This window comes from Primulina huaijiensis, chromosome 15, assembly GCF_012295235.1.
Source record: "Primulina huaijiensis isolate GDHJ02 chromosome 15, ASM1229523v2, whole genome shotgun sequence".
In the NCBI taxonomy this organism is placed as follows: domain Eukaryota; kingdom Viridiplantae; phylum Streptophyta; class Magnoliopsida; order Lamiales; family Gesneriaceae; genus Primulina; species Primulina huaijiensis.
Window position 1 is genome coordinate 20,768,008 of NC_133320.1, and position 69,167 is coordinate 20,837,174.

The 69,167-nt window shown below is 33.6% G+C and overlaps 11 protein-coding genes, 1 non-coding gene and 1 pseudogene across 18 annotated transcripts in view; 4 read left to right on the forward strand and 9 right to left on the reverse strand.

The window, feature by feature from the left end:
* Positions 1 to 536, reverse strand: part of LOC140959523 (ADP-ribosylation factor GTPase-activating protein AGD5-like) — a 5,476-nt gene extending 4,940 nt beyond the window's left edge. For all 3 annotated transcript variants that reach the window (XM_073417397.1, XM_073417396.1, XM_073417395.1), the window contains exon 1: positions 310 to 536. In XM_073417397.1, coding sequence (XP_073273498.1) covers positions 310 to 360 — 51 coding nt within the window. In that variant the 5' untranslated portion in view covers positions 361 to 536. The remainder of the gene's footprint in view (positions 1 to 309) is intronic.
* Positions 537 to 2,295: 1,759 nt separating this feature from the next.
* On the reverse strand, positions 2,296 to 5,946 carry LOC140958766 (receptor-like protein kinase THESEUS 1; annotated as a pseudogene).
* A 1,386-nt stretch (positions 5,947 to 7,332) lies between these two features.
* Positions 7,333 to 7,404, forward strand: TRNAQ-CUG (transfer RNA glutamine (anticodon CUG)). Its single transcript has one exon. It is a non-coding gene; the product is annotated as a tRNA-Gln (tRNA).
* A 3,455-nt stretch (positions 7,405 to 10,859) lies between these two features.
* On the reverse strand, positions 10,860 to 11,993 carry LOC140958536 (NAC domain-containing protein JA2). The gene is made up of 3 exons (XM_073416021.1): positions 11,707 to 11,993; positions 11,340 to 11,608; positions 10,860 to 11,260 (listed from the first exon to the last, which is right to left on the reverse strand). The coding sequence occupies exons 1-3, from the start codon at positions 11,876 to 11,878 to the stop codon at positions 10,949 to 10,951; spliced, it is 753 nt and encodes a 250-aa protein (XP_073272122.1). The 5' UTR covers positions 11,879 to 11,993; the 3' UTR covers positions 10,860 to 10,948.
* Positions 11,994 to 14,827: 2,834 nt separating this feature from the next.
* Positions 14,828 to 17,801, reverse strand: LOC140960332 (ABC transporter G family member 9-like). Its single transcript, XM_073418566.1, has 5 exons — positions 17,620 to 17,801; positions 16,820 to 17,182; positions 16,112 to 16,538; positions 15,658 to 15,983; positions 14,828 to 15,582 (listed from the first exon to the last, which is right to left on the reverse strand). Exons 1-5 carry the CDS (start codon positions 17,710 to 17,712, stop codon positions 14,926 to 14,928), a joined length of 1,866 nt encoding a protein of 621 aa, XP_073274667.1. The 5' UTR covers positions 17,713 to 17,801; the 3' UTR covers positions 14,828 to 14,925.
* A 1,959-nt stretch (positions 17,802 to 19,760) lies between these two features.
* LOC140958417 (ribosome biogenesis protein BRX1 homolog 2-like) lies at positions 19,761 to 22,914 on the forward strand. The gene is made up of 8 exons (XM_073415854.1): positions 19,761 to 20,043; positions 20,134 to 20,275; positions 20,545 to 20,623; positions 20,754 to 20,878; positions 21,283 to 21,384; positions 21,904 to 21,972; positions 22,054 to 22,152; positions 22,535 to 22,914. The coding sequence occupies exons 1-8, from the start codon at positions 19,844 to 19,846 to the stop codon at positions 22,664 to 22,666; spliced, it is 948 nt and encodes a 315-aa protein (XP_073271955.1). The 5' UTR covers positions 19,761 to 19,843; the 3' UTR covers positions 22,667 to 22,914.
* Positions 22,915 to 26,870: 3,956 nt separating this feature from the next.
* Positions 26,871 to 32,316, reverse strand: LOC140959910 (choline transporter protein 1). The gene is made up of 10 exons (XM_073417962.1): positions 31,943 to 32,316; positions 30,843 to 31,201; positions 30,523 to 30,668; positions 30,128 to 30,311; positions 29,322 to 29,395; positions 29,065 to 29,178; positions 28,353 to 28,709; positions 28,010 to 28,270; positions 27,700 to 27,927; positions 26,871 to 27,228 (listed from the first exon to the last, which is right to left on the reverse strand). The coding sequence occupies exons 1-10, from the start codon at positions 32,137 to 32,139 to the stop codon at positions 27,043 to 27,045; spliced, it is 2,106 nt and encodes a 701-aa protein (XP_073274063.1). The 5' UTR covers positions 32,140 to 32,316; the 3' UTR covers positions 26,871 to 27,042.
* A 4,691-nt stretch (positions 32,317 to 37,007) lies between these two features.
* On the forward strand, positions 37,008 to 38,626 carry LOC140959401 (F-box/FBD/LRR-repeat protein At5g56420-like). The gene is made up of 3 exons (XM_073417242.1): positions 37,008 to 38,007; positions 38,098 to 38,232; positions 38,357 to 38,626. The coding sequence occupies exons 1-3, from the start codon at positions 37,123 to 37,125 to the stop codon at positions 38,624 to 38,626; spliced, it is 1,290 nt and encodes a 429-aa protein (XP_073273343.1). The 5' UTR covers positions 37,008 to 37,122.
* A 933-nt stretch (positions 38,627 to 39,559) lies between these two features.
* On the reverse strand, positions 39,560 to 42,738 carry LOC140958416 (expansin-A12-like). The gene is made up of 3 exons (XM_073415853.1): positions 42,567 to 42,738; positions 42,103 to 42,412; positions 39,560 to 39,972 (listed from the first exon to the last, which is right to left on the reverse strand). The coding sequence occupies exons 1-3, from the start codon at positions 42,694 to 42,696 to the stop codon at positions 39,660 to 39,662; spliced, it is 753 nt and encodes a 250-aa protein (XP_073271954.1). The 5' UTR covers positions 42,697 to 42,738; the 3' UTR covers positions 39,560 to 39,659.
* Positions 42,739 to 45,763: 3,025 nt separating this feature from the next.
* On the reverse strand, positions 45,764 to 48,127 carry LOC140958222 (E3 ubiquitin-protein ligase RMA1H1-like). The gene is made up of 2 exons (XM_073415600.1): positions 47,969 to 48,127; positions 45,764 to 46,751 (listed from the first exon to the last, which is right to left on the reverse strand). Exon 2 carries the CDS (start codon positions 46,722 to 46,724, stop codon positions 45,951 to 45,953), a length of 774 nt encoding a protein of 257 aa, XP_073271701.1. The 5' UTR covers positions 46,725 to 46,751; positions 47,969 to 48,127; the 3' UTR covers positions 45,764 to 45,950.
* Positions 48,128 to 48,560: 433 nt separating this feature from the next.
* On the reverse strand, positions 48,561 to 50,774 carry LOC140959717 (uncharacterized). The gene is made up of 2 exons (XM_073417704.1): positions 50,451 to 50,774; positions 48,561 to 49,038 (listed from the first exon to the last, which is right to left on the reverse strand). The coding sequence occupies exons 1-2, from the start codon at positions 50,680 to 50,682 to the stop codon at positions 48,725 to 48,727; spliced, it is 546 nt and encodes a 181-aa protein (XP_073273805.1). The 5' UTR covers positions 50,683 to 50,774; the 3' UTR covers positions 48,561 to 48,724.
* A 3,329-nt stretch (positions 50,775 to 54,103) lies between these two features.
* LOC140959839 (probable bifunctional methylthioribulose-1-phosphate dehydratase/enolase-phosphatase E1 1) lies at positions 54,104 to 62,620 on the reverse strand. Its single transcript, XM_073417872.1, has 12 exons — positions 62,303 to 62,620; positions 62,035 to 62,171; positions 61,418 to 61,513; positions 61,207 to 61,326; positions 59,349 to 59,438; positions 58,799 to 58,981; positions 58,559 to 58,714; positions 56,873 to 57,019; positions 56,656 to 56,757; positions 55,120 to 55,229; positions 54,892 to 55,010; positions 54,104 to 54,367 (listed from the first exon to the last, which is right to left on the reverse strand). The coding sequence occupies exons 1-12, from the start codon at positions 62,538 to 62,540 to the stop codon at positions 54,276 to 54,278; spliced, it is 1,590 nt and encodes a 529-aa protein (XP_073273973.1). The 5' UTR covers positions 62,541 to 62,620; the 3' UTR covers positions 54,104 to 54,275.
* A 2,210-nt stretch (positions 62,621 to 64,830) lies between these two features.
* Positions 64,831 to 69,167, forward strand: part of LOC140958401 (probable alpha,alpha-trehalose-phosphate synthase [UDP-forming] 7) — a 5,446-nt gene continuing 1,109 nt past the window's right edge. Inside the window, exons 1-4 of one of the 5 annotated variants that reach the window (XR_012171778.1) lie at positions 64,831 to 65,003; positions 65,293 to 67,390; positions 67,795 to 67,958; positions 68,186 to 68,389. Coding sequence is in view for 3 of the 5 variants with exons in the window: in XM_073415834.1 (XP_073271935.1) it covers positions 65,403 to 67,390; positions 68,186 to 68,459; positions 69,116 to 69,167 (2,314 nt within the window). In the remaining 2 variants the exon portion in view is untranslated. The other 4 variants (XR_012171779.1, XM_073415834.1, XM_073415833.1 and 1 more) reach the window with 4 other exon arrangements.

A 69,167-nucleotide genomic window follows, 5' to 3' on the forward strand; every position in this document is an offset into this window, starting at 1 on the left:
CAAACTCTGGCTCTAAGTTAAAAAGCCCCTTACAATCTTCAATATATCCAAACCAAATCCAGATCTCCTCTCTTTTGTAAACAAACCAAAGCAAAAATCACAATTTATCTGACAAGCCAAATCTCCGACTATCAATCAAACACAAAACAATCGCATCACGAGCCTAAAGACTCCAATTCTATCAATTTAACATAATAAACACAAGTATCAACCATCCGAACAAGATATAAATCGATGATAATCGAAAATCAACAATCATGGAAAAATTAAGATAGAGAAAAAAATCCAATCCAATAAAAAAACGAAGACCTTTCTGTGCTTGGCATTGAGCTCTTTGGAAACACCGGCCTTCTCATTCATGGTGCACGCAGATAATATTCTCCAAATCCGTGCAGGGGAGAGAATAATATGAGAGTTCGACGGCCGAGATCGTTTCCCCTCCCCTCTTCCTCCCACTGAGAACCGTCCCCGATTGGATGACCTGCGCCTTGATTGAACGTTAAGGAAGAATGATACTGAAATAGAAATCGTAGCTGGCGTCGTTTTGATATAATAACTATTATTTTAATATATATATATATATATGTGTGTGTGTGTGTGTGTGTGTGTGTGTGTGTGATTTTTTATTTTAATTATCATTTAAATTAATATTTATTATTTAATATTTTAACGATAGACTTTCTAAAAATTAATGGATACTCTTTCAAGTTTTGATTATTCACCTTCCCAAAAATCAACATTATCAAATTTGAGTTCGAGTAAATAAAATAAAAAGCTTGTGTTAGGAATGTTTGGCATCTCATATTGATATCGCGTCTTTGCCATTCGAGACTATAGTATGTTTTAAAGATTGAATTGTTCGTCCACTAAAACGGTACGTGAGTTGGGTTCAGACCGTCATGAGACAGTTCGATCTATGTCCAGGTATAAACGTTAGAGCATTGAGAGGACATTTTCTTAGTACAAAAGGACAAAGAAGAACATACCTCTGGTGTACCAGTTATCATGTCCAAATTAAACGTTGGGTAGCCAAGTGCAAAGCAAATTACGGTTGAACACATCTAAATAGTGAGTTCAACCAAATATTATTTTCAGGAAGATGTCGTTAATAAAAAATATATAATTATATTCAAATATATTTTTATATCTGAATGTAATCCTCGAGTTTGAGATGAGCCCAATAGATTTTTTTAGGAAAAATTGAGTAAAACCATTTTCCTCTTATATTATGAAATATTTAATCAGCAAATGAGTATAATTTTATTTATAAAAAAAGAGAAATAATGTCGCTTCTATTAAAAATTGTGATATAATATTTGGTGCAATAATGAAGATTATCCGGTGGCGATGGTCATTTATAGGTGTAGCCTTTCTCTACTTGACACGGGTCCCCAACCCACCATTATTAAAAAAAAAACCAGTTAATTAATTGCTGTGTGAAGAGGATGCCATTCAATTATTCATTTTACATAATCGGATATCTTTGTTTTTTCGGAAAATTGACCAACAGTCTCCAGCCGTCGATTTTTTGTGTGTTCAGTCTCTGGGTACTTTTTTAGTACCACATTTCCACATGAAGTATACCACATTTCCACATGAAGTGTACCACATTTTGTATGACATAGTAGTACAATTTTGTGGGTAGGGAGTGAACCCAAAAAAATATTTTGATTGGAGATTTTTCACCAACTTTCCCTTGTTTTTTTGTATTAAAATTAATTTTTAAGAAAAAAGAATTTAATCTTCGAGAGACCACCTCACTTATTGAACTACTATTATGAATTGGACACATTGAATCTGGAATATTCGAAACTTGAGGTTTTGATTTCATATAAAACCAGTGAATATTCAAAACTTGAGATCTTTGTGTCAGATAAAATATAGCTATATATGATATAATCGTTTTTAAAATAACTAGCACATGTCCATTATCCATAATTTTCTCATATAGTATGATCTAAACATAACAGATCCATCAGATTGAACAGTCATTTATCTCTGATTTAAACAACATCTATTGATGTTAAGATTGAGGCTTGAACATTGATCAGATTGAACTGTCCTTTATCTTTGATTTAAACAACATCAATTACTGTTAAATTTGGGACTTAAACCTAACTCAACCCCAAAAGCTAGCTCAAGGGAGATGATTGTCCAAGTACATATATACAACTCCAAAATATTTTATCCAACCGATATGGGACAACTAACACACCCACTCACGTCTATGAATGAACATTTGGAGCGTGAAGTTTACAAATGACCCAACTATAAACAGAACGAGTGGCTCAACTATGGACAGTTCACATAACGTTGAAACATGAGCTCTGATACAATATTAAGATTGAGACTTGTACCTCACTCAACCCCAAAAGTTAGTTCAAGAGAGAGGATTCTCCAAAACCATATATATAACTCTCGGTATTTTATCCAACGATGTGGGACAACTAACAATTACTAACCATACAAAATTCAATCTTACAAAATACATTTTTGTTTTACCTTCCATGCATACCTATTTTAATCTCCACGAAATACGACTCGTGTTGATTAAAGGTATCATTTTGTCGGCTCGGACTATACTGGTCTTCTACTTCTGCTGCACCCCACCTCCTTCATATACTTGCAGAACTTTTGGTTCGACTTCTCGACAGATTATCCAATTTCCCACATGATTCTGTGAGTTGACAACAATGTACAATGACGAAATAAAGTAACACTGGAGTCCAACGGTAGAATAATTTACAGCAATACTGTGAAATAGGATTATATGACATGAGATACAACATCACAACATGATTCTGAAACATCTAGGCTGGAGCAAGGAAACGCATCTGAAAAGCTTATCAAGCAAATCACGAGGCGATTTTTAACCAACCTTGGACATCATCATGCTTTCTCCTTTCTGTTTACTATAAAATACTAGGCATTATAGGTAAGAGATCGTTTCATGTACTGTGGACTTTCTGAGCAGAAGCTTGGCTCGATCAGCGCCTCTTATTTCGGTTTCCACATCCACAACAGCAACAGATGATTTCTTATCTGTTACAGAAGATTAAGATACATCAACAAGAAAACGTCTAAAAAGTCCAAATTATAGTAGAATGGTTACATTGCAAAAATAATGAAATCCTTGATACATTGCAATTATAGAATTGTGATGACCAAACCTTTTTCTTTACGGGGAGAAAAGCAGCCGAATGCTTGATCAAATGGAGTCGCTTGGTTAGAGAACTTCACTGCTTCCTTCACAAATTCATCGTCCACCACTGCAAAACAAATGAGTCATAGCATAGAAGAGATGAGGGGCTTCTCAAACCTATCCTGTTAGTTTCCCGTACGCCCTAAATATTTTACCTTTGAAGGATATTTATGGGTAGCATGTAGAAATATTTCACTTAAGCTATGATGATACGAGTACGAGTATTATGTCAAATAAAATTCGGATACGATGTTACAAAAATTTTTGAAATTATAAGACAACTAGAATACAGCAATTATTAAAATATATATAAATATTATACATATATTTATATAAATTTAGTATAAAAATTGAAAATTGTAGAGATATTTATATCAATATACACACACACACACACAAAAACTTCATCCAAGAGAATATTAGTTGTTTTCACATCACGGTGAATGATGCTTTGAGCTGCTCCTGTATGGAGGTAATGAATCCCTCTAGCTGCACCTATACATATCTCGATCGATATGCTGCTTCCAGGAAAGAGGTGGAAGATCGGTTCCATACAGATGGCTTCGTAGAGGCCCATTTGCCATGTATTCATACACAAGAATCGTCTCTGACCTTTCGTCACAATAGCCAATCAAAGACACCAAGTGGCGGTGACGAAGTTTGGATAACATTTCGATCTCAGTGCGGAATTCAGCAAGGCTTTGCTCGGATCTAGGATTTTCTCGTTTGATGGCAAGTTTAGTTCCATCTTCCAGTTTTTCTTTGTACACCCTACCAAAGCCACCAACACCAAGAAGCAAGTTTTCATCAAATTTGTTCGTGGCTTCCATTATTTCTTGAAACATGAAGATTTGAGCAAGATTGGAAGAAGCTAATTATATGCAGCTAGCGGTACCACTCTTTCGAGAAGTCGTGGACATTTTTGACAGAGTCAAAGAGTTCCCATATAACGGTAGTCTGAGCCATGAATTTCCTTCATTGGAAGACTTTGGTCGACGAGTCACGAAGTAGAAGAAACACAATCCTATTAATGCCAATGCAGCCACAGAACCAATTATAATGCTCATCTTGTTCCTTTTGGGAGGTGACACGAGGAGAGTCTCAGCTGATAGAAGTCCATTCAAGCTTCTGGCCTCATTGCTAATCTTCATGATTTCTAAACCATTCATTATGGCATTTAAGTCATCAACACTCGTATCTGGACCGATACTAACAGTCAATGTATCTGAATCAGCTGGAATTTTATACACAAAATCTCTGTAATAAGGCACGTCCAAGTTTCCGGCTTGGTTTGATAGGTCCAGACTCTCAAGAGCAATATCAGTATTGATAAAGAGATTGAATATGAGACTATTCATGGATTTGCTCACAATATCACAGAAATGAACTCGTATAAGATATGAGAAACTCGGATCAGCTAAAAAGACCCAAGTAATGTGATATTGAAGTTCATATTGGCTACATCCGTGTCTCCCATTGTTTCAGCAGTAGCATAAACATAGTTCGGTGCTATTTCTAGTGAAACGGAAGCACCGTATTTTATGTTCGAAGGGTCGACAGAAACATTCGCCGCAGAGCTATTCACATGAAGGTACTTCTCATCATTCTCTCAAGTTCTTCCCAGGGTGTCATTCTGAGCTGTGATCAGAGGGCCACCCATATTTTGGCGATAAACAGTTTCGAGAGCAAGTCCAGAAGTCCCGTCAGAATGACCAGAGGGCGATACTGCATATGCCTGTTCCGGAATCAGGTTATCCGGGACGGATACAATTTCAATGGCATTAACGAACGCAACGGAACCATTCACGGGAACAAAAGTGATCGACAAGCTATCTGCGGTGACATTGATTGCATATTTTGAAGAGGTAAGAACCATTGTAGCTGTTAAAAGTTACGTCGCTCAAGAGCACAAAATCGTCTGTCATCGCAGTGATCGCCGCAGAAGTCAAATCGTTGCCCGGGATTGGATAAAAATATAGACGAACCCAATGCCGACCTTCTTGTTTGATACCAAACTTGTATGATGCTACTCTCGTAAAGACTCTAGCAGACTGATAGATAGGGAACGGCGCAGCGGAATTCGAGGTGGCAACAACAGAATTCTCTTGGCTCTTCAGGGAGACCGAATCATAACCCGAATCAGGACTATAGTTCTTACCAAGAAATGCCACATTTTGCGAAGATCCACAAGCAAGCAAGTAATTATCAGTGGGAGTAAATGCAGCATTAGATTTGTACAAATCAACAAGCCCCATCACAAATACAGCTACAAATATAAGAACCCACTTCACTAAATTCATAGCCAATGACATCTTTAGCAACAAATGTCCAATTTAAGCAGCTTCCTAGGAAAAACAAAGATTTTTATTTTGTACCACTCCAATCCCTATGAACCAATAACATACGACAAGAAAGTAAACCGCATCCCAAGAAAAATGCCAAGAATCATAACCTCAAAATTCCCATATCTATATGCAAAGCAACTCAACAAGAAAGCCAACCACTACAACTCAAGGTGCAGTTTTGGCACAATAAAAGAAAAAGGGTATGAGAGAATTTGAAGTTTGATATCATAAAAGAGACGAAAAATCAAAGCTTTTTTCAAGATCATTTACCTTACTCGGTACACAGCTTAAATACCTGTAATAATGTGACGCGGAGTGAACTGTTTTTGCACCATAATAAAATCTCAAAAACACCATCAAGTTCAAGTAGTAGCATTGGTTTTTAGTATTAAAAAGAAAAGTCCCTTTACAAGCTGTTGATTAGGCTGTCATAATTCAAGAAACTCAACCCCACATTGCAATTTCAAACAACCGTGTACTTTTCCTTTTTCTTTTGACTATTTTCAAGAAATAACGAGCCGGGGAAAAATTAGAAAACCGAAGAATACAGCTCCTTTGGAAATGTCAAAAATTTTAAAAAATTTATTCGAATTTATTTCAATAAAGATTTGGGTTTGAGTTCGACTCAAATATTTGAATATGTTATCGAGCTTTTTGACATATTATTCGAAAGTAAATACTCAAAAAGTTCAAAATATACTGATTTAATATATTTTATATTATATTAATAAAAATTGAAATTCGCGAGTGACTCACGAACCATCGTACAATATAATTCAAGTTCGAGTTTGGTAGAATTCGAATAATAATCAAATATTTTTCGAGTCGAATTAAAAACTTGCGAACCAACTCCGTTTGTTTGTCTCCATAGTTAAGAAGATTTTTTTTTTACATGGTATTGATAGGAAGTTGATACAATTCTATAAATTTTTGTGCCCACCCATAATTATACTTTAACAAACAAAATGCAAATTTTTTCTTTATTAATGATTTCATTCCATTAAATATATAATTGCAAATTGATCAATAAATTTACGTGTTAAATAATTTTGAAGCCACTACATAAGTAGTTTATGCTTGATTTAATTTTTATAAAATTTAAAGTATTATACGTAACTAATAGTAAATATTATTTATTATAAATAATAACTAATTTAATTATATATAAAATAATTGACATATTTAAAATTATTATTTGAACATGGGCATTTGATTTGACCTGCATTCGATTTTGGCTCCCAATCTCAGAAGTTGATGCCATTTTTTCAAAAGAAAGTTATCATAAATTTTTTTCAAACTTCAGATTTTCGATTTTTGTGTTAGGTAAGATATAAATTGATTCAGAGTAAGTTTTTTATGATATATTTTCACGGATATTCTCAAAAATATTTATTCGTGAGATGACCAAAATAGAATATCTTCTCACAAAATTGACCGCTGAGACTGTCTTACATTAATTTTTTGTCTTTGATTTATTTTTCTTCACACACCATGAGTTCATGTTTGCCCCTCTGTTGATCCTTTTTAATCTCTTCGGAAATATATGACTAATTTGAATTCAACAAAATAAATTGAAGATCCAATTATTCGAATTAGACAATGAAATCCTAAGTTATCTCAAAGGCCAGATTTAATGCAAAATTATTGCAATCTAATGTGATAGATTTAGACTATTTTTGTTTTATTTAAAGATGCTTATTTTAATGATAGTTTATTAATGTTTGTTTTAAAAATTACTATATATTATATATTATATATATATGTGTATTGCACAGATTACAAATCGGTCCCATGGTCTAGTGGTGAGGACATTGGACTCTGAATCCAGTAACCCGAGTTCAAATCTCGGTGGGACCTTATTCATTTTTTCTATATTTTTTTTTTGTGAGTGGTATATGATTAATTTATTATTCAAAATTACGAAAAGTTACCCATTAACCACGCGAGTTTTGAGAAATTATTATCACTCTGAAATGTGGAAATGGAACTAGGGCTANAAATATTTTACTAAGAAAACATGTAGAAAGCTAACATATTATATTTTACAATATGTTTATATTATTAATTCAAATAATTATGCCAAAACCGAATTAACCGACCGAAATAATCGAACCGTTTTGGTAGAAAACCGAACCGAACCGAAGGTAAATGGTTCGGATATCGGATTATATATTTCTAAAACCGAAAAAACCGAAATAAAAAACTGAAAACCGAACCGACCGATGAACACCTATATATTGAACTCCTCACGTAAAAATCTTTTTTTTTAAAAAAAAAAAAACATCACTTCATCTAATAATGAAAATATGTATAAATTTCTTAGCAAAAAAAAAATCGTACAAAACTTAAAATACATTGTTAAAAATAGAAGATGCGACAAATCGTATACGGTACAACAATATTTTATTTATAAACTACAATTCAGTAAATTAAGAATTTTCAAGCCAATCTATATATCATCCACATAAGTTCGATTTGAACTCAATACCATATAAGTTTTGGAACCTCACAATTTATCGACTTGTCACTGAGCAAAGAGATCTTTTAGTCCATATAACAACTATATTGAATGTGTGGTTTCTAGTTATTTCCAGTTCTAAATGTGATACATGATGTAGAGCCCGTAAAGTCTTTGGGAAGCAATTGATCATTTTATGGTTTTTCTAGGTAAATCGATGTAAGTCTTTGATGACTCATTGTCCGAAATTTGGGACGAAGTATCGGATTCTAGATCCAATTGTGACAAATTCGCTCTCTCGACTAAAAAAAACTCAGATTTAATTATTATATATGGTGTGTTTATTTTGTTATTATTATTTATTATATATTAATTTTTTTTAGAAAAAAAACACAAAGCAGGCAAAATTAAACATCAACAAAATGCGTGTGTAATAAAATGAGTGGAAGTGGAAAGGATAGATAATCAACCGAAAGACCCAATCAACCATTGCAAACATTTGTATCCAGACACGAACCTGTGGCTACATTAATGTTACAAATTTAAATAGTCCAAGTGCAATGAACTAATTATGAAAATATCCAAATTCCACGTGTGCCTTTTTTTTTGTCTGTTGAAAAATAAACGAATTCGAATTTGACCTAAATTGGATTTATTCCATGCTACAAGAAAATATCCTAGGTGGTGTCAGTCAAATGATGTAGTATGAACAACATCTGATTTTTCTTTCATACAATTGAATCCACGTAGATTGAAATTAACTTATCCACGTATATTGATTTATCATTTTTATATTATGTTTTATCTCTGTTTTATCCTATGTATCCAAAGAATATCCTATATTTACGTAAATGCCCTCGAACAGCCTGTGGAAGCAGAAAGAGCTGACGCTTCCACTCTGAGGTCTGCTCTCTACTCTATTTAAAATTTCTCTAGATTACTTTTTAAATACAATAAAATTTTATAAAATTGGATTATGTTGAAAAATAATATTTTAATATTGAATATTTGAATGTTGAATGTTGAAACTTATGTAAAATTAGGTGTTGAATATTGAAATTTGTGTGTGATGATGAAGTTAATTATATAATTTATTTTTGGATTATTTGTAAAAAATTTCTATAAATAGATATCTCATTTGTGAAGAAAATCACAATTGAGTTGAGAGACAAATATTATAAAGTGTGTAGTGTGATAATTTTGAGAGTTTGAGATTTTTACTTTTTACCGTAAATTTTTACTTTTTCACAACACGTTATCAGCACGAAGCTCTAAGAGTCCTCCATATATTTCCAAGCTCCAAAACAGAAGAAAAAGGTAACAAAAGTAATAATATTTATTTTACTGTTTATTTATTTATTGTGTATATACTTAATATATAATATAATGTTATAATAAAATAAATTTTTCAAAAAACTTTTTATAAATCCTGGGAGGATGTTAAGACGACATCCCACACTCCCGGTAAGGGATACGACAAGTATAAAAGTCTATAAGGTTTTTAAACAAAATATCTTATGACACCTCGTTATAATATTGTGATATGATATGCATAATTAGTTAAAACATTACTAATATTTATACACCATATTATTACCATAAAATTATACAAATACATATATTTATTTTCTTGTGCACCAACGGTCATAAACGGTAACAAAACGGCTAGTTTTTGCCCTATAAATATGATCTCACAAACACATTCAATCACTCCAACTTTCTCTTCTTCTCTAAAATTATTCTTCATCAAATTTTTGAAGAAAAAAGAAGATGAAATTCACAAAGTTATTTTTAATTACTTTGGTTATCATACTCACGAGTCTTTTATTTATCGGAGAATATCCTCCTGTGTTTTCTTTATTTTTACGAATGCTTGTACTTGTTGTTTATCCAATACTTTGTATTGTAATATTCATTAACTAATAAAATGCATCATAATTCTTTTTAGTATCACCATGGCTAACTTGGCAAAGCTCGAATTCATTGCACTCGACATTACGGGGAAAAATTATATGCCATGGACTCTCGATGTAGAAATGCATCTTGAGTCATTGGGTCTAAGCGAGACTATTAAAGAAAATGGTATATCTTCATCACAAGAAAAGGCAAAAGCTATAATATTTTTGAGACGACATCTTGATGAATGTTTGAAATGTGAATATCTCATCGAAAAAGATCACATAGCTCTGTGGAAATGATTAAAAGAAAGATTTGAACATATAAGGGAAGTTATACATCCGACCGCCCGTGATGAATAGAATATGTTGAGCTTGAGAAGAATAAATATATTGATGTTCGTCACATTCAATCAAGTAAAAACTCATCAGATATCTTCACAAAGGCACTTCCTACGACAATATTCAGAAAGCACATATATAATATTGGGATGCGCAATCTACGAAATCTGTGAAGAATTGTTCGTGTCAACATGAGAGGAAGTTTACGTGACTGCACTCTTTTTCACTTACTATGGTTTTTATCCCAATGGATTTTTTCTAGTAAGGTTTTTAACGAAAAAGTATAAAAACATGTAATGTAGACAATCATTATGATCATTATCACAAGGGAGAGTGTTGAAAATTAATATTTTAATATTGAATATTTGAATATTGAATCGTGAATATTTGAATGTTGAAAATTAAGTAAAATTAGGTGTTGAATATTGAAATTTGTGTGTGATGAGGAAGGTAGTGATGTAATTTATTTTTGGATTATTTGTAAAAATTTTCTATAAATAGATATCTCATTTGTGAAGAAAATCACAATTGAGTTGAGAGAAAAATATTATAAAGTGTGTAGTGTGATAATTTTGATAGTTTGAGATTTTTACTTTTTATCATAAATTTTTAATTTTTCATATATATTTTTACATAAGATACCTAATCTATACACCACACGGCCCCACCCACAAGCATGAGGGAAGACAGGGGTATAAGAGTCATTTCAAATAACATTCTTATTCGCTTGAATCTGTTGGGCTTGAACAGATTCGGATTGAGGGTTAAGCCCAGCTAACGTAGCCCAATCGAAATTCCCGGATCCCAAATTCTGAAGGTTCAGCTTCAGAGAATCCATTCTTGGCAGATTGGCGAAGCGGTCGTCAATCTGTTCCAAAGACTCCAAAACGCCGTCGTACTGAGACGAGGAAGACGGGGAAGAAGCGTGGCTGTACTCTCTGCTCTCAACTTCACTAGCGCTGAGGCTCCGTTTGCTTGGATTCTTCTTATAAATTCGGCAAAGCACCCAATCATCCAACTAAAATAAAAAAAAACCATCAAAGAAAATTTCACAAAAATATAATGATGAAAAATTTCGCATTATTTGAGCATCTTACCTTTGAGCTGCCATGTTTTCTTGAAGGTTCATAGAGCCGATATTCATGCATAATCCAATCGGTTTTCGATCCTTTCGGGGCTTTCCCTTCGTAGAAAACAAGGGACTTCTTGATGCCAACTTTCCTTCCTTCTGTGGTTATGATCTTATCAGTCCCGGTGGCTTTCCAGTATCCAGATCCGGCTACCCTGTTTGGCCTGGATCCATTCGGATACTTTCTGTCTCTTGGGCTAAAGAAATACCATTCCTTTTCTCCAAACATAGCCTTACCTTCAGCGTCCGAGAATTTAAAAAAAAAAAAACACACATTTAGATTATTGAGAATTAGCATGATCAGTTCGATATGATTGTTTCGAGTTTTGACTTACAGGGAAGATCCCATGGATCGAATTTGTACAGATCGATTTCTCCAATAATCTGCAAAGGGAAATGGTGGCCAGCAACTTTCCTGCAGAGGTACTGCACCAAGAGCTCCTCATCTGTGGGGAAGAAACGAAACCCAGGTGGCAAATTCATATGCGAGAGCGTATCATCAACCATTTTGACACGGAATTTGATGAATTTGTTTTTCAAATATTTCTTGTTTTTATTTTGTTCTTTTGCGGGCGAACACGACAACCCAGAGATAGATTAGCACTATGGGAGATCGAAATATGAGAGAGAGCCTGCGATAATATATAATATACAAGAATTTTGTTATTGTGTAGTTAAAAGCCAAATTACAACACATATCTTGAGTAAAAAATATTAGATATATTGTGTAGGTGGGAATTGGGAAAGAAGCCAGTTCGTCTTTGGGCCAAATGCAGTGTAGAAGGGACCTTCGGAGATAAATACGTTTGACAATTCAGAAGCCACGTTTCGTCATTTGGTGTTAGATCTTAGAATACCGGGCACGTCAGCCGCCACCGCTTTTGTCCGCTTCCCATTCACGAGTAACTTCCTGATTTTGGAGGTTAGCGAACGCTGAATATTAATGTTTTTACTTTGACGTTTAACTGATTTTTTGTTGCCAATCACATCGAAAAATTTTATTTTTATTTTAAAAAATTTTTATGTCTATTTTCATTTTATTTTTCTTGGAAAATCACGAGAGTCGACGTAATAATCTGTAAATCACACCGGACAAATTCAATATAACAAACTCAAAACTGAGACAAAAGAGATAAGGGAAATATTGAACCGTTGATTATGAGACTGCAATAAGCACAAACACTGACTATAATAATTATAGGCACGAATTAATTAAAGTGCGGTTTCGATGACACAGATAAAACAAATTGCAAAAGAATATCCATATAATATTATATTATATTATATTCTGCATGATATATATTGACTGCTACCTGGAATAAGTATTTCCAAAATATTTATATTTTTTAAAGAACTCCAAATTTTCGGTGCCTGGAGACCACCTAAGTATTTAAATTTATATAAAATAAATGATAGAACTATATTCTGGAGGCACGTGGTTTGGTCGGGATAGTATATGTTATACTCAGAGTTTTATACTTGATGTGTTTGTATAAAATGATCTTCTCACTTTTATTGTAAATAAAAAAATATTGATAGAATATATTTTTTGTTTTCAAGTGAAATTATCGACGATCATCATATAAAAAATAAAAACCAAGAGTAGATCTTCTGGTGTAACATATACTCGTCTATTTTGCTCTATCTCAGCTTTCTGTCGGGGTTACTTCGTCTTTCAAACTTAATTATCTTTCTCATATTTGGTTCAATTTTAATTAATTATATATTTTTCAGTTTATTATTCCATCGATATTCAAACATTCCCTCATGCCTCTCAAGGGTTGTAGAAGGGAAAAAACTTATGTGAGACAGTTTCATGGGTAGTATTTTGTGAGACAGATCTCTTATTTGAGTCTTCCATGAAAAAAAATATTATTTTTTATGTTAAGAGTATTACTTTTTATTGTGAATGTCCGTAGGGTAAAGATTCGTGAAACCGTCTCACAAGAGTCTTACTCTTGTTCAAGTTAGTAGAATAAGTAAAAGTTTGATCAATTGTCACGAGTTCGATTTTTCTCAACAATATATTTCGGAGGAGTATGTCGCATAAGCTTTATTGGTAGATTATTACTATCACAATGTAAATTGTGTACAAAAATAATTGAAATAACAAAAACGACGTGATGTCATTTGTGATTATTAATATTATATTATTCTTTATGGCACGTGGGGGCTTTTAAACGAAATGAGTAATATTAATACAAGTGGAACAGGTGACTCGTGGATCTTTGAGATTTAAAGCCACGTGCACAAAGTTTTTGCTCTGCGTCATTCAGCAACATTATACATATGACTTTAAAAAAAACGTTGTACATATGACTCACATCACATATGTTAACCAATTAATATATTATATTTGAAATTTTAAAATATTCTATTTGAGCTCGATTGTGAACATAATTAGTGAGTGATTGTAACGGTTTTTTATTTTTAAGACATGATTAAATTTATATATCACGAATAACTACGAAGTGAAGTTAACAATGTTTGAAAATAAAAGCGAAAATTGAAAATTGAAAGTGGATAGTGTTTGATAACAATTCATTCTGATATTTTTTATTTTTTATTTACCAGAATTGATACTAAAACTTCGAATTTAAAATGAAATTTCATATGTGAAACTCAATTATAATAAAAACAGTAAAAACAAAACTGAGTAGGTCTCTTGTGAGACGGTCTCACGAATCTTTATCTGTGAGACAGGTCAATCCTACCGATATTAACAATAAAAAGTAATACTCTTAGCATAAAAAAAGTACTTTTTCATGGATGATCCAAATAAAAGATCCGTCTTACAAAATACGACCCGTGAGACTATCTTACACAAGTTTTTGACAACTAAAAAATCCATCCACACCTAACGGCTCCACCACGCATTCAGCTATGGTTATTGATATGATAGTTGGTCCTAATATAACCCACCACACAACCCAAACCCCACCCCCCCCCTTTTTATTTGAATGAATTCAAGAGCATCTCAAATTGCATAATTTTGTTTTTTAAATTTTGCAGGTTGAATTTTAGAAAGGAATTTGAATTTCAAGAAATCTGAAAAGCAATTTGTACAATTAGTTTAAGAGTATATATCTTGTGAGACGATATCATGAATTTATATATGTGAAATAAGTCAATCCGGTCTACACTTGAAATGAAAAGTAATATTTTTGACATAAAAATAATATTTTTTCAGGGTCATATTAAATATGAGATTCGTCTCATAAAATTGATACGTGAAACGGTCTTATAAGTGTTTTTGTATTAATTAAAATCCAATTAATTTGGAATTCGGGAAAATTTAGATATTAGTCATGAAAGTTCATATGTTTTAGATTTTAATATTATAATTTATCAAAATTTGGTTTTCATCTATGAACTTAAATACTGTTTATTTAACATTAATGTTAATATGAGAGTAATAAAATATATATTACATATATTAAAATCCATTATATAATATAACATATAATGTATATATGTAGTATAATGGAAGTGCAACAACACCCCACTTACCACAAAAAAAAGAGCCCTAAAAAATACAACACTCAATTATAATTTTACCTCTTTGGCACACCAATTCTAATAAGTGCGACATATGCGATAACCCTATAACCCACAAGCATTACTGCCAGGGCCAGACAAGAAGCGGCTCGTCCGTCGAGCCCGACCGGCTTCACGGACGGGAAATCTTCTACCAAACAAGTCTTACCAGAGCCACAGGGATATGTTTCCCCAGACTTATATTGTGATCCCAACAAGAGCCTGAATGTATACTGACTAATGGATACGTACTTGATCCATGCGATGAACTTAGGCACGTTGTGGACGTAGTATCCGCTTGCTAGAAGAAATGCTAGCATGATTACTGAACCAAGGATAGTGGCTGATTTTTGACGCATAACAATGGCGCCTATGGCTAATCCGAGACCTTGAGAACATAGAACGCTGTAGAGGAGAGTGAATAGGGCCGAAAAGAAACATTGTGGGGTTTGTTTCAGGCCAGCCATCCAGTAAGTTATGACAACGAAAACCGTGGGTAGGACTAGTTCCATTGGTAAGTCACCCAAGGTTAGAGCCATGAAGTATGAGGAGAGGCGGTACATGCCAGAGGCTCGTTCTTTAGCTAGCATCATACGTTCTTGAGGGAAGGTGAAAATAGCTTGAAAGAGCGGGTAGAAACCCCAAAATCCTGAGTAAAAGAAGAAAAGTCCCACCTGTATGCGTTTGAAAAAACATAAGGATTAACTTGGCGCCCTAGCCAAAGATAACCGAAAAAAATTTATTATGACCTGATCTTGTAAGTGACTGATATCAGATTGCCACCACAATAGACCACATAGGATTGAGATGGCTAGCACTTGTCCTATCTTGAGACGTGAGAAAGATTCGTGCTTCCTTTCTTTTATGCCTCGTCTCAGTAAAACCGAAAATTGTTCGCACCAAGTGGTCGACCATCGGCGAAACTGCTCATCATCCATCGTTGATTCATGGTGTTGATCATAGTCGATTTTAAGTTCCGAATACACATTGTCTGATAGATTATTAGTCTTGTATGCCGACACCAACTTTTGCTTGATAGCTGTTTGGTCTTCATTTGAATCAGCAGTTGAAACTCCTAACAAAATCAAAACAAATGTCATTCTATAAAGTCATGAAGTAGTCATTTTGCACAGATAGACAATCATGAAAGCACCTCTTCAAAATCATGACTATAGTCTATAGATATGTATTTATTCAGCATACCATTGGCAAGATCTAACAAGAAGTCTGCAGGATTCATAGCAAGTGAAGGAGCGAATCCAATGGAGGCGAAATAATCCAACGCACCCGATCCCTTCCCAAAGTATACAGGATTACCTTCAGACAACAACAAAACCTTATGAAACATATGATACAGCCTACTAGAAGGCTGATGAATCGTCATCACTATAGTTCGTCCTCCATTACTCAGCTCCCAAAGCTTGCAAACAATTCTCTGAGCAGTGGTTGAATCAAGCCCGGAAGTTGGCTCATCAAGAAAAATAAGGCTTGGATTGATCAATAGTTCTTGTCCAATACTGACCCTTTTTCGTTCACCCCCGGAGACTCCCCTCAGAAGAGGTTCCCCTATGATACTATCCCTGCATCTTGATAATCCAAGCTGAGTTATAACAGCTTCGGCATGTTGTACCTGTTGTATTATGAGTACTAATTAAAAGATTTAAAAAGTTTAAACCATGATAATCGGATAACAAATTGATAATAGACTGAAGTTGAAGGCTCTAAATGAATCTATAAAATTAATGACAGCCAATAATCTAAAGATTACTCAAACTTGACGGCACAAATATAACTTTGATCTTTGTTTTTTTTCATTCCGCCATCATCTTTCTTTCAACCATATTTACTTTAAGTCAACTGATATATATCTACACATGTTGGATCAATAAACACATACTCACACAAAAGTACCTTCTCTTGCTTGGTTAATGTTCTAGGCAGGCGGAGGAGTGCGGTGTATACTAATGTCTCAGTCACGGTGAGGTGAGGATAGAGGGCATCGTCCTGTGTAACGAACCCGGTATTGCGCTTCATTGCGTTTGAGAATGGCGTGCCATTGTAGGTAATGTTCCCAGCCAATCGCCCACCAAGTCGGCCACCAAGAGCTGTTAACAATGTAGTTTTGCCACTGCCGGATGGCCCGAGCATGGCTAACATTTCGCCCGGAAGCACCACTCCGGAGACTCCTCTCAAGATTTGTTTTTCTTCAGCTTGTGCATTTTTCTTTAGGATCCCACCTTGGTTTATTTTGATATTGTAGACCACTTCCTCGAACTGCATCAAAGTTTGATCATCAGCAGGTATTAATAGCAGGTGAAGTCAACCAAAAAAGAGATGACAAATGATCATCTTCATTTGCAAAAAAAAAAAATTTAACAAAATATTTTTAAAATTTCAAAAAAAATTTCCTCAAGGTTAATTAGATGCAAATAACATTCAAGGAAATTGACAATTATTTTCTCAAATGAATAACTATTTAAAATTTAAATTTAGTTAAATAATAGTTTTGAGCTTTTCATAGCTTATTTATTGAATTTTCCAGTTTTTCTAACAGAACCCATCAAAATCCCCGAGAGGGTTAAATTTATCACACATGGGTTTAAGGTTTATATAAAACTCTACACATTATAGATCTGTATCAAGTTCATGCATGCATATTTATTCATATATATATATATATATGTGTGTTATATGTATGTATATGTATATACCTTCAACGTGACTGGGCGATTGGCCTTCTCAAAAATGGCCGGAGATTCTTCCCAATCAATCTGCGCCTCCACATCCACCATCTCTGTGCCCATCTCCTCCTGATATAGCCCCTCCTCCGCCGCAGCACCGCCTTCGGCCGCCGCCTAGATCACAATGACACCTGCAGGAAATCAAGAAAACACATGTCGTCCTTTATATATTCATATGATCATTACGCCATTCCTTTGCATGGCTTAAATAATTTTATCATTATAAAAAAAAATTTTTATCAGGCGTCGACACTACGCACAATAAATGCTAAAGGGTTTTAAATTTCTGCGTATGGAAATTATGCAAAGCAGCAGGAGAGATTAGAGGCGAACCTGGACGGTTGCAGCGTTGAAGATGTACAACTATTCACGGCTTCTTTTATTTATTTGTTTCATTAATTCTACTAAATATAATGTGAAAATGGGATAGTTAAAGATTTCGATGATGACATGCATGCTAGAAAAATGGTCAAAAGCAGTCTCGAGAAAGTGGAGACAGACTTCAAATCTTTCAGTATACACACACTTTAACTCTTAACATTTGCTGAAAACGACTTCGCCTATTATTATATAATACTAGAACTCCTGTACACGCGTCGTGTGTTTGTATATTTCTATTTTTTAAATGAAAGTAAGTGATAAAATTAAAAAAATGCAAAAAATTTTATGTTTCCGTAAACAAAGTCAATAAAACGTAATATATATCAGTTTTATTATTTTACAAAAGGCGAATGACATTTTCATAAATAATAAAACACCAAAAGACACAAAGTGAACCACTAGCTATCTAATTAACTATTTGGTTTGTTAAATCTTCCCTCGGAGCTATCTTATCTTTATTGTTCAAAACAATTGTCTTAATCAAATAAATGGTATCGTGGAAATAGGGGAAACAACAATAATTTGTATTCACTCCTATTACACTTTATAAATTAGAGTAAGTCTCTTGTGATACGGTCTCACGAATCTTTATTTTGTGAAAATTATATTATGATGAATTATATTTTGTAAATGATATATTAAAACTCGAAATTATCACAAAATTCTATCCTCCTATTGGATAAATTTAACTCCCTTCTCCATCTCATGACTAGATGCCTTTTCGAAAGTTACATTAGAAAGTTAAATGGACCCATTAATATTTCAAAATTAATTCTAACATCAAACTTTCTAAATAAGTACATTTCATAATTTTGTAGCAAGAAATATTATATTATTACCCGTACGTGTTCCTAAGAATTAAATAATAATTGAAGAATGAGATCACGTAAGATTAATTAATTCTCTGAAAGCAAAATAATTTCTCAAACACAATGAGTTGGTATAACCAAGATTTCAAAATGAGGTGGGAAATCTTTTGGTTATAATAGTCGTCTGTTTGAGAAATGATCAAAAGGTTTATGAGAACCCGACCGATATTCACAATAAAAAGTAATATTTACCATAAAAAGTAATATTTTTTTATGGATGACCCAAATAAGAGATCCGTCTCACAAAATACGACCAGTGAGACCGTCTCACACAAGTTTTTGACTATATATTGACACTCATTTTATTGGCATATTATAAATTTTACACTCAGTAATAAAAATAAGTATCAAATGAATTAAGTATAGTGAGAAATGCAAAATTTTGTAAACATGAAATTCATGGTTTGGTTTGATTATGAATAATTCATGGTTGAAATATTGTGAAATCGATAGACAGACATAGTATGATTTGATTCGAATTTTTATCAAAATCCGAAACAAACTGTAATCAAATATCTCTAATTGTGATGAGTATATCTCATGTAAGACGGTCTCACAGATCTACCATTGTTTCATAAAAGCGAAGATATTTTTTTAAATATTAAAGTCAGAAAATATTCAATCGGTGAAATGATTAACAATTTAATTTCAAATTAATGCAAGCGATTATACAAAGAGGGTTTGATGGGTAATAGTTTATTTGATATTATTTATATTTCGAGGTATCAAGTAGACAATGACCCTAATTTAAGGGGCAATGTGTATAACCATTGATTTGGAACTAATATTTGGGCCGGTTACCAAGACCAATTGCAAGCATCGAGCCCATTAAATATAGGGGCGCCATCCAATCTTAGAGGGTTTAGGGTTCAGCCTGTATCCGATTTCCTCTATTTCTCGTCGGTATATTTTGATCGTTTGTACCGATTGTCTTCGAGTTTTTAATGGGGAAGAAGCGGAAACACAGTGAAACGGAGGCTGCCGCCATTGCAAACAAGGATGAAGTTGCAGAAGAAAGGCCTAAACGGACTCTTCTTGGCTTTAAAGACAGAAATAGGGATACAAAAGAAAACGATATTGCCTCAGCTGGTTTTAGGAATAAGGAGAAAGTATTGGTGACTTGCACGCGCCGCATCAGTTTCAGGTATAGTATAGTATGTAAATTCAGTTTTGGGATATTTGGCTGTTCTGTTGTTTGCTTGATTATTAATTTGTTTGGGATTGGGGTGACCAGGTATCGGCATTTGATGTTGAATATGGTGGATCTTTTACCTCATTGTAAGAAAGATAACAAGGTGGAATCGAAGAATAGCAAAGGCACGGCTTTGAATGAGCTGGTCGAGCTGAAGAGTTGTTCTTCTTGTTTGTTTTTTGAGGTGCCGTGTGATACATGATTTATACTTCTTTATGTTATTTTAGGCTGTGGATTGGGCCCGTTGATGTATTGTTATCTTGGTAGTGTCGACGTGTTTGGAATTAGTAACATTTTGTGTAAAGCTGCAATTTTTTCCTGTCAATTCTCACGTCTTATTTTCACTAATATCAGCATGTGATTAGAAAATTCCAATTTGAGTATTTATATGCTGGTGTTTCTGATTTTGCATTCGCACTCTCGTTTACACTTTTTCCATTTTTTTTAATTCAGTGCAGAAAAGGTAGAGATCTCTATTTATGGATGGCCAAGTGCCCCAATGGCCCGTCTGTCAAGTTTTTAGTTAATGCAGGTATGCATTGATTGTTTTAAATTTTGGACGACTTGTTCATTTGGTTAATGAATGCCACCTCCTTTCCCATCTTATTTTGTGATATAGAGAGTGGTGTCCTTATTGTGGAAATTTTCTTTATGTTTCTAAGTGCACACGAAGGAAGAACTGAAACTCACTGGAAATCATCTCAAGGGTTCTCGCCCCATCCTGACCTTTTCCTCGAATTTCGATCAAAAGCCTCACTGGAAGTTGTTAAAGGAGATGATTATGCAGGTTTGACTTCCCATTGTATGGATTGTCTTTGTGCACAAAACATTTGACATTTTTTATGTATTTTGTTTGGAGGCTATTGGAATCTGGAAAATGTAAATTGTGTTAGCGTAAAATAGAAAATTGGTCGGATGATAGTCACCTCAAATGCTAAAATGAAATCCGGTCATTGTGATTCCTTTTTTTTTTTCGTATTTCAGTTGAGTAGGTCGTATGGTCATATGATGATGAAGATTATTGTGTAATAAATTTCTGTAGAGTAGATTGTATTGTCACGCTGATGCTTGTGAATTGTTGCATTGTTCCATTTGTTTCTTATTATTATTATTTGTGATAAGTATCTTTACAAATTACAACTCTATGCATCTGGGTTTTGAATATCTTCAGTTTTGTTTTCCTTTATTCAGATATTTGGCATCCCGAAGGACCATCGAAAATCTAAACCTTATCACGATCACATTTTTGTCTTCTCAATTGCTGATGATCATATATGGTTCCGAAATTACCAGGTTGGTGATAGTTTTGTAAACAATCATAAGTTGATCTTTTGATGATGTAATGTAGTGAGGATTGAATATTTTGCTGATGACAAAATGTTCAGCCTTCAGTTTTTTTTATTAGGTTATTGCATGTATGATCTCTGTTTTATATACTTTACGGTCTTTAGCATTGAAGAACATTTCCTGCAAACTAGTTTGATTGGGGATCAACTTCAGTCTTGTTTATTACTCTGCCCCTACTTCGTTTTTTTTTTTTCAGTTTATATCACATAACTATTTCACATAAAAACAGTTATCAAATAATACTACACTGTACTCCATTTAGTGCTCAAATGATTCATTATCTTTCTCTCTCCATTTCCCTTTTTTTTACCACACAAATCAGCTCAGGGTACTATTACAAAGTTTGTTGCATATATGGTTGCTTAAGCATCTACTACAGGGAAAAGTTTCAAATCAGCGTTTATGTTTATTTATGAGCCACCTAGCTTCAAATATTTTACATAACAAACTATCTTTTTTTTTAAGATTTCATGCCCTCACGTTGGAACACATAAAGTTGATCGCGGGGACTTGGAGAAGATGACTTTAGTTGAGGTTTGTGACAGAACACTACGTTTTTGTAGATTACATGATATGTGTTAATTGTATTTGATTATCAAATTGTTCCTATGGTAGGTTGGCCCAAGATTTTGTTTGAAGCCAATTAAGATATTTGGTGGCAGCTTTGGGGGTCCAACTCTCTATGAAAATCCATTTTATGTTTCGCCAAATCAGGTTAGTATTGTTCTACATTTTTTCGTTTTGCCTATTCAATAGTATATGTTGATCAATTCGGCTTATTATCAGTCATATGATTCTTACTCAAAATTTCTTTGGGATGAGTAGTCTGTTCCGTTACCAATCCACCACGCTTTTTAAAGCATAATTAACCGAATTATTTCTGAAAGAACCGAACCAGCTGAATGTTTCTCTCATCCTAAATAATCAAAACACCAAACCTACCTAACCGAAACCAACACCCAAAAAAAACTCTAAATTCTCATTATTCAGAAAACGTAATAAACCGACTTACTGAAATAAATAAATTGTTTAGTTTGGTTGAACTGAAATTTTGCTTACCTGTATTATTTATTGATCTAATTACAAACTCTTATAGATTCGCTCATTGGCAAAGAGGCAAAAGGCTGGTAAGTATGCGAAGAAAGTTAAAGCTAAAACCAGGAGGAAGATGCACGAGATGGAGAATCCATTAGAGGTTGATGAGTTTGCTGATATGTGGAAGGAGTGACAAGCTAATGAGCCAAATGGGACTTGTTTCTTTCTGATACACAACTACCATTTCGTTACCTTGTAGCTTCTTTACTTCGATGTTGAAATAGGCCAAATGCTGTTACGAGCATGGCAACTGGCATAGATATGGCTTCTCTGATGTTGTGCGAGGAAGTTTAATACAATCATTGAGAGTGTGGTATATCTTTTCATTTCTTGAAATTGTGATCGAAGTCTAGTCAAGAAATCTGTGAGAACATTTTTTTACATTTGATTTTCAGTTCTTCAGAAATATTTAGAAATCAGGATATGCTTTTGTGGCATGGAGAATTTGGATCCGAGTAAGCAACAAGTATTCAGTTGTGGCCATGAAAGAGGATAGGAAGAAAATATGCAAGACACGTTTGTCCTAGTAACTTCAACGGGTGAAGAAAATTTAGTGAATTTTGAGAAACGGGATTTGCATGATGATTTTTAAAAGATATCTACGTCTCGTCTCAAATATTCATTCACAAGGATAATAGGCCCAAGATTTTGGGCTAAGAGGAGCAGCTTAGGAAAAATATATACTAATTTATATGAATTGCAAGTTATTTGTTGGAAGAATCACGAAATTTCTTTTTTATTTTAAATGAATGAGAGTGATCTTCCCATCACTTCCACCCTTGGCTTCACTAGTCAAACAAAAGATTATGGGAAGAATTTTTAGGTGCCAAGGAAGGTCGGCCTACGTGTGTGTATGTATATATTCTTATATATATATGGGAGTGAGGGTGTTTGATCACATGGGATCTCGAACTCGAGACCTAAGTGAAGATGCTGGTACCACTTGGCCAACACTCTTGTGGACAGTCTAATTATTTTTTGTTTTTTTAATCCTCAAACAAAGTGAGAAAATGGGAAGAAATTGCATCACAAAGTCTTCTCCGCCCACAAACCTATATTTATACAATTATTATATCTAACGTACATGTAAATATATGAGTTTTAATTGTGAATTTTCTAATATACTTTTGCTCATTTAATTAATGGGTTTTTTTTTAAATTCATTGTCAATCTTAAATGACTTTGAACATTAATGCATATTGAATTCATTAATTTACCAATGGTTTTACTTTGTTGCAACTAAAATTAGTTACTAAAGTGAGTGAATTTCTTCATAGTTGCTAATGAATATTTAATGTTTCTATCTTATCTTATATTGTTGATTTATCTTTTATTTTATTTTACATATAAATACAACACTTTTACAACAAGTTGATTTTTAAATATGAACTAAGAAACATCATACATTTTTATTTGAATATGAACTAAGAAACATCATACATTTTTATTTTTAAATATATATATATTAATGTTTGCGGGTGTTTTTGTGCTTATTGTTTTTATTTAACATTGTTAAAACTATTATATGCATAGAAAATTTAAATTTTAATATTTCAGATATAACTAATAAATTTTGTAAACTTTCAACTCTATTATATGTTTCCAACTTTCTTATACTATTACAATTATATTATATTATTATAAAATAATTTTTTCAGGAAGTTAAGAAATTTTTATGCATTTAAATTATTTTTATTAGTTAATATAAAAAAAATTATTAAACTCTTGATATTTTTATGTAAATGATAAGAAATATTAAATGATGACAAATTCCAATTAATTTATTTAAGTAATAATTAAATAAACAGTAGATCAATAATTTAGTGATTTCACTTATGATTCATTATGTGTTATTATAATATTTTACATAATAATGTTTTTAAAATTAAATTTCCCATTATTTTATATTTTGTTATCCAATTTTCAATTGCATTCTAAACATAATACAAATTATGATTGTATTAGCATTATTCTACTACAAAATCATCATATATATATTGATTTGTTGTCTTGTTTGTTCTTTTCAATATATTAATTAATTAATTTTTCATTGTATATGATGAAACTATATACATAAAAAATATTTTTTCTTATTTTCTACATATTAATTAATTTATCATTATATACGATGAATTTATATACATAAAAAACTATTTTCCACTATTCAAACTAACAAAATTGTTATTTAATATTACTCACTTACTAAGTTAATGAAATTATGTTTATCAATTCATTGTGTATTTTTACTATGATTGCAACTTAATGGAGCGCATAGGCGATGGCATAAGGTTGTCACCCAACAATTAATATATATGTTTAAATTATTTTTATTAATTAAAATTACTTTGTGTTCGATGAAATTTTGATTCGTGGGAATATATTTGATTTAGAGAAATGATTTCTGGAATGTAAAATAACATCCACATCAGATTTGTTAAGTGCAATAATTGTTCATGCTAGATATAACAATTGAAACACGACGTTTGAGTTGATTTACGTTTTTTAAATATTTTAGTTAACGTTGCAAAGTTACCACCGATTATAATTTTTGGTAAAGCGACAAGTGCATGATCCTATAATTAATATATATCAGAGACAAAGTCATAAGATCGATTCTCATATATTGCAAGGAGTGTAATTATTGAGATTGAGATTGTTGGAGTGCAATAATTGTCTTTGCTGGATTCATCGATCAAACCATGACAAATGGACTACTATACCGTTTAAAATATTTGAGTTGTACTATTACCATTAGCTATAGTTTTGGTAAAGTGACAAATATCTGGTCCTACAATTGGTATCAGAGTCAATCTCACAAGTTCGATTCTCATTCGTTTCAAAGAGTGCAATTGTTGGGGTACAATAATTGTATCTGCTGGATAGAACAATCAAAACGAGACGCTTGAGCTATTGTATGATTTTAAAAGATTTGAGTTAACGTTTAAGCATTGTTACCACAAGTTATAAATTTTGGAAAATCGAAAAACGCTTTATCCTATAAGATTTATTTCTATCATAACTTAATTAATATTACGTTAATTTAAATAATAAAGTTTGAATTTGAATTTTTTCTTATATAGATTAAGTCAAATAATTGATTGAAATTGTTTAAGAAAATTTTCATTGACAAAATGTTTCAGTAAACAAAATAAATTATTTAATTTTATTTTACATTTTTTTTCAAACCTTGAATCATAAATTTTAAATTATAATTGAAAATTTTGAAATCTCTTGTCATTTTTCTTTATCAATTCTTAATTGTTTTTTGTAATATATATTTGTCATTATTCGCTATTTAAAAGTNAAATTAGTAACTTTGGAAATATTAATATTTGTACTCAGAGATTAGGAGGTGTCTCATTCATTTTTTTCAAAAGAAAAAAATACGATTATATTTTGGACTTTTCCGATTATGAATTATTTCGATTTTTTTTTTGCTTTCTTAATAAAATATCTATCTACATCTCTTACCTCGAGAGGGTTTTTTTCCTAATATATTATCTACTATTGAATTTGCATAATTTTTCTCCTAATTTTTATATCAAGTAATTATATCAATAATTTTAAAATTAATATATACATCACATCTATTTTAATCACTCAATTTTTTCAGTTTTTTTATTCATTATACTTCAAAATTCAGGCGTACATTTTGTAATTAACAATTAATTCATGCACTTAATTATGTTTATGATGCAAAATAGATATAATATATGTAATATGTGGAGAAACCGATTGAGACTTTAAAAGACAAGAAAAATAAAATGAAGTTAAACCCAAGGGTGAACGACTCAAATAAACAAAATAAATATAAAAAAATACGTAAGCATTAAAGAGATTAATCAAAATCAAATGTGACGACGAAAAAAACATGAAAATTCGATATGATGATATGATTGTTGAATTTATTCGAAAAAAGTAGGAAAAATAAAATAAAAGGATGAAAAATATACTGAAAGATTCGAAAATCATACAAGAAAAAAAATTGAAGAAACTAAATCATGTTTGTTTAAAATGATAGATAAACTGTAAATAATATTTGATATTGAATAATTTGTGAAAAAATTATGTGTCTACATATATTTGCAAATTTAGGATAAATATTAATAGTGTACTTAAGTTCGTTACCCACGTGCAACGCACGTGCTTTACTACTAGTAAAAAAAAATGTCACCTAGAGGATACAATCTTTTGTTTTTCAAATTGCCCTTACACCAACATTTTTTCTCAAAATTGCCACAACTTATTTTCAATATTACTCATCTCAAATTACATTATGATCTCTCGCTAATTTCTATCTATTATTATTAAATTAAACATGAAATTAATCATTTAATAAAAAAAAAACAATCTTATATAAATTATGATAATAATTTTACATACAAAATGTGTACGCATAATTTACTAGCATACATTAAAAATTCTCAAACAAAACAATGTTACACATCACGATAACCAGTGTTCACTAACGCAACACTGAAATTGAAACAGAAGATCGTTTCAAGATGTTCATTGCATCAATCTCTGCACTTCATTCTGGTCATTCAGAGTCTCGATCAGCAATGGGGGAGCGTACTGAGCAGTTCCTTGGTGTTCATCAGAATCTTGACAGAAAGAAAGAATGATTGTATCAATCGACATCTCTACTACCCCGAAGAAGAGAGTGGCCACAATATAGCCAAGACCCCAGCATACCTGCGTGATGGTGTAAAGTTATAGCAACTGTTCACATACATTGTCTCATTTAACAACACTCTTGTGACACTCGCGATAATAAATTTCCTCCAAAACTACCGTTAGATAAAGTTAAATACAGTCGTCTTTGCAAGCACGCTGTATGATGACACGGATAAACTCCTAATTCTTTTCTTAGCAATACCAAGTCAAATATTGTATTGTGGGAAAGGTACAAATAAGTTGAAGACTAAGCAATGATATGGTAGGTCTCTTGAGACCAAAGTATGTGCTTGAGGCACATTAGGTGCATGAGCATCAGGGGAAAAAACAAAATTCGTAGTCGATTATGTGACCTATGAGACCCGCATGATCCAATTGTAATCATAACAAATGGCGTACGTCTCCAAGTTTAGAATGAAGGAGAAAAATATTCTTCTCTTGAGTTTCATAATAAGATTTGAACCAAGGGTAAGATTTAGTGTTGCATACCAGTACAGGAAACAGTGGAGACGATATCTTGTTGTGTGCTGATTTATATTCGTGCATGTCCAGCATCAGAAATGCAAAAAGTGCACTCATAAGGCTAACACACAACTTCCCAAGGAAGAGAATCACGTCGCCAATGACGTGCACCTTTCCAATTCGCAGGATGTTACTCATTATTAAGCCTGTCGCAATTTCAGAAGCTTTAAAGAACCCTTTTCCAGTTATTGCAATCTGGAAAAATAGTCATCACGTAAAACAAAGACTATCAAATTTGTCACAGAAACTGAGATAAAATACTATAACACGGACTCACCATGATGTATGCGTTCCTGTTTACAGATTTGATGATCCATCCAATACACCTTAGGCAACACTGGGAAGAGTGAAATACAACCTTCCCAATCCAGCTTGTTGGTGTAGAATTGACAAGTTTAAGTCTGCGGCGGAATGCTTCGAGTATAAAGCGGACTGATTCAAAGAATGATAAGATCAGAGAACCTAGAGCAATAGATCCAAGACTGTATTGCGCAAGTCGCTTCATTGAAGAGAAAACAGGAAGAAAGGGTATCTCTGGCTGCACATAAGAAGGAAAAAATGTGAGCGGATAATTATATATTTTCTATTCGTTAAAATTCTAACATCATTACGTGTCTTACCGATGTTTCCCCACCAACCCAATAATAAGAAGCCACAGATCCCGCGATAACTGTTGAAGAACATGCTATGAAAAATTGGGTAGCCCAGAAACCACCGAACAGATGGAAAAGTATAGACGCGGCAATATGAGAAGTATATTGGATACTATATCCACAGCAACTGTTACAGCTCAGTCTTTTTGCTTTGAGATCATAAGCACAGCAATTGGCATCACAGTCGTTTTGAATAATACTTCCCGAACTAAAAAGATGGAGGGCAGCCGACAACCAAAACATGTAAAAAACTGCTAAAATGGCATACGGTATAACTGGAAAAAAAATCAGTGCCTGGACTTCTCCGATGACCTTTGCAGCAACCTATGATTTTTTTTCAGTTAAATGATAAGAACAACAAGAAGACAATGTTTTACAAGCATTCAGTGCCAAGTTAAAACAAACTACTGCTATTTCTTGCTTTCTATTATAACCAAAGGGGAAAACGTTATTAGAAACAAGGAAACTCAAAATTTTTAATTTGTGCGGCTGCTCTAGTGCCACATCTTAGAAAGCTGAACTACATGGAGAATTGGGGCAATTGTTGCAACCTTACAGTTTATATTATAAGTCATACGTCTTGAATAAGCAGGAATCGAACATATTGACTCGTCACTTCTTGAATTCTATTATCAGGCATTTACATGTTTGAATTTTTTATCAAGGTAACATTACTTGCCTTGAGCACAGATGTTGCCATGAGGATGCGACGGACTATAGCAATAGAAGATAAGAAAGCAACAATCATCACAATGGTCATGAAAACAGCAGCAACATGGAGATGATTGACTTCCTGGTTAAACGACAATTCATATAAGAACATTAAAACTAAAAAAAAATGTGGCAAAGAATGGAAGTGAAGGACAAAAGCCAACTTAAACCCAATCAAAGGCAAATTAAGCTGGTAATGAGAGCATTTAGACTTCAACATCCTACCCTCGCAGATACATCGTAATATGGGTCGTGCTCTCCGATGATGGGGGAGACAGCATCATTTCCAATCCATCCGGCTGAAGATAAACCAAAAAAGGTATTTAATTAACCTTTTCTCGTTTGTAGCTATTAAAAAACACAGAAAATTTCCAATTACGCCAAATCAGGAAGAACAGCAGAACTATATTTGTGCACTTGACACAAAAATTCCTGGTGGGGTCAGTACGTGTTTGTAAATCTTTAACATTCGATTGACAAGAGTTGGATCAATTTTATTTATATTGGCTTATATGTGAATAATTATTCGTTGTAGTTGTCTATTAACTTAAGCCCAAAATTAAAGTGATTGGTTAAAGTTTTGGCAATTGAGCTTTAATGCATCTAATAGGTTACAAGCCTTTAATGTATAAGGACATAAGTGTAATTTCTCTTTTACCTATATATGAGTCATAGTCCCCAGATCGCGCGTTATCACGTTCTCTATTTTCTACCCTCATTATAGAAATAGAGAAACTGAAGGAATCTCTCAAAGAAAAGAATGAATAGATCTGAAATATCAAGACTCGTTCTTAATGCGTCAAGATTATGGTTTCAAGTACGCTTTCGCTTAAGTTTTCAGTCAAATTCTTAATGATTTAGCACGATGGATTATATATTTTGTGATGGGGTTAGTATGTGTTTGTAAATTTTTAAGATTCGAGTGACAAGTCCTCACAAAATGATTTTATCACCATAAATCAGACATAGACCCAGAAAAGTTAAATCCTGGTAGATTCAGCCCATGAAAAAATTAAGAGAAGAAATTTAACCTTTCAAGTAATAAAACATTGTCACAGATATAATAAGAATGTCGAAAAGAATGACAGTAATCCATGGCATTCCAGCAACAAAATGACGGATCATCAAAAGCCATAGGATTGATAGAAATAGTGGCAAAAATCCTCCACAAACAAGCAACACAGGCCATGATTTTCCAATATCAGCAACATATCTCTGCAGACAAACATAGAGGGAATATATTTTCAGTGTTTAAATAGAGAGGGAATATATTCTCAGTCCTTGAACACATCAATGTAATGGCAAAATATAATCCATAAATTGAGTAAGGTTCCAATCTCTGTTTTTGTACAGAGTTTCAACCTTCCCTCTTTGATTTTATTCTTGCTATGGTGACACTGAAAGAAAGCTCGGCAATTTATTAAACCTTTAGTACTGATGACCGAGAGTTGACTGATCTGTGAATAGCTTTATCAATTGCAATGTCTTCTATGACTTTCACTCCACCCATCTCCTCCCAATGCTTCAAAGAAATATTTGATGCACGAGCGATGAACTGGCAGGTCCAATATACTAACAATGAATATTAAACAATCACAGTTAAAAACCCAACTTTTTGGAGCTGCTAATCAAGAAAACCCAAACCATTGATTAGTCAAAGTAATTGAGAAACATCATGCAAATAACTTATGCCATTTTCTTGGCATTTTCAAATGCAAAAGGGGATAACTGTAACGATCAAATCACCATTGACACTTGGAAATATAACTGGATAGCATGGACCCTGGAGCTGAAGAGAAGTGTTCCTTAGTTCTGGAGTAAGGTCTGCAAAATAATCATAATTTCTGTCGATCCAATCATCAACCGAGAGATGAATATCTCCTTCTGGGTAGTCACAGGCCCAATTTAGTGAATCTTCAGACGGGATAGGACAATCCATTAAGCAAATACTCCGAGCATTTGAGAGCTGGAATTTGGTATCCTTTAAACCACTTTGGTAAACCTGATTGGAGTTTAACCAATACCGGAGTTCGAGTTCTCGGAGATCAGGATTACCATGTTTGTCACCACACACATTTCCTTTATAATCCAGCCCATAATTTAACCTTTCAAGCACAAGATACGAATATCAAACATGTAGAGAGAAAACAATTAAGGAATTGAAACAAACTTATCATCAACTGATCAAAGCATTGAGAATTTTCGGTCTGATACTGTGCTTGTGATACATATTTTATCATGTATATAATTTCTTGTCAAGATCAATAAACTTAGCTCAGCAATCTCGACTAGCAGGGAGGCCAAAGATAACTGAAAAGAATTTCAAATCTTATAAGCAATATTTAAATTTCAACAAAAACGCATTCCATTGCCCATTTCAACAAAATTCATGCATCTCCCGCCACCACAGTTACTACTCATTAAAAAGAAAAACATCCAAAGATCGAACAGATCAAATATCAGTAGTTACTATTAAAATAATGTCAGCAAATTCACATTTAAAAACAAAAAAGTATCTAACTAAAGTATGCAAGCCACGGCTCCTGAAACTTTTAAACAGGCAGGAAAACCAAGAATCCAGTCTCATACCCTACTCTTGAATATCTAGGAAGGAAAAAGAAAGATCGCAAACTTCCCAATGAAAAAGAAAACAATAAAACACTGAATAAAACTCAAAGCCATTGAGCCAAAATCTAAAGATGCAGTTTTTTGCTCAAAAAGAAGGCAAAAGACGCCATCTTTCACATAGTGAAGACTAAAAACCAGATCAGAACAGCATAAAGTTAAACAAACCCATCTTTAGCATCAAGAAAATGGTGAAAAGGAACAACATTTTCCCTCTTTACCTCAATGGGTTTCCTAGATTGAAACCAAAGCTCGAGTTCACAATCATTGCTACCCAAAATCCAATGAACATAAAAAGATAAACCACATCTCTGCATTTCCTGTGATGTTTGATTATATCATTATTTCCATTCCCATTTACTGCATTCCCATCACTTGATAGGTATCTTCCTATAACCGGCCCCAATGACCCTCTCATATTTACTCCGCCCAAGTAAAACCTTGCAGCAAGTGAACTTTTGGAGAAAAAACAGAGCAAGCAATGGGTGTGTATATCGAAAGAACGAGGAACGGAGAGTCTTGGGGCAAGTAGAGGGAAAAGGAGCAAAAGGACAGTGTAAAAGGAACGAGTTTCAAAGGGGTTTGTGAGTTTGTCGGAATATTTTTCTGCTAAATTTTCAAGAAATGTATTATTAATAATAATAATAATAATAAAAAGCAGCTTCAGTGTATTTAAGACAAATATTTTTTTTAGTAAAAAAGTTCGACAGATTTCAAAGTTAAGAATACCGCTAAAATTGGATAATCCAATTTCTAGTGTAAATTATTCCAAGTCTTTCACAATCAGATTTTATTTTTAAAAAAATTGTTTGTGTGATTTTACGAGGGTAGAGGATAAATGCTGAATTATCTATTTATTTACCATTTTCAGGATATATGCAATCTAATTCTTGGATTATGTGATTTACCTCTGCATCTGATCACTAATTATGGCATCTTAAAACATGTCATATAAGGCACAAAACCAAACTTATTATTAAAATATAAATAAATAATCGTGAATTTTTTTTTTTTTTATGATGGCTAATATCCTTTTAGTCATGTACACTAATATCTGAAAGCAGATCTACACAAATTATAGTTTCAAATGTCAAATACAATAGTAATCACATTACAAAAATGCATGAAAAATTGGTGGGGTGTTCATTTGGACCGAACAGAACCGAAAATTGAATTTTTTTAAATAAAATTTATTTATTTTTTAATTTAAATTTGGTTCGAACGGTTAATTAAATCCTGAACCATCCTGGATCCGAAATAAAAATTAACGCGCATAACTATGAAAAGAAAATAATAAATAAAATTCAAAATAAATTGACGTCTCTATATCTATAAGTCTATTTTTTAATGGTGATATAACAATGTTCTTGTTATTATAGCATCTTTCGAATACACACATGATAAAAACTATATGTCTAAAATATCTCTTTGAGTAATGACCAGAACGTTGATGTAATATTGAGAAAATGGAAAAGACCAGGGAAGTGGCTCATTGATTCTCACTTTTATTCCACGTGAAAATGACAAGGGTTCGATCCCTTCCCTATCCCTAGATTAGGCTTTAAAAAAAATTGAAAAAATGGAGTCTCCCAAACAGGCTGTTGTTCCAATATTACAGGGTATAGACCCTCCCCGACCAAATTTGCATTCAAATACAAATCTTTCTGATTTTTTATTTTATTTTATTTTTTACCCGATTCTGAAGATATTTTATTTTCGGATTTCTATTAAAAAATTTAAAATCAGAATTTAAAATTTTCCACACTTAGATATTCCGAAATAAATAAAATTGAGAGATTTTATTGCTAATAAATAAGCCAGAGAAAGCCACGACTATTTTGTAATTTTTCGATTTCGAGGTTTATAATGTTAATTTGATGGAGATTGAGCAGAATTATAACATAAGAGAAATACTATTTTACGCAAGATGTTTATTTTAATATGAATGTATTGGTGTCTGATATATTTACTTATATATGTTTATTTGTGTTAGAGTTTCACAAAAGTCTCACATTCAAAGTAAAAAAGAATATCATTGATTAATAAGATCGAATGATATCTTTATTGGTATGAGTCATTTTGGACAAAGTCCAAAAGCAAATCCATGAGGTCTCAGACACAAAGTGAATAATATCATACCATTGTGAAGATATGTGAATTATATTATACAATAAGTAGTATCAGAGCTATAATCTAGATCGAGTCATGTGGGTGGAATCTTCGAATATTTAAATGAAGGAAGTGAGGGCTCCCGATAAATATTTGATGAGATCGAGACAGGCGATACTCCAAGTATTTAACATAAGACATGTGTTCTCAACGCAGTGGAGATGAGTGACCTCGAGGATGAACAAATGAGATTGAGAGGATGCCCGAACCATGAGAAGAATGGTGGTCTTTCTTTCGAGTGGAGGATTGTTGGGAATTCAACCAAAATCTCACATTAAAAATGTGCAAAGAAGATCACGAGTTAATAAAATTGAATGATACCTTCATTTGTACGAGGACTTTTGAGTAAAATTTCAAAAGCAAATCCATATGGGCTTAGGCCCAATGGACAATATCATACTATTATGGGCGCTATGTGACTTCTATTTTACAACAATTGGTATTAGAGTTATGGTCTAAATCGAATCATGTGGGTAGAATCATCGGATACTTTAATGAAGGAGGTAATGGCTTCCAGTAAATACATTATGAGATCGAGACAGGTGTTGCTCCATGTATTTCACATAAAACGAGTGCTTCCAACACAATGGAGAGGAGTGCCCTCGATGATGGACGAATGAGATTGAGGGAATGCCGAGATCATGAGAAAATTGACGGTCTTTCATTTGAGGGGAGGATTCTTGAGAATTCAACCAAATCTGACATTGAAAATACAAAGGAAAATCATGGGTTAATAAAATAGAATGATATTTTCATTGAAATGAGGGATTTTAGGTAAATTCCAAAAGCAAATCCATGATATCATAAACTCAAAATAGATCATATTATATCATTATGGAGATGTACGACTTTCATTGTACAACTGTCATTCTCGCCAAAATCATATAACTAAATGACTAATATTATTATTAAATTTTATAACTACATTGTCAAACACACATGCATATTTCAAAAAAATTTTAACCATATAATTACAAAAATTTAACAATATTATTGATCATTTAATTATATGATTTTAACTTGAAAAACTAAAATTGATCATATATCACCGTAAAAGTGACATTTTGCCACTAATTTATGTATAAGATCCCAAAGAGACCGTATTATCACATTCATTTGAAAAATAATGTTGACTTTAATGTCGATAAAAGAATGTTGACAAGATTACGCATTTATGAACTTCTTGAATTAAAAATCTAACTGGTAAAAATAATATTTTTTAAAGTCACATATTTGATGAAAGATAATAATCTCATCAATTAATGAAAATCTAGAACTTAAATGTTATTAAGAATTCGATTTTCCCATCAAAAGTTTGACCGATGTTATTCTCCAAAAAATTTTGAATTAGACAGACGATTCTATACCAATTTTCAATATAAAAAACACATAAATTTTTGTAAGACGGTCTCACGAGTCAATTTTATGAGACAAATCTCTTATTTAGTTCACCAATGAAAAATATTACTTTTTATGTCCAAGTGTATTACTTATTATTGAAAATATGAACATGGTTGTCCCCGTCTCACTGATAAAATCTGTGAGACTGTCGTACTAGAGATCTACTAAACAAAAAAATGAAACTTATTGTTTCTTCTATATATATGTATATATATTATCTTATATTTCGGAATATATGTGCATGTCTACATCGATTATTCTTTTATTCTATGAATTATACGTTTTTTTTTTGTCATGAGAGGATCATGAATAATAAAAAAAATTAAAGAGGGTAAAAATAGGAAGAAAGTTTAAGTTATATATTTTAATTTTCAAAATTTTCCCATTAATGATAATTGGTTAAATATAATGGTTTTTTTTTTTTGAGCTGATTTTTTTAGTTATGATTTGAATTCAAAATCCGTGGAGAATCGGAAACAGGTCATCATGATAAGATCATATACAAAATCTGAGGTAAGTTTTAGATTTATGAAAAATATTTTCAAATATCTTTTTTGGTTTTGAATTCAAATGTCTGACCACATGATAATTAAATGTTTGACAAATTTCGGCCTCAATTATGTGGTACTGTATTCAAACACATCTAATTAAAATAATTTCAAATTTAATCTGAAACAAACAATTTATTATTAGATTTTTTTTTGAAACTTAATCTAGGGATGAGGATCGGGACGACTCGAACTCGAGTCTATATATTGTGAATTCCAGGTGAGACCACTGTCTCAATAATTTATTATTAGTGTTGAATCCGATTCAACCTGAAATCAATATAATTGATTCCAAATCGAACCAGACTGAATTCAGATCGGTTGGAGATTGATTCAGTCAGTTAACTATGTCTATGCAAGAGAATAATTCAAGAGTAGGTCTCTTGTGAGACGGACTCACGGATATTTATCTGTGAAACCGGTCAACCCTACTGATATTCACAATAAAAAGTAATACTCTTAAAATAAAAAGTAATACTTTTTCATGGATGACCCAAATAAGATATCCGTCTCACACAAGTATTTGCCATAATTCAATATGAACTTTATCAATTAATTTATTTTCTAGAATTATACAATAATGATAATATCAATAGTTATATTATTTTACATTTCAAAAAAGTCTAAATAAAATAGATAAAATTTGAACGAATTAATAAACACAAAAATCAATGTGAAACGGTCTTACATGTCAATTTTGTGAGCATGGTTAACCGTATGTGAGGACTTACTCATTAATAAAACCGCTTTTTTAATTTTCTCCCTAGTACCGCACGATCGGATAAACCCAGATTAAAAAAACCCTAACTTAAAAAATATCTTTTTCACCATGAAAATCTTGCGTAAACTTATCAAAAGATGCTAACTAAAAGTATCGTAAACTTATCAAAAGATGCTAATTAAAAGTATTATTTTTATATTATAAATATGACTATGGTTAACCGTATGTGAGGACTTACTCATTAATAAAACCGTCTTTTTAATTTTTTTTTTAGTATCACGCGATCGGATAAACCGTGATTAAAAAATCATAACTTAAAAAATATCTTTTTTCACCCTGAAAATCTTGCATAAACTCATGAAAAGATGCTCATATATTAGTAATTATTTCATTTTTCTTCATTTTACGGACTTTGTTTCTGAATTCACACAGTATAATGGCCGGTGAACCAAATAGATTTTTACGTGAGGTAGCGAAATCATGCAGGGCAAACCCTTTCTGTGATTTTGAGTGAATCGGACGAGCCCTGTACGTGTTTTTGACGTAGGCCGCAGCAGATATTATGGGGGTGATAGGTGATGAACTTGGAATCAGCAGTTTCCCGGACCACATTCTCTGTCACATCCTCTCGTTTCTTCCGACGAAATATGCGGTGAAGACTAGCATTCTAGCAAGAAGATGGAGGTTCCTTTGGACTCGTGTCGTCAATCTTGAATTCGAACACGAAAATTCCGATTCAGAATCTGAGGAAGAAATGAGCTTTTCAGATTTCGTTGACAGGGTTTTCTTGCAGCATAACGCCCCGAGCATAAACAGTTTCAGCTTCTCATCTGGGGCAGACAGCAAAAATTGTAAGCTTGATTCATGGATTAGTGAAGCCATTGACCGTAATGTTCAGGTGATGGATCTTGATAATTATCTACTTAGGTTGCCCGAATGCCTTTTCAAGTGCGACACTCTTGTAGATTTGAGGCTTCACAATTGTCTTTTATGCGATGCGAATCTTACGGTATCTTTACCTAAGGTGAAGAAGTTGTTTCTGGACTCTGTTATGTACGACGATTATGAATCGCTTCCCAAGTTAATCTCGGGTTGCTTACTGCTTGAGGATTTGAACATTCATAGAATGATGTATGGTTCCAAAGATATGGTCTACTTATATGTCTCGTCGCCCGTACTAAGACGCCTCGCACTGAATTTCGAGGGCTGCGATTATGCGAAACACATTGTGGAGTTGGATACTCCTCAACTTCAATATCTCAAAGTAGTTGATTCTATATCTATTGATATCTATACCCCAAAACTATCATCCCTGGTACAAGCAGAAGTTTGTCTTTGCAAGGACAGTTGTAAGGGTAAATTTATTGATCATAGGATTTCCTCTCAATTTTTTGAAAGCTTCTCAAAAGTTAAGTGTCTAACACTATCAAGCGGTCCGACAATGACGGTATGTGTCTGGTGTTAATCCTCACGCCCTGTTTGTTGTTAGTGATACGAGTTCCATGCCAACTTCATTCTGGTGAAAATTTTTTTGCAGTGTGTTTACACTGGATTCTTGGCTACAACGACCAGGTTTAGATATTTAACCAAACTAGACTGGGTAGCTGATACGCATTTCTTGCCAAGAATGCTCCAAATTTCTCATATGCTGAAAATCCTTATCATCAGAAAGGTCTACTAATTTCGGGAAAAAAAAAATTTACTGCTAAAAAATCTTAGTCTTTTTTATATTAACACTTTGTTGTACTTCTGCAGTTTTATATGATGTGTTACGTTGATGTTATCTTTCTTGTCAGGTTGATTGTGATGTAAAAGGATGGGTGGATCCTGCGTACATCCCATTTTGTCTATCATCACACATCAGGACCGTGTCGATTTATGCATACGAGGGTCGAGAGTGGGAATATGGCATGGTGAGCTATATCTTAAAGAATGCTGAGGTCTTGCAGCAGATGAACATATATTCTAAATGTGTTGGTAATGACTCCAATTCCAAGTTTCGTGCGATTCAGAGGATTTCCATGTTGCCACGAGGATCTGAGAAGTGTGAGCTCTCTCTTTGTTGAGATATCATGTTCTAACTCAGACTTGTATTTTTTTGGATTTTATTCAACTTTTTGTGAACTTTATTTTGGGAAAAATGATTTTTTTACTCGGGTTTTAGTACATTAACCTTGGTCTTGATGTTTTATATTATGTTATTGTTCAATTTGAAGGGAAAATTGCATTTCTTGTCGTGTAAATTTGTCTCTGATTTTCCATAATTTTAATATGCAGCATAAACAATAATCAGTTTTAGTCCAAAACTCATATTTCTTTTATTAGTTTTAGTTATTCATGTTGAAATATTTATAAATTGAGTAATTAGCATAAATGAAATGCATAAATGGATTCCGGGGATACATGTTAGTTGTCCTACATCGGTTGGATAAAATTTCTGAGAGTCCTATATATGGCACTTGGACAATCCTCTTCCATTGAGTTAGCTTTTGGGGTTGAGTTAAGTCCAAGTTTCAATCTTAACATGAAATCAGAGCTCAAGTTCCACCGTTATGTGTTAGACTGCCTATAGTTGGTCACCCGTTCTGCCCATAGTTGGGTTATTTGTAAACTTCACGCTACAGATGTTCATTCCTGAGCGTGAAAGGGTGTGTTAGTTATCCCACATCGATGGTATAAAATCTCCGAGAGTCTCATATATGGGACTGGACAATTCTCCATTGAGCTAGCTTTTGGGGTTGAATTAGGTTCAAGTTCCAATTTTAATAACACATTCGAGTCGAGTTCAACCCAAATAGTTGCCTTCAATCAAAACTTTAGTATATATTTCAACTTTTTTTCTGAATACAATCAAAACCAAACAAGCTGAAAAAAGTTGGCCACTATATAATTTTAGTTTTTGCTTAATACTCCAAGAAATTAAAGTCTAAATCAAATAAATCAACTTTGAATTCATATTTTATGTCACACCGAACACTTGAGTAAAAAATGGCGTATTTTTCGAACTTGGAACCGAATAGTGAAGTTCAAGCTCGAATCAAATATAAATAAAGAATTAGTATCTAACTTGTTTGGATCTGTTTAGAATTTAAGAAAGAATTAAGAAAATTGATTATGGGATGAAAAAGTCTGGCCAAACTTCCATGAAGAAGGGACAACGTCGGAGAACTCCAATGTGTTTCCGTCGACCAAAGTGAGCTTAAACGACATCGTTTGGCTCCGGAGATCGACGTTGGCCTGCCAGTTGGCACCCCAATTCCGGGTCATGGGCGCCCATGTTGCGGTTTCGGAGCCCCGAATCAGAACATTCTTGATGTCTCCACTTCCACCAACGTTAGAGATCATGATCATGTTGAAGTTGGGTCGACCCTTGATAGTAAATCGGACTCCCCCACTTCTCTTGCATGCAACCCTACGAGCAACCAAATTAATTAGCAACCTTGGTTATATATTGAAGGTTCTACAAATTCTACTTGAAATTTGAAAAATATATAATTTTGTCATTTATTAAAGTAATTAAAATATAATTTTTTAATATAAAGTTTCACTTTAGTTCTCAATAAAAACATATTTTCCTCCATTTTTATATTTCTCGATATGATAATATTGACTTCAAGCTATAGCCTATAGCCATTTAAAAACTGTTGTAACTGAGGGTGTTGTTGAAAGTTCGTTCAACGACAACGATTTTTATCCGTTGTGGTAGATCAAATTTGCGACGGTTTTGAAAAACGTCGCAAATAAAAATAGCGACGGTCGTGATTGCTACCCGTCGCTAATTTTAATATAGCGACGGTTACATAAACCGTCGCTAGTTAAATCAGCGACGATTATATAAACCGTCGCCATTTTAAAATTAGCAACGGTAGATTGACGACCGTCGCTAATATGTTAAATCAGCGACGGTTATATAAACCGTCGCCATTTTAAAATTAGCAACGGTAGATTGACGACCATCACTAATATTAGCGACGGTCATCTTTCAAGAGTTCTGTCGCTAATTTTTTTCGAAAAATAAAAAAAATACTTTAAATAATTTAATAAATCTAAAAGAAACTAATAATCCAAACTAAATCGTGTAAAAGAAAAAAATTTTAAGTGCTGTGAAGTAGTAAAATCGTGTAAAAGAGAAAAATTTTAAGTGTTATAAAGTGGTTAGAAAAATTTTACGTTTTGTGTGAAAGTGATAAAATTGTGTAAGATAAAAAAATTTTAAGTGTTGAGTGAAGTGATGAAATGGTGTAAGAGAGAAAAATTTTAAGTGTTATAAAGTGGTTAGAAAAATTTTAAGTGTTATAAAGTGGTTAGAAAAATTTTAAGTGTTGTGAAGTATTGTGGAGGAAAATGGAATGAAAATGGAGATATTTATAGACAGTTTGCGACGGGTGGTGGACAAACCGTCGCTACTTGGGACGGTAAATGATAAACCGTCGCATATTTTTAATTGGCAACGGTTTGGATTCAAACCGTGGCTAAAAGTAGCGACGGGTTCAAAACAATGGGGCTACAATTAGCGACGGTTAATTCAGAACCATGGCTAATTTAAACTTAGCGCCGGTTTTTTAAATACCGTCGCTAAAGAATGCAACGTTTTCCAAACCCGTTGTTGTTTGTCAAAAAAACCACGTTAAACTTAGCGACGGTTATTTTAAAACCGTCGCGAATTTAAACGTAGCGACGGTTTTGACAAACTGTCGCTAATATTAGCGACGGTTTTTAAAATAACCGTCGCTAAATATTGCAACGTTTTCCAAAACCGTTGTTTGTCAAAAAACCACGCTAAAATTAACGACGTTTATTTTAAAACCGTCGCAAATTTAAACGTAGCGACAGTTTTACAAAACCGTCGCTAAAATTTGCGACGGTTTTTGAAATAACCGTCGCTAAATATTGCAACGTTTTCCAAAACCGTTGTTTGTCAAAAATACCACGCTAATCGACAACAGTTTCTTCAAACCGTTGTCAATTGTCCAAAAAAACACGCTAATCGACAACAGTCTATAGAACCGTTGTCGTTGACCCAAAAAGACAACGGTTTTTAAAAACCGTTGTCTTTGACCCCCCAAAGACAACGATTTTTAAAAACCGTTGTCTTTGCCCCACAAAAGACAACGGTTTTCGATAAAACCGTTGTTAAAAAACATACGACAACGGTTTTTCACAAAAACCGTTGTCGTATGTGCGTTGTCGTATGCAGAATTTCTTGTAGTGATACTCCATTGGAAAAAGATTTGGAATTATGTTGTATCTTATATTTAGATATCAAAGAGATGCATATTTAATATTTTATTCGAGATACTTAGAGGTTAAGTTCAATAGTTTTATATATAAATAAAATATTAATGCAACGGGTTGTACTTGTAACATGAATAAGTATCTTGTGAGACATTTTTTTACGAATTTATATTTATGAGATAAATTGATCTGATCTATAAGTATTGTAAAAAATAATAATTTTTTTATGAATTAGATCGACCGTGAGACTGTCTCACAAAAGTCTATGTGATGTAAAATTTATGTTTATATATATATATATACACACCTTCTGTAAAGCACGGGCACTACGCCTTCGTTTCCCTGACGAGCAATTTGAAAGAAAGCCGGCATCGACATGTCGAAGTGGTGGCGAGGCAGATCGCACCAGCCTCCACGGTTGTTGGAAGGGCAAAGGTTGGTGGCGGTTACCGTGATGGATGCACTGCCGAGGCACCATTTCCGGTCTCGTCCATAGTTGCACGTCACCTGGTAGCAAGCACCGCAAGCCTCACCGCCCCGAAAGAGAGCAGTGCTCAACGCAGCCGTGTTAGCTCCGAAACCGGCTTGGTAGGTGTCTTCATAGCCACAAGCTCCACCTGGTCACATATTTAGATAGACTGACTGATACACTTAATGTTCTTGACGATCATTTTCCCCTTAACCCCACGTTTTGCTTTGTTTTTTAAGTTCAAAAATTTGATAATGCATTTAAAAATATAATAAATTCATTGAACTCTAAAAAAATCTTACCAAGGGTGCTTGGATTTTGAGTTGCCCCGTAAAAAGTCGCATGCGCATCAAGCCAACCATTTTGGGCATTAATCCCTTCAAAAACCAAAACAAAATTCAAAATTAAGAGACAAAAATCGAGGATTGCCATAATTAAGATCCCTTTTAAATAATATTTTCACTAAACTTTGATTTTTATGTGTATATTTTGTTTTAAATCGAGTTAAAAACAATATGGTTGAAATATATATATAGATTTTCTTCGCATGCATGATCTCTCAAACATAGTACTAAATTTGTACGCGTTTGTTTGTCGGTGACTAAGTCATTGTCAAATTAAAGATGAGTTTAACCAAAACGCAATTTTTTTAATAAAAAAATCAAGTTTGATCCATAAATTAAATGTAATTTTTATATGTAATATATATTAAATATCCCCCTTAAAAGTTTTGAACCAATCAAATCTTTGTTCCACCACTTATATAGTATATATATAGAGTATGTATCTTGTGAGATGGTCTCACGAATTTTTATATGTAAGACGGGTCAACTTTACCGATATTCACAATAAAAAGTAATACAATTAGCATAAAAAGTAATATTTTTTCATGGATGACTCAAATAAGATATCTGTCTCACAAAATACGATCTTTGAGATCGTCTCACAAAATTGACAAATGGAATTTGAATAGAATGATCTAATTTGAATTAATGTTTCCACGAGATCTTGTTCACATTATTAATTTGTTGAAATTTAAAAATATCAAAGTCACGAATCAGCTTAGTGTTTGTAGTACTAACGTCAATGTTCGAATATTAACTAGCTAGCCTAACTGTTTAAGTTTATCTGTGAATGAACAAAGAATCCGAAATATCCGTCACGTTAGAAATTTTCAATGCTATTTGAAAATAATGTTACTAGCTAGTTTGGGAAAAATATTGAAATGGAGGCAAGACCTAGCTAGAGGAATTCAAAATTTTTTTTTTATTCTTATAACAAAATTATCTTATACACGATACTTGTGAAATTTAAACTGTATTCCTCGAGAATACCTTTAAAACGAAGGGATGAACAATAAGTCAGATTTAGATAAGATTTCATATCGTCCGTCCACATCTTCATTTATTAGATTCACCTTCATTTTCATTCTAATACCCCGTCAAAGGAACAAATATAAATACCTTATCCAAATATCTTATAATTACTACCTACAGTTATATTTTTTCAATTTTGAATTATTTGGATGAATCTATACATATTTACCTATTTCTTAATATAAGAAAAAAAATTATAGATAAAATTAGCAAAACTACACATCACATAGAAATAACAAAATGTTAGAAATAGTCTATCCCAACACTATTATCCCACAAAAATAACACAAAGCTCTATACTAATAATTTTCTCCATTACATTCAACTACCATCATTCAACAAAAGAATTAGCTTTATTTAATATAAATAAATAAATATATGTGTGTGTATAAATACACACACATATATATATATTACAATTTAATAGGATATTCTAGTCATGTATGAGTAGAATACTGTTAGACCGATCGACTTCCATCACCGAATCTAAAAATCCCTATACGCGATTACTCAATTATTTCATCCTCACTTTGTGATGGTCATACTCAAAGCTTACTTGCTCAATGACTTGATTGAAAGCGTGATTATTATTTTCGTTATGGGAAAGTTATATAAACACGATTTTTTACTCTTAATTTTCGATATTAATTTTACATAATATCGAATATGAATGCAATATTTCTTATTTAATGCAAACATGTTTTTGATTTCTCACAACGCGTTTTGAAAAGAAGTTTGGGTATGTACGGAAGGGTACACGAGCATGTGAGGGCCATTTTCATGTGTTTGTCGGTGATTTTTTTGTAACTCAACCAATCATTCAATACTACTTTTTATTTTCTTTAAATAATAATATCTCAAAAATATAGTTTAGCCAATGAATTTTTCTTCGATAGTGAAGATTTAGAAGTATAATATAATTTTAGGAGGGCAATACCTTATAATTAAATAAACGAGAAATCGTATTTTTGGTTTGTATATTTATTTTTTTGCGATTTTTAGTCTACTGTGCTTGTCAAATTTCAGTTTTAGTTTGTTATTTTTTTTGTGTGTGACAATTTTAGTATTTTTTTTTTGATTACACTCATGCAACGCTGATGTATGTAATGTTAAATAAACACTTTCAATGAAATACACAAGATTAACACTGAAATTCATAATATAAAAGATCAAAATCGAAAACAACCATACATATATAATCAAAATTACAATTTCCTCCTAAATAGGAAATGATAGTTGATTTTAATTATATAGAGTCGTATCCATTTTTTGGTTTTAAAAATCAAAATGTTATTTCAATTATTATTTGTTCGTTATATAATATATATATATATATACATACACATTAGGGTTAGTTGACGGTTGGATAGGCGGTGACTTATAAAGGGGAATTGAGAATAATAAAATATTTATATTATTTCTCATGAATAATCTACCAAGCTAGTTTATTTGCATGCAGTCAAGTCGCAGTTTTTATGCTAAAATTGATTTTCTCGTGTTTTAATAATTTTTTTTAATATCAAGTTAGGAAACTATACTAGAATTTTAAAAAGTTTAGGAAATATTTTTTGTTAATAATTATTTGAGTAAGATGATTTTGTTATTTTCAAAATTCGTTATTTTTTGCGATAATTTCGTGTCATTAATCATTTACCTCTATGATTTTTGAATATATCGCTGAGAACTAGACTTATAGATAGAGATATAGATATATACCTTTTAATCGATGTTAGGCGAGAAGAAGGTCAAAAGGTGACATTATTGGAGGACATTGAGTTTTCTTTTTTAGTTGATATTTTGGGGAGGGAATTATAACTTGGTGTCGGTGTCTCGAACGCGATACCTCGTTCCTTAGACAGGATTGCTGGTGCCACTGGGCCAAAATGCATTTCACTCGACATTTAAAAGCAAGAGGAGAGACTTCTTAATCTGGGCTACATCGATAGTTGTGTGAACCGGAGACAAGTTCTACTCTAGTGAATCACACATCCCTCTTTTTGATTTGCATGATGAAGAAGATACGGAAAATAGTTTTTAAAGGCGAGAGATCAATACAAACTATAACTCAGACACAGCTTCCATAGAATATATATCATTATACACAGGAAAACGTTGTTCCAAAATCAAAAATCCAAAATCATAGCACTACTGCATTTAAAGAATATCATGTTCTGGAAGGTAACATCTCAGTCAATCTCATTCCAAAGACAACAATTCGGTAAATTTTAATATAATTAATCTATCTCTGACTGGCTTCCAGTAGCACGCACAATACACTCACAGCTATATATAATCAATCACCAGCGAAAACTAAAACAAAATCAGGCAGAGCGCAAAGCAGCAGAAAAGAAAGATGGTTACCCTGTTAAGTGATTTGTCCAATTGCATTTCTTGACTTCTTAGCCGCGGGCTGCTGTTTCCATAAAGTGAGTAAGAATTGGAATGAGGATAGGCGAACAAATTTGTATCCGAGGCCCTGAACATTGTAGCAAATACCAATTCACCAACCATATTGACAGTTGGACTGGAGAAACCGCTTGTAATAGAGCCATCAAGAGTAGGGGCCATTGAAGTGTAATTGCTGATAGGGTGGGGAAAGTATTGCTGGTGATGGAATGCTTGATGCTGTGGATGCTGCTGCTGATTAGAATCAGGAACCATGGTTATTGGAGCAGAAACTAGAGCATTCGTCCCAAGTGCCGGGGGTCTGTTGGGTATGACAGCATCCATTTGGGGTTTCTTGGGTTCAGGCTCGGATGATGATGAGCCACGGCCATAGAGGGGTACCAATGAGGAAGAAGAGATGTAAGCCTTACAAACGGGGCATTTCGGCTGCTTGTCTGTGTCTACCGAGGGGGTTTGAACCTGAAGCCATTCATAGATGCACGGCCAACAATAGAGATGGCCACAAAGGGTGACAACTGGTTCACGTGATGATTCGAAACATATGTTGCAATCAAAACATCCAGTCACATTTTCTGTGGTCACTGTTGGAGATACAGAATTCCTTTTTTGATTAAGAGACAAATCCCCCTCGGAACCAAAATGCGTGTCAGAGGTATCACAGATTTGTTGAAAAGCCATGGTAGCTACATAAAGAGAGACCAAACTCTGCAAAGTTTGGCACAGGAGAAGGAATTATTTTGTGATGCGAGTATGAGACACCAAAAACAATATTGTACAAAATAACTGGACAGATCTAAGTAACTGTCTAAAATCGGCAGTCCCTCGGATCGCCTTTTCATATAGCATCCCAACTTTTTTTAGAACTTATAACTAAAAAATTTTTTTTGAGAAAGATAACGTGTCGATGACAGCCTCTTAAAGCTGTCATAGGGGGATCACAACTTCTCTAATTTTTTAAAAATATTGTTTTTTCGGGGTTAATTATGCGACTTTGATGTCATAGTTCTCATCAGCTTTTTGCAGTATTTAAAAAATTTCCCCATCTACTTTATTTTTTAAAATTTGTTATGCTTTTTGTTTTAATTTGTTAAAAAGCACTTGCAACCTTAGAACTCCAATGAACTCTACACCCTTCATTCATTCCAAAAATTCAACTAAATAAAATAAATAAGAATCTTAAACTAGAATCCAACAAATCTTTTTACACACTAGCAACAAAACTTCGTTTCAAAAGATCAGCTTATCATAATTCATGAATATAAGTATAACCAAACTCCCATCAAACTATTATATTCAGCCGTAAGAGGTGGACATATGGCTATTTTGTTAGTTTCTGAAGACGTGAAAACCAATGATTTCATAGCTTTGCTGAGCTATATTAATAATTAGTCTTAATACGAATCCAAGAATCTTAAAATCTTTACCATGGTTTTTCGCAAAAGTTAAAATCCAGAACTCAAAATCGAAGCATGACAAAGGAGATTAAACCAAACGGCGAATCTAAGACACCTTGTTAGAGATGGAAAAGGTATGTATGAATATGCAACCGTAAACTGCAATTTTCTTTGGTCAAGATATAGGAATCGACAAGATAAAGCAGAAATATTTTTTACTAGAGGAACAACAAAACAGAAAAATAAAAGAAATTCATAAACTGAACGAAAAGAACCAAAAATAACCAACAAACCCACCTCTAATTCCAAAATTTAGCCAAAAAACTTCTTCAAAACGAAAAATAAAGAAAACTGCAGCCACAAAATGCCTTAGATCTTTTGAAACAAGTACAGAAACAACGCTACAATGTATAAAAACCACAAGAAAGACATGAAATTCGAACAAAAATTTAAATAATAAAATAAAGAACAAACCGCATAAAATTTCACGAACACAAACGAGGAAATCCAAAAAAAGAGAGATTGTACCTTGAAATATCGATCGAACGAGAAAACTAGAGAGAGAAACAGCTGAAGCAATGGATCGTCATCAAATCTGTGGAGAGAGGAAGCACAGAATCAGCTGAGAATGAAAATTTAGGTGAACTGTCAACGGACAAATGTGATTCATGAAAAGGGACAGTCTTAATTGCATAGTGGTCCCTTCTTTTATCATTCATTTATCCTATATTTTCTGAAAATTATAGTTTTAGACCTGATTGTTAGCAACACGACACTCCGAATAATTTAGTTTCAAAAAACAAAACACTCATGGACGTGATGAGCAGTCCTACATCAATACCTTCTTTGGAAAATTATAATTTTGGTTCGCCAATCTTATCAAATTTCAATTTAATATTATATTTTTCATTTTTGATAATTTTAGTTTTTTTTTTTTAAACTCTGATGTGACATTGATACTATATATGTCAGTGTCGCATTAATGTCATATAGAAAAAACAAAAATAACAGACCAAGACAGAAAATTGACAACATAAATGACCAAAATCACTAAATATATCTCATGTTCGAAAAGAATAGTTGATTCTATTATTCATTTGTATAAGATTAGAGATGCATGTAAAAAATTACCCCCAAATTTGTTATAAACATTTTCATCTTTCATCCACGGAGAAGACAAAGGGGAATCAAACAATATTTTGGAACGTAAGATTCAGCAAGGTAAAAATAAACCAAGTAGATGAGAGTTTGGTTTCAGGAAAACATATTTACACACCGACCAATCTACATGAATTTTTCAATGGATGTAACTAGTGCCGATTCTGGAACTGCACCGATGATTGTATCTTTCTCCTCCCCATTCTTGTAAATGATAACGGTTGGAATGCTTCGGATACCATATCGGGTGGCGATTGAAGGGCTGACATCGGTGTTAACCTTGAAGCATTTAAGCTTTCCATCATATACCTTGGCAAGTTTATCAATAGTGGGGTGGATCATGCCGCATGGTCCACACCATGGTGCCCAAAACTCAACCAGAACCGGTAAATCACTGTCGAGTACAAGGGATTTCCAATTGGAATCAGTAACAGCAGCCACTGCAGATTATTCACAATGGAGTTATAAATCATAGTTGTGATTGATGCTTGACATCACCAGGCTGAAATGCTTGCTGACACAAGTTGAAACTCACATAAAAGCATGTAACTGCGCTCTAATGAGATTCTTCATTTATGTCAAGGAAGGAAAAAGACTCGAAATTTATATTTTGGTATTTTCACACATAGAAAAACCAGAATCATATGATCATCCATCAACATGCACCGCTACATCAACTGGTATCAGCAGATTTGTCCTAGAATTAGACTTAATCGACAATGGAAAATAATGGACATTGATGAAATGCAACAAAAACAAAGCAACAAAAGGATAAATGCCAGCGACGAAGGGTTGGAGTCGGGACGTGTTTATATCAATTGTTATTCTCTCTTTTGATTGCCTAATACGGAAAGAATTTGGAAATGGTTTCCCTTTTGATGTTTTTTTTCTGGATCACCAACGTTAAAATGCCATCTGATGACAACAAACGTATATATGTACGCTCTAAAACAGTGTTTTGAAAAACGATAGGCCCTAAGCGAACGCCCCTTACCACAGTGGCGGAGCCAGAAATATGGCTATGCCCGAACTATAATTTTAAACTCTAGAATTTTTTACTATTTTAAATTAATCTACCCGGGCTAATATCATATTATTCCAAAATTATGCAAAATTTACATATAAATTTTTCAAAAAAAAAATTGGACGCCCGGGTATTTGCACATGTGCCTCTGCCCGTGCCTACCCACCGCCTAAGCACGGTCGCCTGGACGGTTATTTAGCATATAATTCTCCTCGTTCTATCTCCAAATTTTTTAAATAATTTCTATGCATTGGATTCAATCTCAAAATTCATGACATATTTGTCTTTTTCATCCAATACAAATTGCTGGAGTAATATGCAAATCATCTTCAAAATATATATATATATATATATATATATATATTAATGTAACAAATGTAACAAAACTCACATACATCGCTTTTCTAAAACATAGTTTTCTAAAAATCGGGCGGCGCCTTTGAGAAGGCTGCTCTGAAGACAGATTTTCAGCTATCACTTTAGCTCCCCTGTTCAAGCATAGTTCAAACCATGCTTGTGGGCAGCGTAACTCCTGAAGTGCATTTCTTAAAGCAACAGATAAAACCTAAGAAGCATGATTCAAGAACGTGAAAACACCAATACGAACTTTGGAATAGAAAACAACAGCAATAAATTACTAATGTGCTATTTATTTTTTACATCTTTAGGAAAGCCAAAGCATATCTCTCTCTTTTTACTAAATTTCCAGCAGAAAAATGGTAAATTTCATGCTAAAGTGCACAGTCATTAAACAGCTACTTCCAGTAAAATTGGCACACTATATTTCAAAAGATGTATATTTCGCGCGAATAACATAGTAAGCCGAACCTTCGACAACTGTCTCCTGCGCCTCACAGACGATACGATTCCCACGGCGAGCAAGCTTGGGGGGCAAACGCTCCGACGCCAATGAGTGAGCTGAATGACTCTTGAGTCCTCTGAACGCGGAAAATTTTACAGAATCCTGGCAAGAGCGGGTTGGACCCGCCGGCGGAGGCAAGGAAGACGACGGAATAGAGGATGCGCGAGGTATAGTTAGGGTTTCCATCACACCAGGCATGTGGATACACACAGTATGGGTGTGTGACTGTGAGACAGTCGTTGAAGGATCTGAAGAGAGTGGTGCAGTGCAGACGATTTTGGATGAGGTGATCTGAGGATTTTAGCACACGTTGCATTCTCATTGGGCTTGGGTCATTCAGGATTTGGGCTTTATAATTCTTAAGCCCAATCATATGCCACTTGAAATAGCACACGACTAACTATACATTAATAACGTAAACGACACTGAGTAATTCATATACAATATGTTCGTCAAAGAAATTGTTGACAAAGAGAATCGAATACATATGACCATTTGTCAAACGTCATCTACACTATCAATTCAGACACTTTCGAATATACAAGACTACATTGCTGCACACAAATGATTGTTGTCTCATATATTATATGTTACATTTAGATTTCTTCTTTTCATCGTTTTGAAATCATTGGATTATGTTGATCACACATATTCTACGAGAAAATTTATTATTTTACGACGAAAGAAGACATAGAAATTTGTTACCCATAGTTAGTTGGTGGTAGTCAGGGGCGGAGCCACCCTTGGGCTAGGGTGAGCTCCAGCCCCACTTATTATTTTTTTAAAAAAAAAAAGTTAGTATTTTTAAATTTTAAACGTTTTCAGCCCATATTAAAAATAGAACAAATTTTTTTATTTTTTTAATCTCATGTTTAAAAATAAAAAATAAAAAAACTCCCACGTATCATAATTCATTACGGTGTATTGGTTGTTTTATTGTTGTATGTTCTGAAATTATGTAACTTTGAGATAAAAATTCAACTACTCTAAAATTATATTGAATATTTAGTTGTGATTGTTCGAGTTGTAATAATATTATCTTATGATGTATATGAATTTTAGAATTTGAATTTTTACATAGATTTTTGGAATGATAATCAATTCGTTGAAATGTTTGATGATGATTGATATGTAATTATTATTGAGTTGTTTTGTGATTTTTCTATTTATAATACCGAAAATTGAATAGTGTGAAATTTGAAAAATAATTATTTGTTGTAAAATTTTGGGAATATGGAATTTTTCTAGTTAAGTAACTCGGGGAATGAAGAAAATAAAAACTGTCAAGTTATTTTTAAACCAAAAGAGCATATATCAACATTTAACGGGCAAACATCAATCACAGTATATGAGTGAACAAAATATCGGTTTCAACCAAAACAACATGCCGAAATGAATTAATTTAAAAATTATGTTCGGTGTTGAGGTGCAATAATTGTTCCTACTAGCTAGAGTGATCGAACCATGACGCTTGGGCTGCTGTGCAATTTAAAATATTTGAGTTGTACCATTAGCATCAACTATAGTTTTTGGTAAAGTGGCAAACGTTTGGTCCTACATTCAGTTTATTTGGAAGTTCGGTTTAAATTTTTTAAAATGTAGATTAGTTTGCTTCGATTTCAGTTTTCAATATAAAACTTCGGTTAATCTAACAAACTAAACTTTTATAAATAAAATTAATATTATAAAATTTTCTAACAAAGTTTATAAGAATATAAATATTACAATTTCTAATAAAATTTATTAGACAATAGTATTATAATTAAAAATTTAATAAATAAAATTTAAATTTATTTAATCTAATTTTTATATTGCACTTTTTTTTATTTAAAACATGATTATTTTTAAAAAAAATTTCTAAACTTTCGGTTGATTGTGTTACTTGCCGAAATAATCGATTTTTTCGATTTTGTTTGTTAAGTTTTCGTAGTAAAGTTCGGTCGGTTCGGTTTGTCGAAAAAAGTTCGGTTAATTCGATTTTAGAAAATTCGGTTTGATTTTAACTGAACTTATTATTGTCTAATACAGATGAAGCCAGTCCTGGTTCCTTATGAATCCTGGTTCCACCACGGGTGATAGTGCCAAACAAGAGTATATAAAAGAATGAGTAGGAAGTAACAAGGGGGTTTATGCTTTATGTTGTAACTGCTTTGTCAATCTTCTTGAATAATAGTTCTGTAAATTCTTTTCCATCTTTATTTCTTTTTATACTATTTGGGAGACCTGTTGTCTCGAACTGGCCACACTCCTCAGTTAAACCATCCAATTTTCCATATCTTACCACATTATGTGGGGAGAATATCATCCCATTTAGCATATAAAAATTCAGTGCATAGATTTTTATTGCATGAAAACCAAAGATACAAGAAAGACTCCACCCCATCGGGTGTGTTAATAGCCATTGGAAGACTTCAAAATACATGGCCATCTGGGACCATGCAGTACTTAAAAGACTTATTTGAGATACATAACAAATGTTATTCGATGCGCATAGATTAAGTTTGTGTTTAGATTGAAGGATTTGAATTCGAGAAAATATTTGAAGGGAGAGTTTGAAATGATTCCACATGTTGAAATTCACGTCGGTTATTCAAAAAAAAAAAAAAAAAAACTGGTTCAAATTTGAAATTTATTGCTAAATTCATCGATCCAAACGCTTGCATACCCACACACACCATAATCACATGTAATAACCACCCGAGCACTTCTAGTTGCATTTTCCGCGATTGTTCGTGTTCGTCATCACGTCGGTGCAAGCTCAGCTCCACCGCTCCCACTGCTGGCATTTTCGGCCACACGCCCCACAGTTATTCCAGTCACTGAGCACATTCCGGCAATGTTTCATACAGCAATAAAGAAGGCCGGTCCCTTTGTTGGCTGACACCCCGTCACACATGTTAGGGTTAGTTTTCGCGTCACAGCTCGCATCTTTCTTCAAGACCTTGATGCTTGATGCAATCAAGAATCTACTCCTTTTGCTTAATTGGTTGCCTGCGAGAGGCGAATCGAGTACGTATTCTTCCTTGTCGTAATTTTCTGCATCTTCTTCTAAAGATGATACACTTTGAAAATGAAGGTTTAGTTATAGATGGAAGGAATGACCAATAATCAAAACTTACTGAAACTTGCTTTGACCCGAGTCTTTACTTGAGTCAAGATTTAATTGTTTTTACGTGTGTAGTTAACGAACTATTCGAATAATTATATAAACCATTTTTATTTAGAGAATATAACATTTGTCAACATATAATATAAACTTTTTTGTGGATATGTTGAAAAAACTTTTGAATTTTTCAGTTTTTCAAACACAAACTCGAATAACTCAAAACATGTACGAGTTGAGCTCGTGCTTAGACCTGATTACTTGATCGAGTATACCTCTAGTTGTATAAAACTCGACTTGACTCATTTATGTCCTACGTGAATCCAAATCTAGCCCAAAAAAATTCAATGGTCGAACTCTGAACCATCCGTTTGACACTTCTCAAGCTTAAGCTTGAAAAAGACTTATCAACAAGAATAACCAAGAACCATGGCGACGCTTCGAAAATTATTATAATATTTGCAACTTCTTGACGAAAATTCTATGTAAGTTTGGCCAATTTGAGGCGCAGAAGGATAGAGAAAATGAGTGTACATCCATTTATATACTTCGACAATTAGATCACATGAAGAATTAAAGGGAAAACCAAACATCCCAAGAAACCCATTTTTAAACTCTCTGGAAATATCTCAGCTTTATTTTCATTTTATGATATGTCAAAGGTCTACGTGACACACTATACTCTCTCTTATATTTCTGAAAATGACTGGATGGTCTTGAAGCCATGATTCTCTGGTAAAGGTCCGTTTCCGGGTCGAACCGAAATGATCACTTCCAAACCTGGAAAACGAGTATATCGAAAGATAAACTTAGATAAATATTGTATGTTCACAATATTCCATTGAAAACAATATGATGGAGGGGGACCGAAAGAGAGGCTGTAGGGATTTTGGGAACCCGAGGACTATAAATCTTTATAGGTCATAAAAGGTTTGGATTTGGATTCATATATGGTTCATGAGGTTGTTTGAAGATCTTGTTTGACATTAAACATATAATCTAATAAAACAAACAAACAAACAAACTTCCAATTGAACTTCATAGAAATAATATTTGAAATTTTAAATTTATCTGATTTCTGTCACATCCCAGGTCCACCCTGAACTCACTCTGCTACCAATTATCATGTACCCACCCTTAATTTATAAAAATGATTGACCCAAATTGCTAGAAAAATAAATTGGCTAATCTCATAAAATCATTCAAAACACTCACACAATCCCATGTAGTAGGGGATATTACAATCTCAAGTTTGTAGTTTCACGGAAGATGCAAGGACATGGAAAGATACAGCGAAAGCGTACCTGCTGCATTTGCTGCGGTAGCTTCTTGATAGACATCAGTAATGAATAATATCTCTGATGGATTATCAACCCCCAAAGATTGAGTGATTTCAATATAGCTTTTAGTTTCTTTCTTATTACTGCAAACAAAACAGAGAAAATTTTCATTTTATTATGATATATCAAGAATGAAAAGTGAAACACAAACATTTCCAGGAACGAGCATTCTTTTGCAAGTACGAAGCTCACCCCACTGTAGTATCGAAAAATCCAGACAAGTACTTTCTGAGATCACCATAAGTTGTGTTACCAAACAGGAGCCTTTGTGCCAGTCTGCTTCCACTGGAATATATATATACCTAATGGACGAAAGAAAAAAAGATAAACAAGAAAAATTTGTAGGTCAGAAATGCAAGCAAGCAGTCGTAAACACAAGCAATCATGAGCTCGACAGAACCATAGTGAATAATCTGAAATATGATCTGAGGTCAGAAGACTATTCAAATTGATAAAATGTGAGAAGACAATCGGAAACACAGAACTTAGACCGAACTGAGAATCAAGGCATCTTGTACAAAGAAGAATATCGGTAAAGGTGTATAAAAGGACACGAGTAAATGTAAACCAACTGTCATGACCGACACATGCACAAAACACAGGAATCAAATTCTTATCAGAAAACAAATTCAGATATAATGAGAATTATATTGATAACGAAATTCTTGGTTACAATAAATTCCATTCCCTGACATAGAAGATTTTTATTCCAAAATGACATGGTACTCTGCATCTATAAATAGAGGCAAGGATTACCAATATGATACAAAGTAAGCATGTGATCAATGGCATTCTATCTAAACCTGTGGCACAAACTTGTTTCCATCCCTATGGGCTATATGACATGTTCCAGGCTGAGGGAAAATAACCATACATGATTCGTAGTGAATGAGTCGAATTCGCTAATACACCATTGCAGCACGTATTATATCTATACCAGATTACAATAGTTGAGCCTATTAGACTAACTACTTTCGGTATGATATGGGACACCAAATTTTTTTCCAATTATAACCAAATATTATATTTGATAATTAAATTTCATTCCATATTCTTATCATTAATTTTAGCATATTTCTAAATAAAAAAGTAACATTTTTTCTCAACTAACTCCTATAAACAAGATAAGCTAAATTTCAATGTGTTTATCTATCATTCTAGATATAAAAATTCATAATTAAACTAATTATTTAAAAATAAAAAAATATTATTCATAAAAAAATATTAATATATTGTACACTTGCAACATGTGTACCTTAATGCTAGTTCTCTGTTATGTTTCACTTCATCAGATAAACAACTCAATAGAAGAATCAAGATAAATCATTTAAGAAAGTATTGAAAAATTTCAGACCATTTTAAGCTCCTTTACAACATTTCCCGTCAATTTATCACAAATATAAAGGGAAAGTACGCTGAGAAAATTTAGAAATTAGGTTTAAGCATTTTGGTACTTTTGCAGGAGAGGAGGCAGAAGTCAATGTTCTGTAGTTTTATTATACAATATTTTAAACCACATATGGAAGCAAAACCACACTTGATTTTTGTTGGCAATTTTTGTGTCATTTGAATATACCTCAGGTGAGCTAGATGTTATTTCCCAACATTTTATGTACGTTCATAAAAAAAGGTGTTCGATATATTTGTTGACTAGAAGAGGCAACATTCAGCTATTGTACTGAAAATAGAAATGCAATGCATTAGAAGTAGGCTGGAATGGAGAATAACCTTAATTCCAAGAGCATGCCATTTTTCCAGAGCCTCAGGTACATCATCAAAAACGATTCCCTCTATCTCATTATTTTGAAATCCAGTTTGCCATATATGACCCTTAACGAGGATAAATCAAACCATTGGTATCAAAAGACTCGACATCATTCTTTCTGAGAGACTTAGAGAAATGCCAATAAAAAAGATCATATGAAAGAGATCATATTTATCTTACTTGTAATTGTTTCAAGGAAGTTATTTTCCTGTCAGCTTTGATCATTGCCTCAACATTAGCGACCAAAGCCCTAATTACATCGTCTTTTTCACCATCAGATGGGATGGGAATCGCACCAAGCACACCATTTTCTAGATCTTCACTTACCTGATTCAAAAAATTCCATAAAAAAAGCAACATATCAGAATAAGAAAGAATTTCTCGAGGAATTATATTATTATGCAAAAACTTCTAAATGCATTTCATGAGTCCTTGAGAACAAGCTCAGTCAGCAGTAAAAAAAGTCATAGGTCAACTGAGAGTACGGACAGGAATCACCAACAGACATTCACAAGGACTGGGATTTTAAGATGCACGTGCAATAACTTCTACTTGTCATGGTTGTTCAGCCTCAAAAATATTTGGGACAGACTTGGCATCTGACATGACTAGCTGTGGATGAAACTTCATATTTTCCTTAAAGCATATTTACCACACTTTTCTTGTATTTTTCTATTTCGTGTGTTTTTCTGTTTCTTCTGTTTTTAATAAATGATAACAATAATATAGTGAATAGATATGAGACAAAACAATAATCGAGCGGTTCTATCATATAACCCACACACATGGGAAAATGACAAGACTCAAGAGGGCTAAACGCTTATTGTAATTTTTCTCTTAATTTTAAAACAATCATGACCTCATTACATAGATAGAAGAAATTATCTTGGACAAACATGGTGGGGGAGATATTTCCAACAATAACATAACAAAATCATTATGACATATTCGTTTCAATCTCAATCATATCACATAAAATTCTACTTTTTTTGTCATAAATGTATCATAATCTCGACTCTACCAAATGTGATTTTATTTTTCTAATATGTAAATCCAATTATACGTATCATTACTCACAAAAGTAATGCACCAAAAATACCAATAAGTTGAAAGAGTTGCGTTCCAAAATGTTTTATATTTCTCTTCTTGATTGACTAGGAAGTCAAAGCAAACTGTTTTTGTGGAATGGAAAAATTACTAGAAAACCCATTAAACTGTGTTCTAAAATTTGGCCTAGGCGCCGTATACGTGCAAGACGTCAGCAGACCGCAGGCGTCGACTAATTGGCCTATGCTTCCTAAGCGCTGCGGATGTCCTTCTTGCAAAAGGTGCTTCAAATGCACAAAGTTGAATTGGGGATGGAGGGGAAGAAGATGAAGTTGAACCAGGTTCAAAGCTTACTTGGAAAATAGTTGATGAAGCAACTAGAGTAGATGAAAATCTACAACCCCGAAAAAACTCTAGAGTGAGATATCTTCACGACTATGATTTTGCATCCGAAGAAAAAAAAAGATCACAACGATTATATTGAATTTGTGGCTGATGAAGAACATGTTGAAAATTATGGAGAAGAAGAAGTGGAGTAAATTGGTAATAATATTTCTCATCGCAAAATCAAAGAAGCCATTGAGAGTATTCTATTAGTTGTGTAATTTTGAACTCATTTTAAACTTGATGTTATTGTGTTGTATTTACAGTATGTGATTTATTATGTTGATACCGTGTAATCAAACTAACCTAAGCTGATGTCCGACTAGCACCTAGCGAATTTTAAAACCTCGCCATTAAATATGTTGCCATAAGACATCAAAAGCACAACCCAGTCAATATGCTTACACATAAAGACTCCCAAAATGATTGACTTACTTGAGCTTGTAACAGCTTAATATCGTCTTGAGTTTCAGCAGTGTCGTATGTTAGTTCCAAATGCCTCCCCACATTATCACGAGCATATGGAAAGAGAACATCTGTGACGAATGATATGGGAGTAGTGGTTCCTTCTATGTCAAGTACAATGCAACGCTGCAAAAAATTGAATTAAGCTATTGAAACATATACAAAGCTAAAGACAAAGTTTTGCACAACAAACAATGACTTGAAACTTACTCTTGACGGCTCAATCCCATTATTTAAAGTAAGGGTGCCAGCCTTTGCAGATATTTTTGCATTTCGATGGCTTCCCATGACTCCATTCAAATGGCGAATGGGACCATGAGATGGAGTAGACCAGTCCAATCCTAACTGATGGAGTTTAATGGCAGCATCAAAGAGGTAATGGTAGCATTCAGCCTGGAAGATTAAGTTGCCAATTAAGAAGAAGACAGCAAAACTAACTTTCACGATATTAGTTTAAAACATTAATAGTCAAATCATTAAAATAACTATGATCACTAATCTCAGAGTATAGTGAAACAAAAGACACCATTGGTAGTTAAATCATGAAATAATTATGATCGCTTATGTCAGAGTATAATGAAACAAAAGAAAAACTAACTAGAAACAGAAATACAAGTATAGAACCTTTTCTTCTAGCGAGATGCAAGAACATAGAATGACCAATTGCCGGTCAAGAACCATATGTCATGTATTATTCCACATAACACATGGTGTAGCTTTCATTATTCTATGCACCATGTTTATTCAATTTAACACTTGCCTGTGTTTTAGCGCTGATCCAAGAATCCCCCCATACATATATTCCATGGTTCCGAACAAGCACAGCAGTGGTTTTAGGATATGCTTTGATCTGCAAAACAAGGAAACGTGTTCAATGTTTGCAAAAGAATGCAACTTCACCATAACTTGACACTTGTAAGGACCTTATTTAGACCAACTACAGATGCATTGTGATAAATGTGCTCAATCACGTTCATCTTCATTTCTCTCAATATCACTACATTTAATTACTCGAGTTCTTTATATTTTCAAATTAGAGTAACACAGTACATTGAAAAATCAGATCTTAAATATTGCTTTAATATAGATATGGCCATTGACCCCTTCTTTCACAATGATTTTAGACAATTACCAAACTACTTCAGTACACCCTCCAAGTGGAGATTTCACTATGATCCATATATGGCTCACTTGTATTCCAAATTAAAGTAAGACTCTAATCTCTATTCCAAGTTTATATTGGGCTATGCGTCTATAAATAAGGATCTTATGTTGAACTAAAATCATATCAATCATATAACGCGCTTACAAGAAGTTCGTGAGCTAGGATGAACAAAGTGCCAAGACAGTATCCAGCAGAGAAATGGACAAGCTTTTAGTTCAAGAACAATAAGTTGAAGGGTGTGCACTTGTAATAAATTTGGCACCTTTTTCACAAAATATTTTTAAGCAGATGATTACAAGTCGTAGCAGTAAAAAAAATCCGAATTTTTATGACGGACAACCATGAAAACTTTGATACAGCAGATAAACTTTCTAGAGTTCTAGTTATAATTGAAATCATATTTTGAGCAAAACATGTGATTGAGGAGATTCTCAGTCCAAATTGTGAGTTAATGCTTATTTTGAATCCAAGACGGCATGGTTAGTTCTGTTATATGCGACTCATTGGCAGTATTATGATCCGTGGCAAGAGAGTCGTTATTCGCTTTTAGATACTTCCAATGAGTATAAACTGAGATGACTACTCACGATTCAATCACTTGTAAGAGAAGAAAAGTATTCGATTTGGCATTGTATGAGTCGTCGTTTGCATCATATGTGCTCTTTTCAGATTTGGATTAACTAGTGTTTTTGTTTAAAGCTTAGTTAAATATTTTGTGCGGTTGATAAATATTTTTTGTTCTGTTACGGATTATGTTCCCTTCAAAAATATATTACGTATGTCTATTTTCAAATTAAATTATTGTTATTTGATTCTTGTGATCACTAGGGTGGCAAATCCAACATATAATGAGTGTTTCAAATAAGTATTTGGGAGGCCACAATTAAGTAAAAGCTCGGGAAGTGAGAACTCAAAAGATAAAAAATCGAGCAAGACTTGGAAAACTTTATGTTCAACATTTTTAGATTTAAGATAGTTATGTGTTGTTATAGTTATCATGTTGTAAAAGGATTTCCATATTTTTTAGAACTATATCTTCTATTCAGATACTAAGTCTCACCCGACTCCTCGGCAGGGAGAACAAAGTAAAGTAAAATTCCGGTAATTACAGGGCACCACATGATTCACATCTCTGACATATGATAATATGGTTCAAAATATGTGCACTCATACGACTATTGTCATCCAATAACTATAAAAACCATCTAGAGAGACAAGCTTTGACCATTAATATCTGACCAATAGTAGCTAGCATACTTATTTTCAAAAACGTAATTTTTTATCGAGACACCAAACCAATGTCCATGGTTGTGTTAAAAAGGACACCCTATGTGCTTTGTTCTTCAAATATTCATGCAATTATGTAATGATTTACACACCAGACACACTATATCATGCAAGCAATCAAGGGCAGTATGCAGTAGCATGGAAAAGATTCAGGAAGAAACCTTACTGCTTCAGCAAGAGAATCTGTAAGTTCTCTTTCATGGGCAGTATTCTCAATAATTGGAACAACAAGTTCATCGTAGTAACCATGACCTTGAATTCCCTTTATCATTTCCATATGAGTAATCTGTAAATTGACAAAATCCACCACAAGCTGATAAAAATCATAATTGGAATTTCTTTATATAAATTTTTTTGACAGAATTCAATATATGTACCCGAAATTCTTTTGACAATGGATTAATCATCGTTACAAGGCAAGACTCCATCCCATGACTGTGGATAACAGCACCAGCATCACGCATTTCATGTGCCTACAAAAATATATTAGTGTTATCATAATGTAGTTCCCAAAAAAAAAAGACAGAACGATCAGAGGCCTTCAGAAAAAAGAAAGTGAAAGCATAGCTCTTAATTTACATTTGGTATACCCAGACATGAGATAGAAACTCAACATGGTGATCAAATTTCACGCCTAATTATATGTCAATTCACATAGTAATGAAGCCCTGATTCTCTCCCAACAAGATTCAGAGCACAAGTGACACAGTTAGCTCAGAAAATTAAGATCACCCCAAAAGACTATTTCAAGAACATTAATCGAAGACCACTTACGAACTTATTTCAGACAATTTTAGCAATATAAATCCATCTATAATGGCATAATCCTCCTTTTAGTCTCTCGATTTTTATATGAGAGCAAATACATCCATGTGAAACAACATAACAGGAATGAACAAATTAAAACTAGGCCCAATCCAGTTCCATATGTGCCCCTAACACCTATAATTTAACAGCTAGATTACATATCCACTAATTTTCATAAACAGCGTACCTTCAAAAACACGGGACTGCTGTCAGAGCATTTGGGAGGCTTATAAGGCCAAGGCTTTGTCAATGGTTCAGACAACACTGACCCACTCGAAGACAACACATACATATCATCGACTTCCATTCTTTCCTTCTGCACCCCTACAAAACACCCACCCAATATTCACTCAATAAGACTCCCACTTAAACCAAAAAATCCAGCGAAAAAACTACATCAATTCGAGCTGCAAAATAATCAAGAAAAGATACGCACACACAAAATAAAGCTGTACCTGAAGGAGACATGACAATAAGTTGCTGTTTCTTGGGAATGGACTCATCATGGACTCTAACGGCGACGCTTCCGCCGGTGCCAGAAACCCAACCCAGGTGATAGAATTGGCGGCACAGCTCAGAAATCAGGGTCTTCGTCCCTTTGACCTTGCTGCTCTCCAAATACGCCAGTGATGTAGAAGCCATTTTCTCAGCTCCGTTAATGGCGGCGAGTGGGGCTGCTGAAACTGCAGCCATGCTTTGTATGTAGCGTGTATATATCGGTGTGGACAGGTGAATTATTCTCTGGGTGGGGAATTCTGATTGGAGGAGAGTTGGATTAAATGTATCAAATCTTGGTTATAAAAATTCAGTCTTTATTATTGTATTAATTAATGATATTTTCTATGGGTTTTCACTTTTCATTGAATTAGAAAAGGCAACCAACAACGATTTTAAAAAAAAGGTTCACATTCCCTTATTACTATATTCTTCTATTGCATTTAGGTTAGAGAATTTACTTTTTCAATATGACGGTATAATTTACTGTCTTACTTTTTAATGTATACCGAGAAAATTTTCAAAATAATGTAAATTATGATAAATCGTATTTAAGAAACTCTGTATGATAATATTTGGGTGGTTGGTTTTTCGTAATATTTTAATTTTTCATAAAACACCAATATATAATTTTAGCTATCCATTTTTAGATATATGATCAAATATATATTTGTTTCTAAACTTATTGTATGATATTTCCTCTCCAAAATATATATTTATGTAACCTCAAATTTTGCTTTAGTACCTTTATTTACATGGAGGATAGTCATTGGAAATGTTAGAAATTAAATATGCTAATAAAAATAGTATTGAAACTAAGCACCAGCTAATTATGTTAATTTATTTTCTGGTGCTCCTCGGGGGATACAACCCCATTAAAGATGTTATACGACTGTAAAGGCAAAAAAATATTTCTCTAAGTAGCAAAATAAATATGTGATTTCTTATAAATAAGACTCTGGAAGTCGAGGTGAACATGATATATATCTTAAATTAGTGAACCTTCTGAGTTCTGTCATATGATTATGTGTTGATAGGAAAATTTGATTGTAACGTAAAAACAATTCTTGCAAGATCCAACGTCTCATGTTTGGTCAACATTTAGATATGACAACGAGGTGGAGTTAAAAACAGATTTGGTCAAACCTGAGACCCGTCTCTTGAACCCTTCATGATCCAAATTTTAACATCTCAAAAATATTGAAGAAATAGTTCCATGACCTCTGATAACCGAAATTTTTCAATATTTTAACAAGTATTCAATGTTTTTCATCAAATGATATTGAGACATTATTTTTTGAACATAAACATGATGTGTTTTCTTTTATGTGCTATTACTAACATTTATTTCTTTGTCTGTTACTAAAGAATTAGTCACGTCAATTTTTTTGTAACTAAATTGTATTATGATGTGATACATGGCTCAATCTTATTTTTGAACGGATGCATTGCTTGGCATAAATGTCATGTCACGTAAAATTTTGGTGGGTTAGTGAGATCACATATGATAATCAATTATCTACATATATTGATACTCACGAGAAATTTAGGGTCCGATTCCAGCAAGTATCACTAGTCCAGACGCAGGTTTCGNTTTAGGGTCCAATTCCAGCAAGTGTCACTAGTCCAGACGCAGGTTTCAAAATTGTCCTGAGCATGAAATCACGAATAAGACCGTTAAAAGGGGGCCGGGAGGGTGTCCCGACGTAGCCCCTCCGACGCTCAAGTCAGAGACTGAGGATATACGGGGAACAGCTAAGGGTGCTGCTGAAAAGTAATTTAGTGAATCCCCCAAATGAACACTCAAACATGGTATTTATAGGAGAGTACTTGAGCCCGTGATGGGCATGTCTTCCATTTGGGCTAAAGATGAGCCAGAGATAATGGACTCATCCATGAGGTATCATATATCATAGAACATAATAAACATGTAATTTAATTACGAAAGAATAAATATATTTTTTGAAAAAAATATTATGTATTCGAACTCAAACTCAAATCAGAAAGGTAATTAAACCAAATAATGCAAGCCCAAGTGAAGAGGTGTGTGCAAATTGTATTCTTTAATTTGCTGGCATAAAAAATATTATGTATTCGAACTCAAACTCGAATCAGAAAGGTAATTAAACCAAATAATGCAAGCCCAAGTGAAGGGGTGTGTGCAAATTGTATTCTTTAATTTGCTGGCATGTTTGCCAAATAATATTCTATTCACTTTACCTAATATAAAATAAAATATAATATAAATAAATAATTAAAAAGTTANGCAAGCCCAAGTGAAGGGGTGTGTGCAAATTGTATTCTTTAATTTGGTGGCATGTTTGCCAAATAATATTCTATTCACTTTACCTGATATAAAATAAAATATAATATAAATAAATAATTAAAAAGTTGGAAATTATTCGCTTGAATATTCATATCCATTACTTACTTTTTCCTTTTATATTATTATTATTATTATTATTTCTTTTACCAAATGATCGCGTTTGATTCATTTTATATATCCATATCCGCATATTATTCTACTCCTGCATTTCTTTCTCCCTGTTCACGTGAAACCCTAACTCCCATTTCGCTGAAGATTTGGACCTTGAACATCTCAAGAAAAGAAGATTTCAACCCAATTTCATGCCGGAGGTGATATTTGATCCTCAATTTGAGGTATTTTTTTCAGGTTGCTTCTTCAGCTTAGAAGTTTTTGGAAATTAGGGTTTTAAGATTTGGGTTCTTTCACATATGTGTCGACGATTTACTTTATGCTAGAAGCTCTAATGAGTTATTGGTTGGAGTGTGCTTGTTATGCTAAATCTCTTTTTGATTAATTAGTTTAAATATTTACTTTATTGGGTTGTGTGATTCACTCTCTGTTCTTGTATTGATTTGGAATTTATTGGTGTTCATTTACGGTGTGTTGATATGAATAAGTCCCTTTCCCCGATTTCTCGTTCAGGTTATTTGATTTTGAACAGAGACGGGATTGTGATTTTTAGCATTGTGTGGGATTTGAAGAAAAAAGTTTGTATATTTTTGGAGGTTTGTTGAAAGGAAAAATTTGCCAAGATGATGTCAAGATCGTATACTAATCTTTTGGAGTTAGCATCTGGGAATCTCCCGGTTATGGGCATGGAGAAGGATCGAAAGCGATTCCCAAGGGTAATGACTCTCCCTGGGAATATAGCCGAGCTAGATGATGATTCTGCCGTTAGTGTTTCATCTGAAAATCAGTCTTCTGTTGCGGGTGATAGAATAATTATTGTGGCTAATCTTTTACCGCTGAAAGCAAAGAGAAGGCCGGACAATAAAGGGTGGAGTTTCAGTTGGAACGAGGACTCTGTGCTTTTGCGAGTCAAGGACGGCTTTCCGGATGACATGGAAGTGCTGTATGTTGGGTCATTAGCTGTTGATGTTGATCCAATTGAACAGGATGACGTTGCCAACTATCTTCTTGAGAAATTTAAATGTGTTGCTGCCTTCTTACCTCCGAATATCTTGACAAAGTATTATGATGGCTTTTGCAAGAAGCAGTTGTGGCCACTTTTTCACTACATGTTGCCTTATTCGGTCGATCACGGAAATCGTTTTGATCGATCTATGTGGGAAGCGTACGTGTCTGCTAATAAAATGTTCTCGCAAAAAGTTATTGAGGTGCTAAATCCAGAGGATGATTTTGTGTGGATTCATGATTATCATTTGATGGTTCTACCCACATTTTTGAGGAGGCGCTTCCTCCGATTAAGAATGGGCTTTTTCCTCCACAGCCCATTTCCTTCTTCTGAAATATACAGGTCACTTCCGGTTAGAGAAGAAATACTCAAGGCTCTTCTCAACTCTGATCTCATTGGTTTTCACACCTTCGACTATGCTCGTCATTTCCTCTCCTGTTGCAGCCGGATGATGGGTTTGGAATATCAGTCCAAAAGGGGTTATATAGGATTGGATTACTATGGAAGGACTGTTGGGATAAAGATCATGCCAGTTGGAATACACATGGGCCATATCGAATCTGTTATGAGACATGCAGATAAAAAAATGAAGTTTGAGGAGCTAAAGCAGCAGTTCGAAGGTAAAACAGTGTTGCTTGGAGTAGATGATATGGATATATTCAAAGGTATCAATTTGAAACTTTTAGCGATGGAGCAGATGCTCAAGCTACATCCAAATTGGCAAGGACGGGCTGTTCTGGTCCAGATTGCAAATCCTAGCAGAGGGAAAGGAATAGACGTGGATGAAATTCAATCTGAAATAGAGGAGAGTTGCAAGAGAATTAACAGGGAACTTGGGAAGCCTGGATATGAACCCATAGTTTTAATTCACCGTCCTTCATCAATCAGTGAGAGAATGGCTTATTACAGCATTGCTGAATGTGTTGTGGTGACAGCTGTGAGGGATGGGATGAATCTGACTCCTTATGAATATATTGTCTGCAGACAAGGAGTATCTGGTGCAGAACCAGGGTCTGATTTGAGTGGGCCTAAGAAGAGCATGCTTGTGGTATCTGAATTCATTGGCTGTTCTCCCTCCTTAAGTGGTGCGATTCGTGTCAATCCATGGAATGTTGAATCAACTGCTGAGGCAATGAACGAGGCTTTATCAATGGCTGATCCAGAGAAGGAGTTGCGACACGAGAAACACTATCGTTATGTTAGCACCCATGATGTAGCTTTTTGGTCAAGAAGCTTCTTGCAAGACATGGAGAGAACTTGCGCCGAACACTTCAGGAAAAGATGCTGGGGCATTGGACTTGGTTTTGGTTTCCGAGTAGTGGCCCTGGATCCTAATTTTAGAAAGCTTTCTATGGATGATATTGTAGATGCTTACTGTCGGGCTAAAAGCAGGGCTATATTGTTGGACTATGATGGCACATTAATGCCTCAGAATTCAATTGTTAAGACTCCAAGTGCACAAGTTATCTCTCTGTTGAATAGACTCTCTGCTGATCCGAGGAATATAGTTTTTATGGTAAGTGGAAGAGGAAGGGACAGCCTAAGCAGGTGGTTTCTTCCATGCAAGAAATTGGGACTTGCTGCAGAACATGGCTACTTTTTAAGGTATATCCCTATTTTTCTGCCTTGTCTTATTTTTGACTTCTTCTTGTTCCATTTAATATCAGTTGCTTTTACTGTAAGGAGTATCAGCGAAAAATTTAGATAGCTTTTTGCCATTGAGTGGGGTTTCTGCCTGGATAAGACTTTAGGTATGAAGTAACCATGGAAACTGTATGAAACCATTGTGTAGAATAAACATACATTCCTCATGTCATATCTATTAAAATTAGAAAGATACTGTGCATGGTTAACTTTTTCTACATCTTATTGTGGAGGAAATGTTTGCCTGAGAATTATTGTGAGTATCTAACCTTTTTTCCTTCTTTCAATATTTCTTGACCGAGTATCTTACTTTTTCTTTATGTTACTTGGTCTGTTGTATACACATCTGATTTTTGTATGATCAGTGTTTATGAGGAGATGCCCGTAGGTCAAATGCACATGCGGAACTGCAGTGTGCAATTTAGTGTGAAGGCTGTGTTCAGTGTTCTGGTCCTCATTTCATAAGATCGTGGATGGACATTATTATTTTTTGTACTGGATGATTCTTTTTCTTGTGTCTGTCTTACAAGTAAGTTTTAGCTCAATGTTGTCCTTGCAGATGATCATACTTTTCTTTAGTCGTTTCCTCTTCCGTTGTTGTTTTCATCATTGGGGGGTTGTGGGTTAGAAAGGGTATGCAAACACCATTAGTAATTTCAGTAAATTATAAATGGCCCCTTTGACTTTTCTATTGTCCTTTTTACTTTTATTGTACTGTTTTGCTACATTATGGAATATGGGCCTTAAACTTTGCAGATGGCCACAACTTGAAGAATGGGAAAAATCTGCCCAGAGTTCTGATTTTGGTTGGATGCACCTCGCAGAACCAGTTATGAAATCATACACTGAAGCTACTGATGGTTCTGGAATAGAAAGAAAGGAAAGTGCGTTGGTCTGGCATTATCAGGATGCGGATCCTGTATTTGGATTTTCACAGGCGAAAGAAATGTTGGATCATCTAGAGAGTGTTTTAGCTAATGAACCAGTCGCTGTCAAGAGTGGGCAATTTATTGTAGAAATCAAGCCTCAGGCATGAATTAATAACTCTGGCTTTCTGCCCTTACATTTCCTTTTCAGCTTTCTTTTTCCACTAGTTCTATATTTTTTGATATTTCTCCAATGCTTAGTCTCATTTAGTATTGTCCAGCATCTCAACCTTGGTTTCATAGCCTTTTACGGGGGTCCATCTCTTGAGCTTAAAGTTTTCACAATCTTCCCTCTGACTTTCAATAAAATTCCATTCTATTTGATAAATGAGGATTTGTGCCAAATGCAACTTGTTTCTGAATTCAGATATTGAATATCGTACTAGTAGGGTACAACTTCAAACATCTGAAATGGGTAGTTTTCTTGTTCAGAAAAATAAAATGAAACAGGTGAATTCCTCTTCGTACAGCCAGAAACGAAAATTTTGGAGAGTTGACCAAAATAAACATTGAATATAGTTTTTAGTTCCAATAATTTTCTTTAAAAAAAATTTTAATAGAGGCTGGCAATCATATACATCCACTGTCTATATTTCGCTCCCACGTTATGTGACCTGCATCTTAACTTGCGCTCTTTTCTTGTTTACCTTTTCCTTTTCATGTGTAGGCAGGGATTTATCTACTTGACACTTTTGGGCTTGTGTTTCTGTATTATAATTTGAAGTTGAGTATTAACAATGTGAACGTCTCTTTGATTCAGGGTGTAACCAAAGGCATAGTCGCTGAAAAGGTTTTTGCATCAATGGCAGAGA

Excerpts from the sequence above, each read along its gene's own strand:
- LOC140958417 (XM_073415854.1), top strand. The coding sequence starts at position 19,844 with ATGGGGAAGAAGCGGAAACACAGTGAAACGGAGGCTGCCGCCATTGCA. Across the intron at positions 20,879-21,282 it reads TAAAGGAGATGATTATGCAG|ATATTTGGCATCCCGAAGGA; the intron begins GTTTGACTTCCC and ends TCCTTTATTCAG. Across the intron at positions 21,973-22,053 it reads AGAAGATGACTTTAGTTGAG|GTTGGCCCAAGATTTTGTTT; the intron begins GTTTGTGACAGA and ends TTCCTATGGTAG.
- LOC140958222 (XM_073415600.1), bottom strand. The coding sequence starts at position 46,724 with ATGGCTTTTCAACAAATCTGTGATACCTCTGACACGCATTTTGGTTCC.
- LOC140959839 (XM_073417872.1), bottom strand. The coding sequence starts at position 62,540 with ATGGCTGCAGTTTCAGCAGCCCCACTCGCCGCCATTAACGGAGCTGAG. Across the intron at positions 61,514-62,034 it reads GCAGTCCCGTGTTTTTGAAG|GCACATGAAATGCGTGATGC; the intron begins GTACGCTGTTTA and ends ATATTTTTGTAG. Across the intron at positions 54,368-54,891 it reads TACCGCAGCAAATGCAGCAG|GTTTGGAAGTGATCATTTCG; the intron begins GTACGCTTTCGC and ends CTCGTTTTCCAG.
- LOC140959717 (XM_073417704.1), bottom strand. The coding sequence starts at position 50,682 with ATGCCTGGTGTGATGGAAACCCTAACTATACCTCGCGCATCCTCTATT. Across the intron at positions 49,039-50,450 it reads GCAGGAGACAGTTGTCGAAG|TGGCTGCTGTTACTGATTCC; the intron begins GTTCGGCTTACT and ends AATAATCTGCAG.
- LOC140960332 (XM_073418566.1), bottom strand. The coding sequence starts at position 17,712 with ATGGGCACAGAGATGGTGGATGTGGAGGCGCAGATTGATTGGGAAGAA. Across the intron at positions 16,539-16,819 it reads CATTAACCAAGCAAGAGAAG|GTACAACATGCCGAAGCTGT; the intron begins GTACTTTTGTGT and ends ATAATACAACAG. Across the intron at positions 15,583-15,657 it reads TCAGTCACTTACAAGATCAG|GTGGGACTTTTCTTCTTTTA; the intron begins GTCATAATAAAT and ends AAACGCATACAG.
- LOC140959910 (XM_073417962.1), bottom strand. The coding sequence starts at position 32,139 with ATGAGAGGGTCATTGGGGCCGGTTATAGGAAGATACCTATCAAGTGAT. Across the intron at positions 30,312-30,522 it reads CTCGGTCATCAGTACTAAAG|AGATATGTTGCTGATATTGG; the intron begins GTTTAATAAATT and ends GTTTGTCTGCAG. Across the intron at positions 28,271-28,352 it reads GGGTTGGTGGGGAAACATCG|CCAGAGATACCCTTTCTTCC; the intron begins GTAAGACACGTA and ends TCTTATGTGCAG.
- LOC140958416 (XM_073415853.1), bottom strand. The coding sequence starts at position 42,696 with ATGGCAATCCTCGATTTTTGTCTCTTAATTTTGAATTTTGTTTTGGTT. Across the intron at positions 42,413-42,566 it reads TCAAAATCCAAGCACCCTTG|GTGGAGCTTGTGGCTATGAA; the intron begins GTAAGATTTTTT and ends ATATGTGACCAG. Across the intron at positions 39,973-42,102 it reads GTGCCCGTGCTTTACAGAAG|GGTTGCATGCAAGAGAAGTG; the intron begins GTGTGTATATAT and ends GGTTGCTCGTAG.
- LOC140959401 (XM_073417242.1), top strand. The coding sequence starts at position 37,123 with ATGGGGGTGATAGGTGATGAACTTGGAATCAGCAGTTTCCCGGACCAC. Across the intron at positions 38,008-38,097 it reads CAAGCGGTCCGACAATGACG|TGTGTTTACACTGGATTCTT; the intron begins GTATGTGTCTGG and ends ATTTTTTTGCAG. Across the intron at positions 38,233-38,356 it reads AAATCCTTATCATCAGAAAG|GTTGATTGTGATGTAAAAGG; the intron begins GTCTACTAATTT and ends CTTTCTTGTCAG.
- LOC140958536 (XM_073416021.1), bottom strand. The coding sequence starts at position 11,878 with ATGGTTGATGATACGCTCTCGCATATGAATTTGCCACCTGGGTTTCGT. Across the intron at positions 11,609-11,706 it reads CGATCCATGGGATCTTCCCT|GTAAGGCTATGTTTGGAGAA; the intron begins GTAAGTCAAAAC and ends CGGACGCTGAAG. Across the intron at positions 11,261-11,339 it reads GAAAACATGGCAGCTCAAAG|TTGGATGATTGGGTGCTTTG; the intron begins GTAAGATGCTCA and ends TTTTTATTTTAG.